Source organism: Haliotis rubra, unplaced genomic scaffold, assembly GCF_003918875.1.
Source record: "Haliotis rubra isolate DU_JTF1 unplaced genomic scaffold, ASM391887v1 Scf1531, whole genome shotgun sequence".
Lineage (NCBI taxonomy): Eukaryota > Metazoa > Mollusca > Gastropoda > Lepetellida > Haliotidae > Haliotis > Haliotis rubra.
Window position 1 is genome coordinate 43,326 of NW_025765483.1, and position 72,089 is coordinate 115,414.

The 72,089-nt window shown below is 38.8% G+C and overlaps 3 protein-coding genes across 3 annotated transcripts; 2 read left to right on the plus strand and 1 right to left on the minus strand.

Annotated features, from left to right (window-relative positions):
* Nucleotides 1-4,780: 4,780 nt before the first annotated feature.
* On the minus strand, nucleotides 4,781-16,840 carry LOC124270643. Its single transcript, XM_046705680.1, has 11 exons — nucleotides 16,424-16,840; nucleotides 10,736-10,800; nucleotides 10,383-10,557; nucleotides 9,970-10,065; nucleotides 9,613-9,681; nucleotides 8,925-9,054; nucleotides 6,551-6,594; nucleotides 6,247-6,341; nucleotides 5,885-5,985; nucleotides 5,085-5,150; nucleotides 4,781-4,972 (listed from the first exon to the last, which is right to left on the minus strand). The coding sequence occupies exons 6-11, from the start codon at nucleotides 8,975-8,977 to the stop codon at nucleotides 4,894-4,896; spliced, it is 438 nt and encodes a 145-aa protein (XP_046561636.1). The 5' UTR covers nucleotides 8,978-9,054; nucleotides 9,613-9,681; nucleotides 9,970-10,065; nucleotides 10,383-10,557; nucleotides 10,736-10,800; nucleotides 16,424-16,840; the 3' UTR covers nucleotides 4,781-4,893.
* Nucleotides 16,841-23,853: 7,013 nt separating this feature from the next.
* On the plus strand, nucleotides 23,854-27,052 carry LOC124270644 (macrophage-expressed gene 1 protein-like). Its single transcript, XM_046705682.1, has 2 exons — nucleotides 23,854-26,436; nucleotides 26,753-27,052. Exon 1 carries the CDS (start codon nucleotides 24,059-24,061, stop codon nucleotides 26,126-26,128), a length of 2,070 nt encoding a protein of 689 aa, XP_046561638.1. The 5' UTR covers nucleotides 23,854-24,058; the 3' UTR covers nucleotides 26,129-26,436; nucleotides 26,753-27,052.
* A 14,752-nt stretch (nucleotides 27,053-41,804) lies between these two features.
* On the plus strand, nucleotides 41,805-57,038 carry LOC124270645 (peptidyl-prolyl cis-trans isomerase-like). Its single transcript, XM_046705683.1, has 5 exons — nucleotides 41,805-41,976; nucleotides 46,345-46,375; nucleotides 47,216-47,401; nucleotides 55,147-55,222; nucleotides 56,556-57,038. The coding sequence occupies exons 1-5, from the start codon at nucleotides 41,908-41,910 to the stop codon at nucleotides 56,686-56,688; spliced, it is 495 nt and encodes a 164-aa protein (XP_046561639.1). The 5' UTR covers nucleotides 41,805-41,907; the 3' UTR covers nucleotides 56,689-57,038.
* The last annotated feature ends 15,051 nt before the right edge of the window (nucleotides 57,039-72,089 follow it).

The window sequence follows — 72,089 nt, forward strand, 5'->3', positions numbered from 1 at the left end:
TATAGCAAAACACTTAATTGGGTATGATTATATTAAAAGTGTGATATTTATTATCCAAAATGTCTTCTGGTGGAACTACGGAAACATAAACGACCCACTCTCCTAAAATTCATTGTGTATGTAGAATATTTGTGCATATAATATATTGTGAAGCGGTTGCAATGGTATGTATGTATGTCCGCCCACGTGTTGGAAAAAAACCACTCATACACTCTCACTTGACTTTCTATGGCATGTTTGAACAAACACAGCTGTTAACCTTAATGATCTTGAAGAATATCTAATTTGTAATCGGTGTGATGGTCTGAAACTATAATACGATAATGATCACGTGACCAGCTACCTTAAACTCTTTGTGATTATTTTTTCATTTGTTCCCATAATTGAATACAAGCATATAAAGTAAAGCAAAAAGTGTACATATGCATGATCAAAGTTCATTAACTGGTAGCATGAAGACATGTTAATGCAATAAAGTTATTCAAGTTTTATTACAGATTAAGTCAGAGATTGAAAACTGAGGATAAAGGAAACCATTTCTCTGAAAATTATCAAAATTATTGTTTCTTCTGGATATGAATTTTTCAACCGTGTAAGTGTCTTTAAATTAACTTTTGGAATTCTATTCTTTAAAGTGCAAGTATATATATATGACTTTTAGCATAAAAGATTATATGATTTAGCAATGGCTTATTACCAAAAACCAAACCAAACCAGTCTTTCTTATTTCAAATTTCTGTTTGTTTTGGATTATCCAGTTTTCAAGTTCTTTCCAGAAGGTTTCAGTTACAACACATTCCCAATATACATGACATAGAGTTTCACTATCAACATTACAAAAAACATATATGTTCCTCCAATATCAAATTTGAGTTTCAGATCTTCAAAAGACTTAAAATATCTTCATTACAAAGGTCCTTAATTGTTAAAATTCAATTTTTAGCCCAATGCCTAATAAAGTGATTTGGGTTTTTGAAATTATCACCATGAAAAAAGCCCCGGGCTTAGACATGATTTTGAAAATGAAAGTTGGGCAAGGCCTCAACACTAACTAAATATACAGCTTTGCAGCCTATCGGGCTTACACGACAAAAATTGGCTTGCTACGCGCCTCGTAAATGCGTTCCCGCGATGGGTACCAAGCCCAGGGAAAGTGCGTACTCGTACCGAAGGGAAAATTGAATTTGATGATTTTGATAAATGCGCAATTCGCCAGTACATTCAACACTGTTACACAGTAACCAAGACAATGCCAACACTGACAGTTTATCGCTTTACTAGTCTGTCTCACAGTCCCTGAACAACATTATTTTCCCTACTGCCTAGCCCTCTCTCCAGTGCTAAAGCCCTAAATAAAGCAAGTCTAGATTTCCTCAGGTTCTGAATCTCTGGTCTCCCTAGGGCTCCTTTTCAATATAAATGGGCTTGTTTGTTACTATCCAAATTATATATATTCAGAGACTAAGCCTTAGTCTATCGCTTTACATACCCTGGGCACCTTAATGATAAAATGGACTGCACCGCTATTCAGATGCACGGGTTCAAATGACAGGTCGGCATTATTCTTAAGTTCGTCTCACAGTACAAGGTTCACTTCAGAAGAATTTCAAAGAGACTCCCTTCCTTTTCCTAATGCAATACTCCTTACAACTTTCTGTAGTACTTAAGTAGTATCGGGATATATCGTCTCTTGTGGCGATACATCGATGTATCACAGCCCTTGCGATATTAATATCCTGATGTATTGCCTAAATGTGTTTTGTATTGATGCATTCGTATCGCATAGTTGACTATGCAAACATCGATACTATCGATGAATCGTTACACCACTACGTCAGATGGCCTCTTTTGATTCGGAATACAGATGTTGTCCCATACGGACGTTTTCTCAAATTTCAGTTACCCGACGGAATATACTGTACACCTATTTTGATTCCATCTCCTGGGTAGATTATAGAAAACTGTAGTGATTGCAATTAGTTCATAAAGTTAGATAACTAAGCAGTTTCTGTAATTATTGAAAGCTTACTACCTGACATCATTTATGTTGCTTATGCGTTTTAATTTTTGCTTTTTGCTGTCTGATTTGTTATACATTATATAATAATGTTAATCATTTTGGCATCCCAATATCATGGAATATAATGTGAACTTATTAATCTATCAAAGTACCGAAACGTTTTATAACTATGCTTTACTGTTATTGGGTGAAACTGTTAATTAAATGTACCTCCGTACAAAAGTTCCAGAAATTAATAGAAACTGAAAATTGCTAAATAAATGGAAAACTACATTGGGTAAAGATTGCAAACAGTTATTATTTATATACCTGCTGTAAATTATCAGTGTGCAGATCATGTCACAAACATAAAAACTGAAGGATGGGTGTGGAAAGAGTGGGGGAAAACACGTGCAAAGTCTCTGAGTCAGCTGAGATTATCCTTCAAAAACATCATATGTACATTTAACCAGAGACCGATTTAACAATCACTTATCATTAAGTGCAACAAAAGCATTACAAAAACGCCATGTTTCCACCTTTGGCTGGAGTTCTAAATATTTGATACCGAAAGCCTGTCAAAGGAAATAACCCTTGTGTTTTACAGTGGTGGCTTAATCATAGTCACAATGAATTATAGGCTGCTATGCGTTTTCGAATGTGATTGAGTCAGTGAAATACTAATATTTACCAAATCAAATTCTAAAGGAGCTTTTCTTCAAGCAGTGACTTAAAGCCATACATAGCTAGACTTGCTTAGATTATTGACTTCATATAAGGCATCATAGATATTTCACAAGCATGGTACAGGACCCTTAGTCTCATTAGCTAGACTAACAACTAGTCTCTGAAATGAACATATTTTACTGAAAAAATTTCATAGTAAAAAAATATATAATATAATGAAAAGGAGCCCTGAGACTTTCTTCATTTTCAGAAATGTCTATGCTGTAAGCACCAGTTCAACCTTCGCTCCTTTTGTTCAGGTTTCATGATCGGTGATAGAAATCCTCAACTTTTCTGCCCACCCATTGCATGCAGCTCAGTTCTAATTGTCTCCTTACAGACAGCCACAGTCCCTCTATCAATCATATCCAGCCTTCAGTTTTCTGAACTCCTTCGTTTGTTTTTAGAAACAAGAATACTAAGCCGCCTCCTGTCACCGACAATCAATTTTCTGGGCCTACCTGCGCCTCCCTGGTGCTCAATGCCATATCCATTTGCAATATTTTTCAAAACACGATAAACAGTGGACAAAGGGATGCCTGTTTTACTTGAAATCACTTTAGCTGATCTGATGTCCTTGTTATAATACTCTAAAATCAACTTCCTCTTCTCTTAATCATCCAAACTGAGGATCACTGAAAATGTCGTCTGCTAACAAGTAAACAAAGGGGGATAACTCTTCACAAACTAATGAAAAAGGATTAACGGAGTTGTCTCTCTTGAATGAAACCAAGCGCTTGATAGCTGGTCAAGGTTGTTTATACTAGAAATCCAATTAAACATATTCCTAAAATTCTCAATATTTTCTGGTCATACAATACAATAAATAGGGGATTATAAGATGAAAGAGACTAAAATATACTAGTCTAATAGGTGTACATTTTGTAACATTGCAGGGAGGGCTGAGCAGTTGTGGGCAATAATGTGGTTCAGACAATGAGACATACTAGCGTACGGCGTAACGATGGCCTTACTGAGTGTTTTGATTGTCCTGTTGGACTAAAACAGGGCTGTATATTAAGCCTCATTCTGTTTACTACTTCATCAATGAGTTGGCTGCCGATGATTTTGATAGACGTTGTAGAGGAGTACAATTACTCCCTGATTTACATCAACTGTTTCTTCTTCTGAGGTTACTTTTATGTGTGATCCAGTAAGTGGGTTACAAGCGCAACTTAATATTCTACATAACTACTGTTGAACATGGAAGTTAAATGCCAACCTTTCGGAAACAAAAACAAAGTGGATTATCGTAATGAACTTTTCGAAGTTGTTTCATCATATCGGTACCTTGGACTGTTGATGACTCCATCATTAGAATTAACAACAGAAGTAACACATTTGGCGTTAAACGGGGGAAAAAGGCATTATATTAATGACATAATGAAAAGTCTACTCAGAACATTTTCCCAGATATTTGCTTAAAAATAAAAACCCATTTTGCTTTATGTACGCAAAATATGGGGCTATTAATGAATTCTTTTGTTAAATTGATCTTATACAGTACGTATGAGAGAGTGGTTTATTCAGTTCCTATACTGCCTTTTATTACAATGAACATTTGACTATCCGTCTGGAATCTGAAACAAAATAACATATACTGAAACATTCAGGAATTGCTATAGTACGACATGATGAGTACATGCTTGTATGAACACTTGCTTCAGTTTGCATTCTTCCTTTTCAGCCATGTTACTTTGACATAAAGGCAGAACATAGTATATCCAACTAAAATTGAGTCCAAGGTTCAAGGATGACCTATATAATTTATTATCTGGATTTCAACATAAGCCACAAATTCACAAGGCTTATATGCTTTAAATGAAGTGTCTGTGTGTTTAAGGGTGTCGAGCTTCGTCAAACTGGCAATTGCTCTCCCTTTCCTTTTCTAACTAAGATAACCCATGAATATTCGGGTTGATCTTCAGTAACCCATGCTTGCCAACTAACTGGATCGGTTGGTCAGACTCGCTTACTTATTCATGTCATCGTATCTCAATTGCGTTGATCGATGTTCATGCTGTTGATCACTGGATTGCCTGGTACAGACTCGATTATTTACACACCGCCGCCATATAGCTGGAATATTGCTGAGTGCGGCGTAAATTTAAACTCACTCACTCACTCTAACTAACATACACATACCCACGTGTGGCACACTCATCCAGTCAAGAATTATACGCTCCGAAATGCTTCCTGACATGAAAGAAAATGTAGTCTTCCACCACCTTCACAAAATAGTCTTTCCTGAAATATACATGAATAAAATGACAGCACTTTTATCAGAGCTAAAGCCACGTACAAACAATAGAACAATTCTATTTTAAATACATGTACCTTATAACCTTCAGTCACATACCTTGGACGTCCACTCTGTAGTACAGCATCCGGAAGTACCAAATTTCTTTTGGTTATATCATACAGTCTGAAAATAGTATGACTATGCATGAAGAGTGTATATTCATGGTAGTGCATGCTGGAACTCTACCTGGTAATTATGTACGAAACACTCAATCTTTATTAATCACTTGTTTCTTATTACTGACACCAACCATCATCATGAACAACACGTTTTTTTTAAATTTCACTGTATCCTAATTTCGATTCCATCGTCTGCATAAGTATGGCATACCCCTGAAATGAAAATCATTCTACCATTTTTACATACTCTCTTTACAAATTTACGGAAACAATATTGAACAATATGAACATATTGGCATTAGTAAGGGGTTGGCTTAGACAAATTGTACTTTGGAACAGATGTAGAGGCATACAATGTAACAACTGTGTTTGATACATTTATATCGACACAATGCCCAACAAATAGCAGCGTTCGAAATACCTGCCTGCCCTACCGCCCGTGACGGGATATTTACAACACGGACTGTCACATTCTCAAATTCACCTGCCCCACGGTCGGGTTAAAATTTAGACATGTATATGAAGATAATCATCATATATCAGTATTAATTCACTCGTAAAAATAAATTGATGATAAACTACGTCGCTTGTATTATTTGCGGGCAGGTAAGTTTTGGTCAGGGCTGGCAAGTTTTACATCTAACCAGTCCTGTGGTCTGGCTGTAATTTTTGGGAGTTGCAAATAGTCATAGTCATTTCTGACAAAAAGTTATGAAGTCACAGTACAGTAATACTTACAACGGCGTTGAGGTGGGACATTGCTCTGCTCCTCTCAAGTTTCTTTCCTTTAAAGAAGAGCAGATGCCGCTCATACTCATTCGGTACTTCTGATGTTGTTTCTGTCGGATAATTGTACAATCGTGGAATATCTTCTTCAATTACTTTTTCCACCTGAAGGTTCGAAAAGAAAATCTTGTTGCAAAGGTTATCCAGTGTGCATAAATACTAGTACTAGTACAATACTAAAGAAGAAAAGGCGATTAACATCAGAATCAACATCCAATCATTCCATTCATGTACATCCCCTAATTAGTAACTTACAGTTATGCCAGTATATATTTAAGCTGATGAAGTAGGTGAATATATGTCCATATTCATACCATGTTCCGGAATTGTGATCGCTCCACAGTCTTCAGCTCCTCCAGATCATCAGCAAGTACACTCACCTGCTGATCACCGAACTCAGCCATGTCCACTACGGGAACCGCTAATTGTATTAAAGAAACATATTCATTAAAACAGTATGCTAACTCCATGGAATCTCTCAAACTTTAACCCCCCACCCCCTCACACACATAGACACGCCATTACTCTCTCTCGCTCTCTCAAACACACACACATACACACACATACACTTCCCTCTCTCCCTCAATTTACCCTTTTCTGGAAAAATGATATACCCACGCAAAGCTGTTCTTCTCGCTGTCGCCTTTTCCGCACATCCTTCGCTGAAATAGTAGTGAATTAGAATTAGTTCCTCGTACATCCAATGCTGCACAAGCTCACAGAGGTATAACAGTTCATTGGTTATAAATTATGCCTAAAACACAGTCGTAATGGTTAAGTGTTAGTAACAGGCACTTTGAAAATGCTTTGGCAGCTTTCGTTTATAATTGTCACAAGTGAAAGGTAGCATACCGTTTCAGCTGAACCTCAGGAGACTGCTTCTAAATGAAACAGAAACGTGTTTTATTCATGCACAAACAAAAGAACACTGTATTCTTTTACAAAACATTCCATATTTTTTATATGCTCATCCATGCTCTAACCTCTTACTGTTACCGATATGTCATTGATTAGTTTCATGTACCCGTGAATGGATCTTCGCTGACGTATGTCCAGGTCGTCTTGTCCAGGTCGTCTTGTCCGTTTCAACGGCAGCGGTTGGTCAGCACACCATGAATCGGAAAATATGTTCTGATATAGAAACATAACATACGTATTTCTATGGCTGTATATCATTACCACAATTATTACTTACAACTCATTATGGTAGGAATTAAATCACGTCAGTTTCACATTCACTTATGAAGCCCAAAAATGTGCACATGAATACAACATACACAGTGATCGGAATCAGGCGCGTATCAAGTCAATTCTTTCGTGTAAACCCGATAGGTCGCACAGCTTTATAGGTAGATAGTTTTGAGGGCTTGCCCAACTTTCATGAGGATCTTTAGCAAAAATCATGTGTAAGCCCGGAGTTTTTTTTAATGGTAGCTGCGCCCCTGGGAATATCATCATCGCAAGTTGTGGACATAAAGTGGTCTATTGACTTCGACATAGCTAGATATTTCTCATGTTGGTATATTTGCTCTAGTGTAAAGACCATGCCATGTGGAACCATGTAGATGTGTGACATTGATTCATATAGTCAATGAGCCTTTATTAATAACTGGGTATATGTGTATCTGTTTAGTTACCGTTTCAGTTCTTTTCAATGGCCATATTTAGTTCCGCTGTTACATACACCTGTATCAATCTGGATTGTCAATCTTTCGATATAGCACTTTGTTATTAGAGCCACGTTTCTCATTCTGAATATAATACATGCAACTCTGCTAAACGTATTTCCACACTTCATGAAATGGAAAACTATGTATTTCAAACTAGGACACATATTATGTCTTACCGCCGGAACTTGCTCTCGCAGTCCGTATCTTCTTGGTACGTCATGTGTGGTATTCTGAAATGGAAAGCGTTTTCGCGCAAGCATGTGTAAATAAATACCTGTTCTATCAGAACGTGTATCTATCTATCTATGTTCTATCAACGTCACAATCTTACTGAATACCCAAATAGACGTACCTTCGGTTGCATATCCTTCCCTGCATTCAAAATTTCTTCAGCAATGAAAGAACGACAACTGCTCGGGTCAACCTGCAAAAATGTGATGATTGCTTTTTTTAGACATACATATATATCAGTTTGCTGTCTGTCCGTCAAAAGTAAAATACACTGTATATTGAACAGAAACAGATAATTGAACTATGGAAATGGGCAATACAAAGTAGTTGATATGGGCGAATACCATAATGGTCATGTCTACACCTGACGCATCCACCAATTTTTACTGCGGTACTCTTTTATGAACACGTGACCCTGTTCGTGTGCGTGGCTGTTCACGGTTGAAGCCACCAATTCCAATATCACAATGTAACACTACACAGAGCTGTTTTGACACGAAATGTCCTGCAAAATGCATCGACACCAGCTGACCTTAGTCCCATCAGCTCTTGAAAGAAATCTTCGTGCCTTGAGAAGTCAACCCCAGAATGTTCAGCAGCTGGGTGCCATGTTGGTACAGCAATGGCGCAGGTTGCTTAAAGCTAGGTTCATGTGTGTTAGGCAGTCGATGACACAACGTTGCCTTCCTGTTGTACCCCAGGCGCACCTTAATGCCTAATCCTGTTTAAGTGTACGCTCATTACGTCCGTAAAATAGCCACATGTATCCGTTAACATCACACTTTGTTCTGTTTGGGTATATTTGGGACATATAGTAACACATGTGAAGTTTGTTCATTTTGTTCAGAACATTAGACACAGAACACAAACGTCAAAAAGGTCATACCTTTTTGTCCTTCCTGCATTCGTTCCAAGCATACTGAAACAAGTAAACGATGCTCAGTGTGACCCTTACATTAGTAAGTATACTTTCATTTATGTAAAAATTTAAATATTTTCTGAATAGTTGTTGAATAAGTAAAAGTGAAATATGCAGCCATTAATTCAGTAAAACGTTTATAAAACCCTTTTCAACATATCACTGTACTCACTATGCACACGTAAACCCCACAGCTGGTAGTGTCCTTCTGTGTTGTGTACCCATGACCGACTTCTACGTTGAAGTGTGTTGGGTCAATGGCATCATCCGGTACATTCTGAAGTCTGTATTCCATGTACTCCCTTCATAGAAACATACCAAAGCAATGAGAGTAGAACCCGACAGATAACTCAACAATGAATAGACATAGACTAGGAGGCGTGAAGGTAGTTACCCTCTGTATGTTTGCGTGCGTGCAAGTATAATGTCCTCGTAGGTGTCAGAACAGGGCATGTACTAAGTCAACAATCATACCTTGTGATGTTGACCACCTCTTCATCAAATGTCCGGTTCATGGGGTCATAGAAACGCATTTGTTTGGTTTGTACATCCAAAACCTGAGTTAGAAGAATAAATGTTATACTATTATATGTCAATACACCTGGCGTTCCCCTTTCCCACTGAATAAGACATTTGCTCCAAAAATACAATATAAGGCTGCTGAAACGCCAGAAACACATCACTATTGGCGATAACCACAGATTACGACAAGCTACATTTAGTCATGACATCTGGATCAGACTCGGTGACAGGAAATCACAAAAGTTTAAACACTGCTGAAATTCAACACGCGTCCCAGACACATATAGCTTATAAGTCACCACTCTTACTGTCTTAAATACCCAGGAAATACCAATTACCAACAATGTCCAATGGCTGCCCTGTCTATGAATCGGTATAAACACTTTTTCTGCGTCTGAGAGTTTTTCCTGAAATATAACGAATATTGTCTGTTACATTTGGAACAATATTCGTTCTGAGATGCCATCTTCATAATGCAGTAGTATTGTGCAACATAGCAGTTACATAGTGAACGAATCGCCATATTGTGGCATTACACAAGAAACAAACAAACAAATTATAATGCGATCAACAATGAATTTGTTATATTCGTAGGAAATAATTCAATTCCATAATTAGTCATTGCTGACGTTTATCAACTGTTGCAGTGTATATTATCTCACAGGTATGTACTGTACACAATATCAATTCATCACCTTTTGTAGAAGTGCCACTCTGTGACTCCTTCCCGACTTGAAATTTCGCCATCCCTCAATAACCTGAGTTGATAAAGCTACATTTCTTTCCTTACACTGAAGCAAATAACACGAAAAAAAGAACATGTTATATATTCAAGGACGAATATTGTTTACCGTATGTAATTGTATACATAAACACAACATTCAGTCATATTGTATATTCTTTGAACAAACGAGTCGACATCTTGTATTGTTGTTATTTCTAAATTGCCTTGTATGTTAAAAATCCTTCCACATACCTCTCGTCCTTGACACAGCACATACAGGAAGGCATTTATTATCTGCAAAAGAAACGTATTTACTATTATTGTTACTTGGGTTTTTTCTTTTATCAGCGTGTATTAACTGCTTATACTGTCTTTTACACATACCTGATCATTCACCCAGCCATCTCATCTCTTTCTCTATTTTGTCTCTCATTTGGTCTTCGGTTTCTTTCGGAAGCCTTGGTGCTATCGTCAGGATATCCAGTTTTGAAACTCTATAGGGACCTATGGACACGACTATGTCGTCCAGTAGTCTGTTATCATTGCAGATATCTTGAAACTGAAAATAATTACATCAAAGCTATTATGAAAACAACGGTATAGCTGCATCAGGCAAGGTTAGGTCCCCAATATCTTCTGTACTTCACATTATGTACTTTTAAGTCACAAGTGTACCGCACTGTAACCATTAAATCATTACATCATCTCTACGATTTGATACATTGAATTACCCTCACCACATCCAGTTTAGTTGATGTTGATTCTGCTGAATTTGCTTGTTCTTGGATACACTCCAGTTGCCCTAAAATGACAATATGACGAATTGTTAGAGTACTTGCTTGCTAAAATGAGATATACGTCAAACGTTTGTATATTTTTACACAGGTATATCCATTCTGTGGTATGCAATTGGTGCACCACGCCCTTTTGTATGAAACATGAACCGAACACTATTCAGGACACTAACGGACAATTGTATGAGTTCTGGGTAATGCTCAGCGACCTGCATTATTGCTGAAAACGATGTTACTTATTTCAAACTGCTGAGTACCACTGTATGAGTTAGTGAGCAATCTGTGAATTGTTTACCTTTGCAATATCTCTTTAAGCGTATTCAGCGTATTTCACCGCAATTCCTGCATAAACGGACAACAACTGACCACGGCTATCCGAGAAAACAGTACCATTAGGTGTTAAAGACGAACAAGTGGTGCTGGTTCAAGAAAATATTCCACATTGTATGAACAGTATTATCGCAGTTTGCCGTACGACACGAATGCAATGCCTATGGTGTGGGACTTTGTTATGATATCAACCACTGATTTCAACTACAGGCCACCGGGGTCTGTAATAGGTATTGGTCACCCCAGTGCGAGAACAAAATGTGTTACATATGTGAGCAAGTATTTGGTATTGAATACATCACTTTCTGGAATATGAAATCTATATCAATGACAATATTGAATACGGAATACTTTCCATAACGTTGGAGATCGAGACTCTGGTAATGCGCTTCATGATAGTGACCTAACATGATAGCTGCTCCTGGTCCACCGCTTATCATGACAACATTATTGTCTGACGCGGTTCCATCTTCAGAACTTGTGAAAACAGCAATGCCTTTTTTTCAGAAGCTGCGACGTTCTCTGTACCACAAGGTGATCAGCGTATTCACCCGATTTAGCAATGGACTCCAAGTAAACGTTCCAGGTTTTGTGCAGTTGTACATCGACAAAATTGGATAGGTGTGTGCCCCCTTCCTGTGGTAAATGAATTAATATATAAGAAAAACTAGTATAACACAAAAATACTCCGTGTGTGTATGTGTGTGTGTGTGTGTGTGAGAGTGAGTGAGTGAGTGCGCGCGCGCGTATTAGAAACCTAAGTTACATTCAGAAGTAGATATTTGTGCGGATATATATATCACTGCAAGCACTTACATAAGGATACCTCCGTAAGCTGTTAGCAACTGCCATTCTTAATCCCATATGATCAAATTCTGATCTGCCATCCAAGCGTTGTAGCTGATCTACAACTGCATGGAAGAAGCAATTGCCGTCTCCGGGGAGTCCTCCGTCGGAAACACAGTCCGTGTTCCGATACCGAGGCCTGTAAGCGCTCTGACGTCCCTGGGCGATGTCGTCTTGCGTTTAATCGACTTGCCTCTTGCAGAGCTACCCGGAGCTGTTCCAAGGTAACCTTGTGATCTGTGTCATACAAAGTACAGTCAAAACAAGGAAATATGTCTCTCAGTGTAAGAGAGGGTATCAAGTCAAGTCAAGTTTATTGTATTCAAGGCCTCCGGCCCATATACAAGGAGTTACATACATATACATAATTACAGTACATAATACAATGGCAATTATAATGGTTATTGCTTAGATAACCTATCATTTCTCAAGACAACAGCATGTTTTACAAATAGAGAAAGGTTGCGGATAACAGTTTCATTTCTGGAAGTGAGAATTGAGACAAAGGCTATTGTTGGATATTTTGATAGATAATTACTTGAAATATATTTTCTTCTAAGATCATCATAATATGGACATACAAATATAAAATGAATTTCATCTTCAATAGATGAACTGCATAATGGACAAATTCTCATATTTCTGTCTATAGACAATCTTCTACCTTTATTAATACTTAAATCTAATAAACCTAGTCGGAGCTGAACAAATGTGCGTCTGATATTTCTTGATGTCAATACAGATAAATATATTTCTGGTTGGATAAGGCTCTTAAAGGACCTATATAGATCATACCTTGAACTATTTTCGAGAGTCGAATGCCATTCTTGATAGAACATATTAATTGACTGTTCTCGGAAACGTTTAAGAAACAGAGTTACATTACCCACTGTCTGATTTAACCATGCAAATCCAAAGCCATGGGAAAATAAAAGATTTCTAATATGTGAAGCCCAAGTTGTCTTGCCCATGCTATCAAGATGAACAAGCATATTATAAGCTATTTTAGGTATTCGTTGTTCATGCATTTCCAGAATCTTAAGCCAATACTTCAAACATCTGATTTGTGAATTTATATAAACTGGAAATATCCCACATTCCCCATAAACCATACAATTTGGCGTTGCTTGTCCAACATTTAGAAATCTTTTACAAGCTAAGAGATGAAGTTTCTCAAGACATTCTTGACGCTGAAACCCCAAACTTCTGACCCATAAAGCATAATCGGTTGAATTTGTGAATCAAATAGTTTGAAAAATATGTTTGGAGTGAAGGCACCTATATTCTGAGAAACAGACATAACATTTATGAAAGCCTTCTTTGCACGTGATTGCAAATAAAGAACACTTTTTAAAATTCATCGTGTGAAAACATAAGACCAAGGTAGGTATAGTGATTAGCGATAGTCAGTAACTTGCCATTGAAAAACCATTTCTCTTTTGAAGCGACGGGACCGCCTCATCTGAAGATTACAATATTTGTTTTCTCGAAATTAACAAAGAGTTTCCAGTCGTTTGTGTAACGTTCTAAGATATTGAGTTGATTTTGTAAGCCAATAATAGTATCGGACACCAAGATCACATCATCAGCAAAAAGTAGGATGAAAATTTCAAGCATATCAGGAAACATTTGAACGCCGTGTTTACCAGAGATTGTAATATCGTAATACAGTTCACTTGTAAAGAAAGAAAACAACATTGGACTTAAGATACAGCCCTGTCGTAACCCTATGGGACAATCAAAGAAGTCGGTTACATCATTACCACAACGTACACACGATTTTATGTTAGAATACATTGACTTTAGAATATTATACATTTTTCCTTGTAAACCAGATTTTTTTAAACAATACCACAATTTGGAACGATCTACAGAGTCAAAAGCTTTTTGAAATCAACAAAAGCAACATATAATTTGTGCTTACTTCGTGAAAGACATTTTGGATTATGGCATATAATGTGAAAATATGATCTGCAGTTGAATATTCTTTCCTAAAACCGGCTTGGCATTCGGGAATCAGGTTTCTCATATTTGACCAATTTGAAATTCTGTTATTTAATATGGTTGTAAATACCTTTGCCTAAAATACTCATTAACGATATACCTCTATAGTTATCCGGGTTGTCTAAAGCTCCTTTTTATGTAATGGAACAATAATTGAACGAGACCAGTTATCTGGAAATACACCTTTGTCAAATATAGAATGGAAACATTTCCGTAGGAAGGGCATTAACTCGACCTGAGAACATTTTATCATTTCAATCACAACGTTGTCAGGTCCAGCTGCCTTACCACTCTTTAAATGAGTAATCGCATTTTAATTTCATCATCAGAAATTTGTGTTTCTAAAATCAATTTATCGATACTTTCATATTCCATATCAAGATTGAGATCACGAACATCATCATCAAAACAATGTTATCGTTCTGAAGAATAGAATCATTTGAGAACACTCTCTTTAAAATGAATCAACCACTCAGGTTTGGAAATATTTATTTTAGGATTTGTTCGATTTCTAAAGGAACGGATTTGTTTCCAAAATTTAGCGGGATTATGGACACACTCATTAAGTCTTCTTAGGTTTTGATTACGCAACCTACCTTTATATATTCTACATGAAGTTTTGTATTTATTTCTCATTTTGCAAAAATATTGTCTGTTACTCTCAGTGCGTCTAAACCGAAAACTTCTCAGTGCTTTGCGAGCATCTCGTCTAGCAGTCCTGCAGTCTTTATCTACTGTTGGCTTACTGCTCTGTTTGTTTGACTTAAATGTTTTCTTCATACATTCTGCTGATTCTAGTATAACGTGGACAAAATCATCTAAAGCACCGTTCAGATCACAATCAAGTTTTGACAGGAGATGTTCGTAACAAGAAGTAATATTACTCTGCAAATTATCTAAATATGTTTTACTAAAATACTCGTTCCAGATATATCTTTCTTTAGAATAGACATCTGTACAACCGTCACTCATATTTATCATATCTGCTAATTGGCAAGTCAATTCCAACGGTAAATGATCAGATTCCACCCTTTCACCAACATTTAACATATGTATAAATGGGAAAAGTCAGGTGAGCAAACAAAATAATCGTTGACACTGGAACCCCTGCTGGCCATTGTATGTATATTCGCCTTGTTCGTCTCCGTGTACTCTACCATTCACTATGAACAGTTTGAAGGCATAACATAAGTCTAACAACAATCTACCAAAACCGTTAATAACATTATCATGGGAATTACGATCTTCAATAGGGTAGTCGTCATCATCAACATCATGAAATACATTATTCACATCATCATCATTAGACAAAGTCAAGTTATTTTCTTTACCTGTACGTGCGTTGAAGTCGCCACAAATAAGAGTATGACACTCAGTCATGCCTTGAAGGTTATCTAAAAGATATTGTTCTAGTTGTTCAATATTACAGTTATAAGTCTTATGTTTATAGTAAGTTGATCCTGTTGGAGGGATGTATGTACATATCAGGTTGACGTCTTTATCTAGAGAAAACAATTCCTTAGCAAGTTTGAGACATAGAAAGTTATCGAGATCAGTTGTTATTTGTTCGCATAAGTTTCTAAGACCATGGTGGATACATATACAAACACCACCGGAATGTCTGCCATAGTCTGATAGCTTGATTGCAGGGCTATAAAATATATCATAACCTTCAAGCCAATTATAATTCATGCTTTCCACAAATGTTTCAAATAAACATATTATGTTAAAACTGCGCAGGTATTTCAAGAAATCGATGTCATCAACCTTATCTCTCAGACCATTAATGTTCCAGCTCAGAAAAGTGAGTGTCTCATTGTCAGTGGTCGTCCGTGCATGACGATTATGTTTACTACCGGTGTCAGTCGAACAGTGACCCTGTGGTAAATGTTCCGGGCCTCGGTGTCCATGTCTGAATTGGTGCAGTAAAATGGGTCATAGCGAGGGTATCCCGATCTATCAATGTATGTAACAGATACAACAATGTTACTTACTTTTGAGCGAATCCTTTCTGCGCTCCTGTTTGTCTTCATGCATCGTGCAACGGTCTGCTTCCCCTGTACAAAACATCGACAATCAGCCTCGATTATTGGACTTAGCATATTACTTCGGTGATAACAATGCCAATGAAAATACTAGTTTCTTACAATGGATGCTAAATTACGCTGCATGTTAAGTATATGAACACACACGGTAGAATAGAACTGTATCAATTTACCTTCTGTTGCATTGTCCAACAGAGAGAGAGAGAGAGAGAGAGAGAGAGAGAGAGAGAGAGAGAGAGAGAGACATACAGGCAGACATACAGACAGACAGACAGACAGACAGACACACATATGCATACATCCATACATACACAAGAAACACTGAGTATTAAAATGTCAATCGATCAGACACTGAACTTCAGTTCAATAAACATTTTCTATAATCAGTTCACATCAGGTCATTTACCTGAAAGGTGCAGGCGGCCAAACGTGTCGTGTCGAATTTCACCACACAGAATGTCAGTTTTCAGTTTTCCTTCGACTGCGGCTGTCATTTTCTTGTTTGTTTGTTCATTGTGAAAATGTAACAGCAGTCGAAGGACAAACATATAATTTACCTGTCGACATCACATCTGGGAGGTAGTTGTTCCGGTTCACCTTCCTGTGCATTTGCTCTTCTACTTGCGAATTTATTCTGCCTTTCATTTCGGGAACAAACGAAATACGTCTGAGCAGTTCTTCTTCCGATTTCGTGTTCCCTTCACGAAATTGATCAAGCAAACAGAATGTTTCACTTGATGGCAGGAAATGCGCATCGGAGTCCAGAGCATTTAGTGGAGCTACTGTCAGCCATTCCTTCATGTAAGGTATGCTCTTAGAAAAGTTTCCGTCCTTCCCCTTTTGTATGTTCTCAGGAGTTGCTTCAGCCAAACGTTCTTCCGCCTCCTGTTTCCATGACGTGACATCATCGGGGCTAAATCACTGATGACTACTGGCGGTTGTCTTGACAAGGATAGTAATAAATCCACATGGTCCCTCACACTTTCAGGTCTCAGGATGGATTTAAACGCATACACGATTCTGTGGGGGCAGGAGGCTGACACCCATCCACCTTGAACGAACATAAAAATAATTGCTCATAGAGGAAAATTAGCCTGACTTTTATCAGAAACTATACCCAGAGGCAAACGTTATTGTTACATGTAATCTTTTCAAGGTAACCTCATGAGTGATTGTTTCATCTGAACAAGTGGAAAGTGTGTTAAAATAGTCAGAGACAAGCAACCAAAATGTTTGTAGTTTTAATTACACAAAATATCCTATAAGCACGATTCCAGAAAAATATCCAGCACCACACCATGTGTTCTGGAAGGGGATTGGTTTGGAGGTGGGGACGGTATGATCTAGATTAGGATGACATCAACAGCAGAACTGAAATGCTGTGAGGTACAGGGACTCGGTTTTTTTCAGATGAACGCTTTACCTTTTTGTTTTCAACTCATTTTGCTTGATTTGCACATCAGTATATTGATTAGAACAATGTTACTCTGGCCAAGGAGATCCCTCATTTGTCACCAATTAAACACGTGCTTATGATCCCCACCCACCCCCGCCCACCCTCCATGTTGGGGCGCATTTGGATTTTACCATAATGTCACTAACTTTGTTACGGTTTGTGTGTGTGAAAGAGAGAGTCTACATGTGCTTATACTATTTATATATATTAGTCGAGACATAAGAATCTGCCAGCCCCTGCTACCAGTAAATGTCCGAGGCTACTTTCCCAGGACTGGCGACAGCTGTGATATACCACTGTAACTAAAACTTATAGACTAATTGTCTTTTGTGGGGTCTTGTGGGTTCTGACCTGATCGACAACAATAAGTGTGCGACAAAGAATTTAAGACACACATATGAAACGAAAGAGTGTGAGAGAGAGTAAGAGAGCTTTAAGATACTGAAGAAGTAAGAAATGTTTTTTAAGTTTCCAAGAGATGTGTAGCAGTTTATGTAATGCTATATGTGCACTTTACAACTATGGTCGATTCTGGCGTAAGTCATGAGGTGTGATATTGTAATGGTGCATTTGGATAATTTCATTCTGGAAACCCATTGGTCAAAAACAATTCTGCGCTGTGGCAAAATTAAATATGCTATTTCAATGTAATACATAGCAAGCTTGTATACCAGGGACAGGCCTATGAGCGAGGATTCTTCTCCTTACTTAAAACTCATATTTCTGTGGCTGTGCCACATGACCGTTAGTGTTCAAGGTGTTTTTACTTCATTCAACAAATTCATAGTGGTAATATGTCTCCCAATGGTCATGTATTTTGGCCAATATGCGATTTTTTTCAACACATTTTCCTTTCCTAAAAACTTACTTCTTGTTTATGCTAAAATACGACAAAAGGCTTAACAAAAGGTATCACCACCCTCACTTCAACATTTATAATATTAAATGGAGCTCTTATGGTCTACTCCCATTTGTGAGAACTCCCAGTTGTGAGAGTCCAAGTTGTGAGACAGTGGAGTAGGTAATTAGCAAAGAAAACACACCTTACTCCCCTATCTGATAGAATGGATTAACCCCAGCTAATTATGGATTAGCTATTTAACTGAATCTTGTGGAGGTAACTTAATGAAACTCTAAAAGATAAAGTAATTAACCTTTCCAGATTTATGGCTTTAAAAAAATAAACACTTTGTGTAGCTAACTTCGTGATCATTTGAAAGAGAAATTAATTTACCTACTCAGATTTACGTGTTTGAAAAATTGAGCAATAACTGTTGTAACTATAATTAATCCAAATGTATTTATTAACCTATGACTGCTCTTTCCGATCACCATTATGGCAGGCCTTCAACAAGTAGAATATATCACCAGTTCACGATAATCTTTTTCAGTATTTCAGTATCTATTGAAAACAATAAATGCTCTTCAACGAACAATGTCTTTTGGTTTTAATTAACTCATTAAAGAACTATGCCTCTTGCGGGTACTGTACAGCAACAGGGCTGTTCCCACTTTCATCGTAGGGATGGGGAAGCACCACCTGTGTGCACTGAACCATTAATTAATGTGTCAATTATTATGTTTCAAGTTATATGATCGTTTTGTTTATCAAATACATACCGTGTGATCCAACATGTCGGACGTCATGACAAGAAAGTGTACAGAAGCGTTCAATAACGCGTTACAATTTTCCTTCCACAAGGTATGAAATCGTTATATTGTGTTGTAAATGTCACAAAAATGTTATTTCAATAATGCGTCCGTATTTAATCATGTGTTTATCATCGCCTGACTGTTCCAACAATGGGGCGGGCGGGCGAAAATAAAAAAAAGGCCAAAACAAAATGCTTGTCAATATTCAAATATGACTGTATACTAAAAAAATGCATTGGGAATCGCGGCACAGACAATAAAGGTTTGCCCTAAAATTCCCTACCAGTGTGAATGTTCACTGGTAGAGAACTTGGTCACAGCAGGGATAATCTACAACAGGGATAGGTCACTCGCTTGCTTCTGGACCATTTGTACTAATTAACATGTGCCTCGTCATGCTCCAACGCACACAGTGACTTGGTTCGTTCCCAGCGCAACTTCGGCTGCGTTTAACAGTACTTCAGCCAGTTTCTTGTATCAATCGGAATTGTACAATGAATGAATGAATAAATAAATAAATGAATTAAGAGCAAGAATTATATGTGAATGAATGAAAGAAATAAAGAAAAAGAACAAAAGAAAGAAATACATATGTGAATGAATGAAAGAATACATGATACACCACGGCCATCCCTCCCCAAACATGTTAAAGAACGCAAAACTATCCCTAGAACACATGTGTTACCATCAGCTGTTCTTTTTTTTTTAAATCTTCTTTTGAGACATTTTTTACATTAGTCAGATATCGTATTGCATGTGTGGAATGGCATGGACATTGACAGAGTGTTAACTGACACTGTCACACATCCCTCAAAAACGGAAAGTTTAGAACTATCACAAAACACCTTTCCAGTTTTGTCAAATACTAAGATCAACAAGAAAGACATGTTAGAACTATAACACTCAAGCATCACAAGCATCAATGGCGGATCAGAACAGATCGGCGATATGTCATATTTTGCACACACCTCAAATACACCCTAACAATTGTTTTTAGTGATAAAACTATCACTATTACTTGCAACCACATTTCAACTAAAGGCATATTTCCCTTCTAAAAATTTAACGAACATGTGAAAGACTTTGTTAGCGATAGAATGTAGCCCTGAGACTTTCTTCATTTCCTTAAGCTGAGGAAATCTAGACTTGCCACATTTTCTAGACTTGCGTGGGCTTTCTTGGATATATTTGCTTCAGGGTCTGTACGACAGACTAAACTAGAACATGCCGACTTGAAACTTTACTACAAATCTACCGTACTAATACTGACACTAATAACTTATAACAATTTTTTTACTTAAAATGAAGTGACAGAATAGGTAACTTATCTTCTACATGTAGGTTTTCAGTTGTCACAACACTCAGCGAATGTAAATTAAACTGGGCTCAATCTTAAAAACTACGCTTCCGACATATTGGCTACACTGGTCACGTGACGAGCCGAGGCATACGCTAAGGGGCTTTTCGAGGAGTGACCACTCCCCGTTATATAGTCTCCCTGGTTACAGTGAGGGTGGAGTCAGTTTTCCAGTCTATATAACATTTTTAACGAGTACCTGCAAGTGATCATGATTGAAAGTCACAATATCATTACCTCCCGAAATGGAACCCATACAAATAGATAGTACAAAGCCCCACTGACAATGCTTAACTCACGTTGTCTGTATAAAACATTTATTTTCAGAATAAGACAATTTAGCCAATATACATGATGATTGCGATGATGATTGTGATCTACACATTGTTGTAGATAATAATTATTGATGACTATCTGTCAATCATAAATAGACGTCAAAATGAAAAGTGTTGTCTCATGTAACACAATGTGTGAAGAACCACTACAGGCTTGAGGAACAGTCTGTAGTGTTACATCCCTCTTCAAGTGGCGATTCATGGCTATTTTAATTCCATAAGTGGATTCATTGCATTGGTTTTTACTGAACTATGTATTTCCGGAGTATTGAAGTAAATCTTAGGCATGGAGAAAACTATGCGAAAAAAGAAGGTATGACAGGTCTGCCTTACAGGAATAATTATCCCAGGAGATTTTCAACCAAAGTGAACCGATTCTGCACAATTATATTTTAAGTAATTAACTCAAGTATTTCCATACAAAAAATGCCCCGTTCCCAAATGTGCCGTCCATATTTCAAGCTATTTCTATAGTGACGCTTTGCATAGAGATCCCCCTTGATGTAGGGTACCTATGTACCCTTGAAGAGGCGGTAGCCAGTGACTTGTATTACTTGATTAGATGGCCAAATGGTTGAGGAAGACGATAATGTTATTTTCAACCCGTAATTTCAAGTATTTCCATACAAAACATGCCCCGCTCCCAAATGTGCCGTTCATATTTCCTATTTCTAAGTGACGCTTTGTAGAGACCCCCCTTGATGTAGGGTACCAATGTACATATTTCAAGCTATTTCTATAGTGACGCGTTCATTTGCATAGAGTGACGCTTTGCCCCTTGATGTAGGGTACCAATGTACACTTGAAGAGGGATTAGGGAGTGACTTGTATTACTTGATTAGATGGCCAAATGGTTGAGGAAGACGATAATGTTATTTCCAACCCGTAATTTCAAGTATTTCCATACAAAACATGCCCCGCTCCCAAACGTGCCGTCCATATTTCAAGCTATTTCTATAGTGACGCTTTGCACAGAGAACCCCCTGATGTAGGTAGGGAGTAGGGATTGATTTTGTTTACTTTTTTAGAATAGAAAAATGATGAAAAGTAGCTACTCTTAATCTGTAAAGTAGAAGAACAAGGGTGATCAAGAAGGTTTGGGGAAGTATATTTGAACTGAGAACTACTGCCAGTACCAGCTCCACTTACTCGCGAACACACACATGTCCACACATCGTGTATTATTGTACTAATTTGTTCTTTCAGCAATCATTAGTTAAGTATGTATTTGTTACCTTTCTAAACTGCTTCGCTAACACGTTTATAGCTTGCCTAATTTCTGTCTGTCGCACTGAATATTTTGCCGGACAGCAGCAACTGGAGCTTATTTGGAGATGAGGTTTCAGATTACAGATGTGGTGTCATCAGTAGGCTTTAAGGTGTTGACAGGACAGGGCGTATGGTTACTATCAGAAGCACTGCGCACGTAAGCGTCGCGGTAAGGGCTAGCCGGGAAGGGGGAGTTAGGGGGGTGAATGTTAGAATTATTAATCTCATAAAACAATAGTGTTGTGTTGTATCAGTCCTGTATAACTGCCGCTTGTTTTTATATTGTGGAAAACATTGGTCATCCAAACATAATATTTCCACTGTCACTATAGACCACTGATTTTTAACAGAAGAAATTATAACTCACGTGTAAATTGCTTATTGAGAATATAGTAGAGCAATAAAGTAAATCCGAGAATTCAAAAGCAAACACATATATGATACTAACAAACTGTAAAGTGAAGGAATTGTACTTAAATATAATTGGAGAGATGGTATTATTTACATTAGAACCAAAATATAAGAATAAGCAGGTTAGATGTACCAGGATATAGTGACAAAAAGATGTAATATGAGAACAGATATTTATGAACAAACACAAATTATTATGAACAAACAAAAAATAATATAACCTTAGGAATGCTAACAATATTATTCTACCTTCTGCAAGGTTAAGACTTTCATATGATTCCTTTTTTGCATCAGCTTTAAGAATGTGGAATAATATTTCTGATACCGAAAGAAATTGACCTTCATTACAAAGTTTCAAGTCGTACTTAAAGTGCGAGCAACCTGTAGCTCCATCATATTACTCGTTTGGAATTAGAAAATTAAATATTATACACACAAAGTTGAGATATATGACCAGTCAGCTAAATTATGATCTGTATCGTTTCAACATGAAAGATTCTGCTTCTTGTTACTGTGGCAATACTTGTGAAAATGTACATCACTTCCTATTAGAAACTGTACAACATTCAAAGGGAAATATTAATGTTAAATTTAAAAAGTATTGTAAATCGAGACTCTCCAATCACATTGTCATTGATGTTATTTGGAAGTCCTGATATGACCATTCAACAGAATGAATACGTTTTAAAAGGTGTGCAAACTTTTATTTATCAATCAAAACGTTTTGTGTGATCACATGAGTTGTATCCCTTCCTCTACTTAACATTCCTATCTCTTCTCTCTATTCTTTCCTAATATGTATATAATTGAAAATGTATGTATGTAAATATTAGGGAGCGGGTATTTTAAGTTGGATTACTTGTCCCCAATCCCTTTCACATTTGTGAATAAAATATGTTTAAATCAAATCAACAGATATAATATATGTGAATAAGCATTATACTAAGATTAACATGGAGTTCTATACTTTGGGAAGAACCTGTGCAAGTCTAGGTCTCTCGACCCCAGTCTATATAAGATAACGGACAGTCTCGCCGCAACACAGCTGTTTCTGAAGTGGGGTCTAAACAATAACACTGCGATGTGTGTCAGGTCACTGGCTCTTCTGAGTGGCACATGTGCCGTTCATTGCATGAGCCTTCCCTATATGATGTTAAATCATCGCTGTGCCGGAGTGTGGAGCCGTTCTATCTTTTTTTTCGAAAGAGTTCGCAAGGGGTGATAATAAATCAGGGGGAGATAAGAATGCATTGGAAAGGTCTGATTATACGCATGCGCTGTCCGCAACATAAAGAAGCGTTCATAAAATATGCACGGCTGACTCATACATAACAGCGACGTGCGACGTAATTATTCTACAGACGATGCCCTCATATTTCCTTGAAGGCTGTTAGTTGGACCTTGACTGTTAAACAAAATCTGGTTGTGGGATGAGAAAGTACAGTTAAAACGGGTTTTCCGTGACTCTGTAAAAGCACGTGACGAGTGGATATGATCAAATATGCGGTGCAATGAGGAAGTACATCACAACGAGAGGGGGTGTTGAGATCGACCGTCGACATGTTGAGCTTCGTCCTCGTCGTCAGTGGTGTGGCCAGTGTATTAGGGGGCAAACTGCTTGACTCTGGAAACAAACCTGAGTTTCCCATCGGTGACGTTCGAGCGTGTTACAGAGATAACAAAAAACTTGAGCGTTTTGAGGTTCTGCCTGGTCATGGCTGGGACAACCTGCGGAACGTGGACTCCGGCCTCGTCGTCGTCTACAACTACTCCAGGTGTCGGACAACTGAAGACGGCCGTTACCTCATCCCTGATACAGTCAACACCATCCCTTTGAAGGCAAGTAAGCTGAAAGTATGTGCTGAACTAATCTCTCACTGGTCCAACTATACCAGTATCACGGCCCACGGTGTAAACGTCGAAGCGGGCCTCGGTTTTGACTCGGTGAAAGTCAGTGGTACATTTTCTCCCGGCTTTGAGAATGTGAAGTCCAAACAGATAGGTGATAGGTCCTACACAACCCGAGTCCAACTGAGGTACGTTCGCTTCACGGCCAAGCTGCAGCCCGACGCCGCTCTTCATCCCACGTTCAAGTCTCGTCTGCTCAGTATCGCGGGAAGCCTGCAACTGAAGAAGATGGACCAAGCACGCTATGACAGTGAACTTCTTGTGCGGGACTTCGGTACACACGTCATCACAAGTGTAGATGCCGGTGCCGCCTTGGTGCAGGAGGACCAGGTGTCTGCGGAATTTGTGAACAGCAAGAAATTCTCAAAGAGTCAAATAACGGCTGGAGCGAGTGCTTCTTTTTTTGGGATTTTCAGTATCGGTGTTTCTTATCATTCTTCTACGTCCAATGAAGTGAAGACAGCATATGAACAGCACAGATCCTCCTCTCAGATCGATACTCTAGGAGGTCCTATGTTCAAGGCCTCCAACTTCACAGCCAACAACTGGACCTACGAGGTTGACCATGAACTTGTGGCCGTGGATAGGTCTGGAGACCCCCTCTTCTTCCTTATCAACTCTGCCTCTCTCCCCGAATTGCCCAACTCCATCCTTTATCAACTTCAGAACCTTGTTCAGGAGACAATTCTGCATTACTATGAGTTTAACACATACAGGGGATGTACTGAACTGGACTCGCCTAACTTTAGCCCTGCCGCCAACCTGGATGACGGAACGTGTAAAAGTCCCTACACTAATCTGACATTCGGTGGAGTTTTTCAAACCTGTAGTATATCCTCGGGATCAAACAACAGCGACCTCTGTTCTGGCCTCGACCAAGTGAACCCTAAGACAGGAGGACATACCTGTCCAGATGGGTATGAACCAGTAGAACTGCACACAGGACGCCTGTCCGACTCGAAGTCAGTCCACTCTTGTCACTCCTGCTGGCTGTTCTTCAAGTGTTGCCACGACAACTATTACCACAGCGAAGCAACCTACATCATGCATTGGTGCGCAGCTACGGGTCCGGTGTCTCAGGAGACTGGTTACCTCTTCGGAGGCCTCTACACGTCACAGCTTAACAATCCTCTCACTCAAGGAAAGACTTGCCCTGTCAACTTCTACACTCGCACCCTGGGGAAGGACCTCCACATCTGTATCAGTGATGACTACGAGCTGGCTATGAAGTATTCCATGCCATTCGGAGGTTTCATCAGCTGTACAACTGGTAACCCCCTTGATATGAACCCTAGACCTGAGGGTAACAAGAACTCGACTTTGCCATCACTGCACTCATTCTTACAAAAATCCAAAAGCTGGCCCAAGGACTGTCCCAAAGGCTACAGTCAACATCTGGCCTACGTCGATCAAGGCTGTGAGATCAACTATTGCCTGAAGGCGGGTTTCCTGTCAGAAGTGGGATTTCCCAAAATCCGTCGGCCGCCATTCCAGTCTGCTCCTCCGTTGCTCCCAAGCACTGAAGCACTCCCAAACACTGGGGTAGCAGCTGGAATCGCTGTGGTTGCTATTCTCGGATGTGTCGTCATCATCGTTCTCATCAAGCGACGTCGGAAGTCGTCGCCAGTATATCGCAAGCTTGCAACTGATGACCCCCTTCAGTCTCCACAAAGTAGCTTTGGTTCAACCGGAAGTGATGCTGCCAGTGCAAACGTTGAGTAGTAAAGGTCCATGGATATGATTTCATTATATTTTTCTTAACTTTCATTCAGTGTTGCAGGCGTTTATGTGAAACCTAACATTGAGATATTGGTGGTTTCCCTCTGTGGCACTTGCGTCTGTCACACATCGCTAATTAAAAGTGCCACGCAGGGAAATTCTGTGGAAGGCATTGCCAGACAGGGACAGCTCACCCTTTCAGTTAATTAGGTGTGATGAGGTGTAAACTCGTTAAGATTACTTCACTCAGGAGCTACTGTTGTTATACCCTTTCAGTTAATTACATGTATGTGTAATGAGGTTTGAATGAGGTAGTTAAGTATTCCTTTACACAGGAGCTACTGTTGTTATATCCTGTCACTTAATTAGGTGTAATGGGGTGTGAATGAGCTACTTAAGTATTACTTTACTCAGGAGCTACTGTTGTTTTACCCTTTGAGTTAATTAGGTGTAATGAGGTTCGAATGAGGTAGTTAAGTATTACTTTACTCAGGAGCTACTGTTGTTATACCCTTTCAGTTAATTAGGTGTAATGAGGTTCGAATGAGGTACTTAAGTATTACTTTACACAGGAGCTACTGTTGTTATATCCTGTCACTTAATTAGGTGTAATGAGGTGTGAATGAGGTAGTTAAGTATTACTTTACTCAGGAGCTACTGTTGGCATATCCTTTGAGTTAATTAGGTGTAATGGGGTTTGAATGAGGTAGTTAAGCATTACTTTACTCAGGAGCTACTTTTGTTCTTGTTTCTATATGGGAACTAAATTCTAAATTCTAAATTCATTGGTTGTGTGAGAGTCAGTTTATGTTTGTCTGGAATAGTCACACTTTCATTGTATATGAGTGTCTGTTCTTGTATTAAAAAAAAGAATAAATTAATGTAGTCATTTTGGATATTCAGAAATATTAAACTAAAAATCTATTAGAAGTTTGTTTTGTTGTAAAATGTGTAAATTTTAAATTTTACAATACATCTACTAGTATGTCGTGAGTTGCTCTGCGGGTCTTTGAAGATCAGAATTCGATTTCTGATCCTGGAACAACACTGTCTGCATAAAAATAACTAAAGTCCAGGAATTGATGGTTTTCCAATAGACTTTTTCTGGAAAGAAATAAACGTTTGGATTTTTAGATTTATTAAAGAAGTCTCAACTAAAATGAAATTATCCTTGACTATAAAAAGGGGAGTTATAACTTGTATCCCTAAACCAAACAAAGATAGATCTTTTCTAATAAATTGGAGGCCAATAACTCTTTTAAATGACCTTTATAAGATAATCAGTACTTGTATTACAAACCGGTTAAAGAAAAAACTTATTAATGATAATCAAACTGGATTTATTCCAGGCAGAACCATTAGTGAAAACACAAGACTACTTTATGATATTATGTTTGAAACGAAAAATAGAAATATTTACTAATTTTGATAGATTTCGAAAAGGCTTTTGATACTGTGGGGCCGGGTGGGCGAGCTGGCTAAGGCGCCAGGCTAGTGATCCAGCGAGGTTGAGGTGTTGGGATCGAACCCACCTGTGACCGGGTGTAAAAACCTTGGAGTCAACTTTGTGTGCAGACTCTTTCAGTGTTGTCACAACCCCTAGTGTACAGTACACAACTCTGTGGACTTAAAAGAACCCACGAATCCGTTGGTATAAGACCAGATGGTGGCCGCATGAATACGTGCAAACACCTAGTTGCGGGTACAGCAACGTGCAGTGAACTTGGACAAAGTACTGTGTCTATGTGTCCCAGTCCACCCAGCTGTGAATGGGTACCTCGTTAGGATGAGAAAGCCACAATAACTCGGTGCGCCTAGTGGCTGCAAGAGTTGCATACTCCCCAGGGAGTTGAGATTGATAAGACGATGTGCCGTTGAGATTGACATCCAATGATCGAGGGAAAAATACCAGCACCTAGAGCAAGCACTAGTTGCCTGGATATGTACGCTATATAAATATCGTATAATAATAATATTGCTTTTACTACCGTCTCCGCCATGTCTGTGGCTTTGACTCCGAGGTCCATCCATGGTATGACCCTGAACATGTCCAGGGCGTCATGGAGAATGATGCTTTCAAACTTCTGTGGAATAGGCCCATATACAGATCTGATCAACCTGATTTTGTCCTTTTTTGTAAAGCCAATGAATTTATTTATATCATTGAATTTTCTGTCCCTTTTGACAGAAATGTGATTGGCAAGGTTCAGGAAAAGCATGATAAATATGCGGACCTCGCCTTTGAAATGTCTCGCATGCATCCCAAGTACACTGTCGTCAGGCTCCCCATTGTTCTCGGTGCCCTTGGTTTGGTACCTCCTGATCTCTTAGCGCAGATCAGGAGAGTGCCCGGGTTCTCCACCGGGAACACAGCCCTTCTGACAATCTAGGTAATGCAGACGGATGCAGTGTTGGGGAGCCTTCATATTCTCCGGAAAGTTCTTGGTGGGTTCGACTAGGCAGTGTTTCCTGGGAGAAGTCCCATTCGCTGTCTGGGCTGCGTGTAGAGGGGGCAAGGGCCCTGAGCTGATGATGAGCCTTACCAGCCTGACTGTGCCAGGATCACCCGAACCCTCTCTGCTGCATACTATCTTTAATCTGTAAAACATAATAATAATACTGTCTCAAAAAGGTTTATCGATTTAGTACTGGAAACATTTGGTTTTGGCTTCCTTTGTAATTCAAAATGGCCATTTTTCAGATTTTTTTACAAATGAAAGAGGCTCCCGACAAGGAGACCCCATATTCCCTTACCTATTTCTCTTTGTAGCTGAAATTTTAGGTTGTATGGAAAGAGCAAATAAAGACATAAAAGGAATTACTATAGATGATAAATAATACAAACTTGGACAATATGCTGATGACACAGAATTATTTCTTGATGGCTCAGAAGATAGCCTGTATGCTGCTATCAATACAATGAATACCTTTTACAATATGTCGGGTCTTGAGATAAATATTGATAAAACTAAAGCAATCTGGATAGGATTAAAAGCGGGTAGTGAGGAAAGATTAAACATAGAATGGCACAGAGATGAATTTGAGGTATAAGGTATCAAAGTTACTTCAACACTATGTGACTTATGGGTGATTAATACTAGGAAAAGGCTTCAAGAAATTAATAGACTATTGGCGATCTGGAGAAAAAGGCATTTAACATTAAAAGGAAAGATTACAGTTATCAAGACATTAGCAGTTTTAAAATTAGTCCATATTTTTAACACATTACCAAATCCACCCAACACTTTTAGTACTTCACTTGAAAGAATATTAGAGTAGCTGGGTTCTATCCCATGGGTACTGTCTGTGGGATTCGTTTCTGGTATCCCACTCCACGATATTGCTGGAGTGTTCCTAAGAGCGGCGCTAAACCATACTCACCCACTCACTTCTGTTACAATAATATGTTAGTATATATGTAACTATGGGAATGAATAAAAAAACAAACAAACAAAAACAAAACAAAAAAACAGAAACAACAACAACCTCTGTCTACATAAGTATTTCGAACAGTGCGGAATTTAATTAATTTTTAACCCATATATTGAACGATCATTATACAATGTAAATGAAAATCTGAATTGTATAACAGGGCTTAACACCTGGTGTCGTCACTGATGATCCATTCCTATAATTTTCACTTTATGTTTTCCTTTACACTGAACGGGATGTGTTTCTGAGGATAGTCAAGTCTGGGTATTCTTTAGAGCTGACGTTCTATATCATTTGTACAGAAAGTTCCAGTGCATAACGCTTGTCGGTTCAATTCCTGAGTTGTTAAGTGGGGCTCAATCCCAGCTGACCACACCCCTTGGAGATGCTGCTCATCTAACAATGAATATTCTACACGTATTATGAAATTCTTGGTGAATGTGAGTGAGGTGGTCCTCTTCTACCAAATCTGGCTCAAAGTCAACATCGATTATCATTTACGTTTACCAATAACACCTATGCGTTGAATTTGAGATGAATGAAGCATGCCTACATGCCGGGCCTTGGTAACATTTTGGAGGAACCATGAACCGTAATGAAAACATGATATGTAGCAATAGATTACTGAAATTGAGTTGTTATAACGCTTCAATTTTAATTCCATCTGATGTCCTTTCTCAGAAGGATCGTAGATGAGAGCCAAATGGTTAAATGTATAGGGTATTAATATTTTATATTTTGACAAACCTACCTCCCAGATATTATAGCTCTTAAAAGAATGGTCGAGTTTATGCTATTGGACAAAATTCACTTGAGTAGAGGCTTCACATTCAGCTTTTGATATCCATTGCATGAGTTAGTGAAACACTTGAACATGCTCTTTTTACGGATATTTCATAGAGCGGACATTCAGTGTCTCTGAAGGGCGTTCAGAAGGATGTGTGCTAGTATATGGAGGACGTTACAGGACCGGGGTATTTCTTGTGTTGGAACAAGTCAAAACATTGATTACACAACAGTCTCGTTTCCTGGTGACTGGGTTCCGTCCTATTGCGCAACTTAGTACAATAACCAGTCCAGAATTTTGAGACCAATTCATTCAACTGGATACATAAATATTAATCAGTTTTATTTGATACATCTAAGCTCTTGTATATTGCAACACTACGCTCCTTCTAATCCTTGCAGGGGGCGGTGGGGTAGCCTAGTGGTTAAAGTGTTGGCTCGCCATGCCGAAGACCCCGGTTCGAATCCCCACATGGGTACAATGTGTGAAGCCCATTTCTGGTGTCCCCCGCCGTGATGTTGCTGGAATATTGCTAAAAGCGGCGTAAAACCAAACTCAGTCAGTCAGTCAGTCTAATCCTTGCAACAAGTCATGCAGCGTGATCTATCGTACAGCGTGCTCTGACACGGAAATCTGGAAATCGTGGAAATCTCAAAAGGAGGCTCTGCCCAGTGTAGGAAAGATGTAGAAAATCTAGCCTGTCCACAGGACTGGCAGGTCAAATTTTTTACCAGTCCTGCCAAAATCTAGCCTGTCCTCCAAATATAAATAAAACACCTTCGGCAATAAATATTCAAAAAGGTTATAATCATTATATATATGTCATTGGTTTGCTAAAATTGACCCGACATGAGGACGGACTAGATATTTTTTTAACCCGTCCTCCACAAAATTCACCCGTCTCGGACGTTGGGACGGGCTATCTTTCCTACACTGCTCTGCCGCTAGAAATGTTTGGCGGTCTGGTACGGACTTGATATTATATCAACCACATTGTGCTTCACAAAACTACATTGAATACGCGCAAATAATACATATCAGGTGTAACCAAGGGAGCCAGATGACTTGTGAATCATTTCACGACCTCATCAAGCAGGGGCAGTCTGTGACGTCTTAGTTAAGGTCATGCTGACTACACCTCGCCATAACATATAGAAATACGATGTTATTAAAGTTTAAAAATAAAAATAACTTGTAAATACCATTTTCTTATGAAACAAGTAATTGGAATTCAGTGTAACCATAGTTGTTTGTGGTGTCTCTTTTCACTCTCACACAAGAAAATTTGGATCGGCTGAAAAGTAGGTCATTGTCTGAATAGGTTAATGAGACTCATGTTTCGGTTTGCAGCATAGTTGCCGGGTAACATCCTGAATAGGCTTCATATACAGATACAGTATTTCCAGATCTTACCGCCATTGCTGTCTCCACACCTGATGTCCATATGAAGGCGATATCCAACAACAAACAGCACATAGTGCATGTGAGCACTATCCACAGTGGACTAGTGTCGTGATACTAAATCTACACATAGCCAGTGTATGTGAGTTTAGTGTCCACAATAGTGTGTCGTGTTACTAAATCTACACATGGCCAGTGTATGTGAGTTTAGTGTCTACAATAGTGTGTCGTGATACTAAATCTACACATGGCCAGTGTATGTGAGTTTAGTGTCTACAATAGTGTGTCGTGTTACTAAATCTACACATGGCCAGTGAATGTGAGTTTAGTGTCCACAATAGTGTGTCGTGTTACTAAATCTACACATGGACAGTGTATGTGAGTTTAGTGTCTACAATAGTGTGTCGTGTTACTAAATCTACATATGACCAGTGTATGTGAGTTTAGTGTCCACAATAGTGTGTCGTGTTACTAAATCTACACATGGCCAGTGTATGTGAGTTTACTGTCCACAATAGTGTGTCGTGCTACTAAATCTACACATGGACAGTGTATGTGAATTTAGTGTCTACAATAGTGTGTCGTGTTACTAAATCTACACATGGACAGTGTATGTGAGTTTAGTGTCCACAATAGTGTGTCGTGTTACTAAATCTACACATGGACAGTGTATACGAGTTTACTGTCCACAATAGTGTGTCGTGTTACTAAATCTACACATGGACAGTGTATGTGAGTTTAAAGTCTACAATAGTGTGTCGTGTTACTAAATCTACACATGGCCAGTGTATGTGAGTTTACTGTCCACAATAGTGTGTCGTGTTACTAAATCTACACATGGCCAGTGTATGTGAGTTTACTGTCCACAATAGTGTGTCGTGTTACTAAATCTACACATGGACAGTGTATGTGAGTTTAGTGTCTACAATAGTGTGTGTCGGTTACTAAATCTACACATGGCCAGTGTATGTGAGTTTAAAGTCTACAATAGTGTGTCGTGTTACTAAATCTACACATGGACAGTGTATGTGAGTTTACTGTCCATAATAGTGTGTCGTGTTACTAAATCTACACATGGACAGTGTATGTGAGTTTACTGTCCACAATAGTGTGTCGTGTTACTAAATCTACACATTGACAGTGTATGTGAGTTTACTGTCCACAATAGTGTGTCGTGTTACTAAATCTACACATGGCCAGTGTATGTGAGTTTAGTGTCTACAATAGTGTGTCGTGTTACTAAATCTACACATGGCCTGTGTATGTGAGTTTACTGTCCACAATAGTGTGTCGTGTTACTAAATCTACACATGGACAGTGTATGTGAGTTTAGTGTCTACAATAGTGTCGTGGTTACTAAATCTACACATAGCCAGTGTATGTGTTTAGTGTCTACAATAGTGTGTCGCTGATTACTAAATCTACATATGGCCTGTGTATGTGAGTTTAAAGTCTACAATAGTGTGTCGCGTGTTACTAAATCTACACATGGCCAGTGTATGTGAGTTTAAAGTCTACAATAGTGTGTCGTGTTACTAAATCTACACATGGCCAGTGAATGTGAGTTTACTGTCCACAATAGTGTGTCGTTTTACTAAATCTACACATGGACAGTGTATGTGAGTTTACTGTCCACAACAGTGTGTCGTGTTACTAAATCTACACATGGCCAGTGTATGTGAGTTTAGTGTCTACAATAGTGTGTCGTGTTACTAAATCTACACATGGCCTATGTATGTGAGTTTACTGTCCACAATAGTGTGTCGTGCTACTATATCTACACATGGACAGTGTATGTGAGTTTCGTGTCTACAATAGTGTGTCGTGTTACTAAATCTACACATGGACAGTGTATGTGAGTTTAGTGTCTACAATAGTGTGTCGTGTTACTAAATCTACACATGGACAGTGTATGTGAGTTTAGTGTCTACAATAGAGTGTCGCGTTACTAAATCTACACATGACCAGTGTATGTGAGTTTAAAGTCTACAATAGTGTGTCGTGTTACTAAATCTACACATGGCCAGTGTATGTGAGTTTTCGGTCCACAATAGTGTGTCGTGTTACTAAATCTACACATGGCCAGTGTATGTGAGTTTACTGTCCACAATAGTGTGTCGTGTTACTAAATCTACATATACCCATTGTATGTGAGTTTAGTGTCCACAATAGTGTGTCGTGTTACTAAATCTGCGCATAGCCAGTGTATGTGAGTTTAGTGTCCACAATAGTGTGTAGCGTTACTAAATCTACACATGGCCAGTGTATGTGAGTTTAAAGTCTACAATAGTGTGTCGTGTTACTAAATCTACACATAGCCAGTGTATGTGAGTTTAGTGTCTACAATAGTGTGTCGAGTTACTAAATCTACACATGGACAGTGTATGTGAGTTTAGTGTCTACAATAATGTGTCGAGTTACTAAATCTACACATGGACAGTGTATGTGAGTTTAGTGTCTACAATAGTGTGTCGTGTTACTAAATCTACACATAGCCAGTGTATGTGAGTTTAGTGTCTACAATAGTGTGTCGTGTTACTAAATCTACACATGGCCAGTGTATGTGAGTTTAGTGTCTACAATAGTGTGTCGTGTTACTAAATCTACACATGGCCAGTGAATGTGAGTTTAGCGTCCACAATAGTGTGTCGTGTTACTAAATCTACACATGGACAGTGTATGTGAGTTTAGTGTCTACAATAGTGTGTCGTGTTACTAAATCTACATATGACCAGTGTATGTGAGTTTAGTGTCCACAATAGTGTGTCGTGTTACTAAATCTACACATGGCCAGTGTATGTGAGTTTACTGTCCACAATAGTGTGTCGTGCTACTAAATCTACACATGGACAGTGTATGTGAATTTAGTGTCTACAATAGTGTGTCGCGGTTACTAAATCTACACATGGACAGTGTATGTGAGTTTAGTGTCCACAATAGTGTGTCGTGTTACTAAATCTACACATGGACAGTGTATAATGAAGTTTACTGTCCACAATAGTGTGTCGTGTGTTACTAAATCTACACATGGCCAGTGTATGTGAGTTTAAAGTCTACAATAGTGTGTCGTGGTTACTAAATCTACATGGACAGTGTAGTGTGAGTTTACTAAATCCACAATAGTGTGTCGCGGTTACTAAATCTACACATGACCAGTGTATGTGTTTAGTGTCTACAATAGTGTGTTGTGTTACTAAATCTACAGTTTACTGTCCAGTGTTACTAAATACACATGGACGGTGTATGTGTGTCGTCGGTTACTAAATCTACACAATGGTGTGTGGAGTGTTACTGGACAGTGTATGTGAGTTTAGTGTCTACAATAGTGTGTTGTGTTACTAAATCTACACATGGCCAGTGTATGTGAGTTTAAAGTCTACAATAGTGTGTCGTTACTGGACGAGTGTAAGTTTAGTGTCCACATGGACAGTGTATGTGAGTTTACTGTCCATAATAGTGTCAATGGTGTGTGTCATGTGTTACTAAATCTACACATGGCCAGTGAATGTGAGTTTACTGTCCACAATAGTGTGTCGCGTTACTAAATCTACACATGGACAGTGTATGTGAGTTTACAATAGTGTGTCGTGTTGTACACATGGACACAATAGTGTGTCGTGTTACTACAACAGTGTATGTGAGTTTAGTGTCTACAATACACATGGCCAGTGTATGTGAGTTTAAAAGTCTACAATGTCTACAATAGTGTGTCGTGTTACTAAATCTACACATGGCCAGTGTATGTGAGTTTACTGTCCACAATAGTGTGTCGTGCTACTATATCTACACATGGACAGTGTATGTGAGTTTCGTGTCTACAATAGTGTGTCGTGTTACTAAATCTACACATGGACAGTGTATGTGAGTTTAGTGTCTACAATAGTGTGTCGAGTGTTACTAAATCTACACATGGACAGTGTATGTGAGTTTAGTGTCTACAATAGAGTGTATGTGAGTTACTAAATCTGGCACTATGACCAGTGTATGTGAGTTTAAAGTCTACAATAGTGTGTCGGTTACTAAATCTACACATGGCCAGTGTATGTGAGTTTACTGTCCACAATAGTGTGTGAGTGTTACATAAATCTACACATGGCCAGTGTATGAGTTTACTGTCCACAATAGTGTGTCGCGGTTACTAAATCTACATATGGCCAGTGTATGTGAGTTTAGTGTCCACAATAGTGTGTCGGGTTACTAAATCTACATATAGGCAGTGTATGTGAGTTCCACAATAGTGTGTCCATTACGGACAATAGTGTCATTAAATCTACAATAGTGTGTTTAAAGTGTTACTAAATCTACATAGGACAGTGTATGTGAGTTTAGTGTCTACAATAGTGTGTCGAGTTACTAAATCTACACATGGACAGTGTATGTGAGTTTAGTGTCTATGTGTCGAAGTTACTAAATCTACACATGGACAGTGTATGTGAGTTTAGTGTCTACAATAGTGTGTCGAGTTACTAAATCTACATTACGGGACAGTGTATGTGAGTTTAGTGTCTACAATAGTGTGTCGATGTTACTAAATCTACACATGACAGTGTATGTGAGTTTAGTGTCTACAATAGTGTGTCGAGTTACTAAATCTACACATGGACAGTGTATGTGAGTTTAGTGTCTACAATATGGATTAGTGTCGGTTACTAAATCTACACATGGACAGTGTATGTGAGTTTAGTGTCACAATAATGTGTCGAGTTACTAAATCTACACATGGACAGTGTATGTGAGTTTAGTGTCCACAATAGTGTGTCGTGTTACTAAATCTACATGGACAGTGTATGTGAGTTTACTGTCCACAATAGTGTGTGTGTTACTAAATCTACACATGGCCAGTGTATGTGAGTTTACTGTCCACAATAGTGTGTCGTGTTACTAAATCTACATATACCCATTGTATGTGAGTTTAGTGTCCACAATAGTGTGTCGTGTTACTAAATCTACACATAGCCAGTGTATGTGAGTTTAGTGTCCACAATAGTGTGTCGTGTTACTAAATCTACACATGGACAGTGTATGTGAGTTTAGTGTCCAACAATAGTGTGTCGTGTTACTAAATCTACATATGGACAGTGTATGTGAGTTTAGTGTCTACAATAGTGTGTTACTAAATCTGTACTCGCAGTGTTACTAAGTGGTCTACACATGGACAGTATGTATGTGCGGTTTACTGTACTAAATCTACAATAGTGTGTCGTGGTTACTAAATCTACACATGGCCAGTGTATGTGAGTTTACTGTCCACAATAGTGTGTCGTGTTACTAAATCTACACATGGCCAGTTAGATGTGAGTTTATGTGAGTTTCGTCGCGGTCTACAATAGTGTATGTGAGTGTCTACTAGTGTGTCTACATATGGACAGTGTATGTGAGTTTAGTGTCTACAATAGAGTGTCGCGTTACTAAATCTACACATGACCAGTGTATGTGAGTTTAAAGTCTACAATAGTGTGTCGTGTTACTAAATCTACACATGGCCAGTGTATGTGAGTTTACTGTCCACAATAGTGTGTCGTGTTACTAAATCTACACATGGCCAGTGTATGTGAGTTTACTGTCCACAATAGTGTGTCGTGTTACTAAATCTACATATACCCATTGTATGTGAGTTTAGTGTCCACAATAGTGTGTCGTGTTACTAAATCTACGCATAGGCAGTGTATGTGAGTTTAGTGTCCACAATAGTGTGTCGCGTTACTAAATCTACACATGGACAGTGTATGTGAGTTTAAAGTCTACAATAGTGTGTCGTGTTACTAAATCTACACATAGCCAGTGTATGTGAGTTTAGTGTCTACAATAGTGTGTCGAGTTACTAAATCTACACATGGACAGTGTATGTGAGTTTAGTGTCTACAATAATGTGTCGAGTTACTAAATCTACACATGGACAGTGTATGTGAACTTAGTGTCTACAATAGTGTGTCGTGTTACTAAATCTACACATGGACAGTGTATGTGAGTTTAGTGTCTACAATAGAGTGTCGTGTTACTAAATCTACACATGACCAGTGTGTCGTTTGTTACTAAATCTACACATGGCCAGTGTATGTGAGTTTACTGTCCACAATAGTGTGTCGTGTTACTAAATCTACACATGGCCAGTGTATGTGAGTTTAGTGTCCTACAATAGTGTGTCGTGTTACTAAATCTACACATGGCCAGTGTATGTGAGTTTACTTGTCCACAATAGTGTGTCGTGTTACTAAATCTACACATGGCCAGTGTATGTGAGTTTAGTGTCCACAATAGTGTGTCGTGTTACTAAATCTACACATGGCCAATGCATGTGAGTTTACTGTCCACAATAGTGTGTCGTGTTACTAAATCTACACATGGCCAGTGTATGTGAGTTTAGTGTCCACAATAGTGTGTCGTGTTACTAAATCTACACATGGCCAGTGTGTGTGAGTTTAGTGTCCACAATAGTGTGTCGTGTCACAAACACTAAACATGACGCAGACTTGCGTTCATTATCTATAGTCGCATGTTACTGACACTGCTTTGATAAACTGTGTGGATGATAACTCTTTTTTTTCGTGAGTGCTACATTTCGATACAGATTCTTGTACCGTTGTAAAGCAGCTTTTCATTCCTGCTTGACAAAGGTACAAGAATCTTTATCAAAACGTCAGCACTCACGAAATAAAATTTGTTTGCCATTAATTGATATTCAGCCACCTATGCGTGTCCTAAAAGGCGAATAACGGAATCGGGTGGTCAGGCTGACCTATTTGTTCCCATTTGTGAAGATTGATGCTCATGCTGTTGACCACTGGATTGTCTGGTCCAGACTCGACTATTTACAGACTGCCGCCATATACTTGTATCTGGAATGTTAATGAGAGTTGCGTCAAACAACAACCCAAACAATCCTTATCACTGACTGACTGACTGGGTTTAGTTTTACGCCGTTTTTAGCAATATTCCAGCAATATCACGGCAGGGGACACCAGAAATGGGCTTCACAAATTGTACCCATGTGGGGAATCGAACCCGGGCCTTCGGCGTGACGAGCGAACGCTTTAACCACTAGGCTACCCCACCGTCCCAATCCTTATTAACAGTCGTCGATAAGTGGCCATGTCCACTATAAGGCAGCTCACTGTCAATGAAACCACAGCTGATATAGTACAAGCTTGTGCTGCGGCTCACGGACAAGAAACAGTCAACAAACACCTTATCAGCTGTTTGTTGTCAGACGCTGTATTAGGCAATGTACATTCATAATCCATTCTGGACCAGACAATCCCGTGAATGACATCAAACTGTTTAAATGGGATAGGATGACATGCATGGACCATCTCATCCTGTTTGTTCATTAATCTGACCCTTTCAAACCTCTGAAGATCCGGGTTAGAATTGGCCTTTGGCAACCCATACTTGCCGTAATGGGATCAATCGGGTGGTCAGGCTCGCTGTCTTGGTTGACACATGTCATCGTATCCCAATTACGTACATCGATGTTCATGACATGATGTTGATTCAGACCCGATTATACTTACAGACCGCCACCATACAGCTGGAATATTGCTGAGTGCGGCATTAACAACAAACAAAACGATATAGCACGTCACCATCATGGAACATAATATAGTGTTAAAACTGAAAAACTACACGCGTACAGGAACACAAATGCATGCCAGTGTATCCAGCCCAACATATAATGCCGTCAGATGCACGCCTCTCTCTCTCTCTCTCTCTCTCTCTCTCTCTCTCTCTCTCTCTCAATTCTCAGTAGATGGTTGGTTGTTGTAACAACAGTTGGTGACCAAATTAATACCTCTATCTCTTAAATTGATAATTTTATGGGGCAAATAAACTGGCCGGTATTACGACTAGAATGGGAAAATGAGGCGTGTGCACAGGCATGCATCAAATAGATGTTTGGCTGGATACACTGGCATTCGTGTTCCTGCACGCGTGTTGTTGTTTTTCAGTTTGAACTACGAGCACCGTTATCAAGCACTTGCTTGCTGACGGTGTTAGTAGCTACAGAGAAACATCGCTCACATTGTGGCAGTAGTATTTTGGGTTACAGTGTTATATTTTATCTTAGTTAGTCATGCTAAGTGAGATGTACCTGTTTCTATGTACATAATGCACACCTTTAAATATGGTTATTTTAGCATGTGGTTGCCCTATCTTACAATACAACTGAAGCAAGCGCCAGCAAAGCATGTCAGTCAATGCACGATCACCAACCTTACAAAAGCCGAAGCCCTTATCCTGCCTCAGTCTTTTGCCTAGCTCATGCAGTTATCACGCAGATTCAACTCAGTGGTTGACCTGCTAATTAGTCACTCTAAAGCATTCGAATAATAAGCAGCCCTACTCTACAGTGAAAGGTTTTAAAGGTATCTGGATATCAATTCACCTCTATATTGCCGCTTTAAAAATCACCCAAGCACATTGAATGTAACTATTGTATTGACGTAAACCCATGCATGTTATGCAGTGTGAAAAAAATGTAATTACATCACGTTGGTATGTACGTACGTGTTTGTGGATATATATATGTGCATGTGCATGTGCGTAAGTGTGCATGGAATGATGTAGGTATAATACAATGTACTATTGTAGTTAGCATGTAATGACATGCATTAGCCATGTGTGGTGTGTATTGACTTGTATATAGATAATATTGTGGCACTATACATGTTTATTTACTACAGATCCTTACAGTATAGAACAAGTTTTATGGATAACAACTTCTTTATTTCGTGAGTGCGACGTTTCGATACAGATTCTTGTACCGTTGTCAAGCAAGAGTGATACATGAAGTGTAGGAGCTGCATATATATACTGTATATAACAATGAAACAACATAATAGACAAAGGAAACATTATGTTGTTTCATTGTTATATACAGTATATATATGCAGCTCCTCCACTTCATGTATCACTCTTGCTTGACAACGGTACAAGAATCTGTATCGAAACGTCGCACTCACGAAATAAAGAAGTTGTTATCCATAAAACTTGTTCTGTATTGTACGTCTCAACTTCTAAAATGCCACTCAAACAAGATCCTTACAGGACTACACATACCATACGAGTGACTGCTGGATTTTGCAAACCTAGGTCCACACGCCTGGAGGTGTTGCATATTTTATCTCCCATATTAGTGTATCTGCAATGAGCAGTCATCCCATCCGGATTACTATCTCTAGAAGTCATTATAGATGTATTATATACATCCATGGTATTATTTATATGCGGTGATTTGTATTGACTGGATTTTATCTGTGTTGTAAGCATTGCAGCATGTACTTGACACAATTCCTGTGGAGTACCACGTGTCTTGATGTATATGGTGTATGACACGATAATTAGCAGATACACTTTATTCACCAATTGTTTCAGGGTATTATATTATGCTAGTGGGGACATTGGTGGATTCGTCCGAACGTAATAAAGATTACGTCAGCTCACAACCCGTAGCCTTGTGGTTTCCGTTACAGAACCCCAAATCACATGCTACTACAATATTGATAATAAAGAAATTGTATATCCACCGAACTCTCCTCGTTGTTCAAAACTTCTAAATGCCACAGACGTTTTACTGAAAGTTATTTGTTTATTTGATATACCAAAATTCCTCATGTTTTCAGTTGGATGGTCAGTCTCGTCACGGGTTTAGGCTGCCAGTCTTCATAATTATTCATATGCAGCACTGTGTCACTGCATGCTGCAGAACCTCTTCAAGTTACATATCACCATAAATTATCGTTGTGCAATGGCAAGGCTCCACGCGCGATCAAGCCGGCCAACCAGTTTTCAACAGAGAAGTTGAATCATGTACAGGGGTCACATTTACCGAAACAGGGCGTCCCTCGTCGTTTGGCGGGAGTTAGAAGCGTGATTGAAAGAAAATGTTAGTTATTATTTGATGATTACCTCATGTAGTTCCCACTATGTATAAGACACTTGTACTCTAGTGAAGCTAATTACTTACAGAGCTTTGGCTGACCTTGAAAAAATAGACTCAAGATAGCGGACTATGTTGTTCGCGTTGACTTCCGGTTGTGATTTGCCAACACAAAGAATCTAAATATAGACATAGATAGCCTCGGCATCCGCACGTGGGTTTACAGTCTCTTTCATTACCCGCCATCAGACATAGACGTAGCGTTTCGAGGACCGAAGTCGAACCATGCCGAATCCACAAGTTTTCTTTGATATTACCATCGGAGGCAGTCCAGCGGGACGTATCTGCTTTGAGGTATTTTTCCAGATATATGTTGATGTCATGTGAGAGCTTAAAATCAATAACTTTTATACGTGAATCGTTGATGCCGGTATCTGCATTTCCGCCATCCTCGATATGAACCTAATGTCATGTTAAGTACAGATTCTCGTCTGATAACTGCCACTGTGAAATGAAGATAGTTATTATAGATTCCAATCCTATGCTATCTGAGAGGATGCCGATTGGTAGATACGTGTTTTGTCAGGTGAGAACAACCGTTCTTGCATTGCCGAGGAATATTTACTCCTTGTGTCACGAAAGCAGACAGCACGGGATTGTTGTATTAATTAGTGACACGCCTTATTTTATTCATGTACTCGAGTTTAATTAATGAGTCACGAGAAGCGCAAAAGCTCGATGGATAAAAGTCAGACCTTTTTTGTCATGTCATAGTTTTTCGGATGGCAGTGTTTACTCACGATATAACAGAGCTGGTTGCATCGCAGATACACACAATTTTTGTTTAATATTTGAAGCCGCACTTACCAATATACACTTAGTGACATGATTGGTGCGGTTATAGTATATATGCACCACCTTATTTTGTAACTAGTTTACCATGTTTACCATTAATCCTTTCCTCTGATACGCTCAACACATGTATTCTGTAGGTAGCAATGCTCAATGTGAAGGGCGGGTAACTCATCCCGACGTCAGTCGGTGAGTGCTGAAAGCCTGGCCGTGAGGGTACCCTCAGTTTACGTTGATTTGAAGCAAACCCCTTCTTCAAAGATAGGAAATAGTACGTGCACTTCAGACTGTGATATTAATGGCAAATGGAAGATGTGTAATAAGCTATATTTAAACTTAAAGCTAGACTTGCTTTAATGATTTTGTTATGATTAAATGTTTTTGAAAAAATATGTTTTGGGGGACGATTTGTCATTACGCTAATGAGACTTGTCTTATTTTAAAGAAATGTATATATTTAATAAATCATACCTTCAGATATTTTGTTTCATGTGACAAAGGCATTTTCAAAACAAATTCAAAGTGGGTGACTTTCACATGTGGTCTGCATTTTTATCAATTTCATGATAGTTACCTCCCTTTGAAACCTAAACCAACTTGCAAATGTTAATCTGTGAGATTGTTTGTGGCTTTTTCAATAATGAGAAAGGGACTTTCAGACTAGAATAATGAGACAATTTGCAAATGCAACGGTTTGGGAAAATCTCAATGCAAAAATGTCTATTTAGAGTCTATGACGTGTAATTCTACGTTGTTTAATTTCACATGAGTTTGTTTAAACTTGTATGTGAATATTTAAAATTAGTAATTTTATCAATGTGCCAACAAGAGTAATCCGAAGATGAAGTATCCCACCTGTTCCACATAAATCCTGAGATAAGTCTTTCCTCTGCATATGATATGAAAATATCAAAATGCACAAGTTCAATACTTGGTTGATGCATATGTAGTTTCAGAAATATATAATGAATGGTTTTAAAGTTCTGGTAAATAATTGGTAAGCGTCATTTATCAAATTTTCCTAGGTATCTTTGTTAATGCACAGAAAATAATGAAAAAACATGTAGTTCTCTTGGTTTTTCTCTCGCAAAATGCATTTGCAAATTTCATGTCTTTATAAAGGATGACTAGTGTGTTAGGAACATACATTTCCTGGAGTTAAGGTAAATTAATCATGACTTGGAACGAGCTTGTAGTGCTTATGCAATGTGAGTACAAAATCAACCTTTTGAAAAATACTGTTATTGCAAACATGTGTTCCAAAATTGTTTGTGTTCGATTATGAGACATGATCGATTGCTTGGTAGTTTTGTCATTGCGACCAGTCTTCGATCATTTAAGTTAATCGGACCACCACTACAAGGTGGTGACTATATAATGCCACGGTATTACATACCTCTGATATATTACTCATCAAAATCATTACACATTCCCAAAATCAAAGATTTATCATCAGATAGGTCCGTTCTCTAGCTGTGTTTGCAATACCTTAATTTGCCAGTAGCTAAATTTTAAACAGACCAATGGTTTCATCATAACCACTGATGACTACAACATATTACACAAGCAGGGATAAACCTGGCTCAGAAAAGATGAGATAAAATCTCACATGGGACCAAAAACATGAGAATTTTTCTTTCAAATCTTATGAGATTTAACCTGTATGATCGTTCACAAGAAAAGGAATAAACGACAAATAGGACATTGTCATATGTATTTAACTCTTTCAACACCAGTCAACCAGAGGCATTTACTACCATGACACAGAGTTCCCAGAGACTCTGAGGTCATAGATGAAGCCTATGTTTAATAAGGAAAATATCAGCTTGTAAAACAGTATTGCAACGACATATCATACACCATTTGAAAGGTCTAATCCTACTGTGTATAAATATGAAATGTATTTTTATCATATTATTCAAATAATACAACTACAGCGTAAATAAGTTAATATTTAATGAAAATGCAAGCTTACACATTCATAATGTCCAGTTAAACCACGAAGGGAGCAAAAATGCAGCGATTTTTTTTCTATTTGTAACATGTCATAATATCCCCTTGCCTTTTTCTTTTATATTTTCATTTTTACGTAATCGGAAAATTATTATAAACAGATTTCTCAAATAATATGCATGGTTGTCTGTTTCCCGATACCAGTGGCTTTCCGCTCGGTAACGTGATACAACACTGGGAAATACCTCCGTTTTGAAAGCTTCGTACGAATAACGTGAGGCAATTCGTTGGATGGCGGGTATCGTTTCGAAAGCCCTGAACATCAACAATATCACAGCACCCTTGCCAAGAGTATTTTCGCAGTTGTAAAAAGCGATTGTATTGGATAAAAATTGGTTTCTAATGATGCTTTTCTGCCACAGTCTGCTATGAGGATCGTGATTGGTCAAAACAAGGCACGTGACTTAAGGCAGCCAACCATAAGACAGCAGTGGATACTGTCCTCGTAAACGAAAACTTTTAGATTCAGACGAAAGTTTTGGGCAAAATCATGCTATTCTGAACATGTTACAAAATTACCACATATGCGTATATTATGGAACTTAGTGGTCGTATCGTGCTAGGTTATAACCTGTGACGAAAAGGCTTCATACATATATTTTAGCATTAAAGATTGTGTCCGAGCGCTAAGTTCGAGGTGATGGAAGCCGAGATTTCACTTGAATTACATTACACAATCGCACAAGAAAGAAAAGAAATAGTAAGTTGTAATGCACGTTTAACAACTATTATGAGTACTGTTGTTGATTTTATTCCTCCGTTTATTCAATTTGTTAATTAAGTGTTTTCAGACATTTTTCATACGTTAGTTAGGTTCCTAAAATTATATATCATTTTGATGCGACTACTGCCTGGCCGGTTTACCGGCCTACAGTGTTGAATGGGTTAATCAACTTCAAGTCAATGGTTTCATTAGCAGAAGCTTTTTGGGAGGCATGATGTTGCAGAACACAACTTCCGAACGCGAACTCTGTACAGCGTTGTACAGTGCATAAACAACACAGTACTGAGAGGTTCAGAGTTTACCATACTCCTTGCAGCGCAGCTCGTTTTGTACATCACTGTGTAACGATGTTCGAAGTTCCATACTGGGAGTTATGTTTCGAAGATCAAAAATAGGTAGAAAGCAACGGGAATATCTTTGACAGAACAAAATAACGACAAAGCCCTTCTCAGTAAAATAGATTTAGACACTTTTTAATCTTACAGGTGAGCAGGAAGCATCCAATATCTCGATTATATATTGGCAGAGATAGCACCACCACCGTCCAAGTATGAAACCGTTTCATTGAATACTGTTGGGTTATCCCAATGTCGGATGCAGATTTCTGTATACCCTTTAGCTACAAGAAATGCTTTTAAATTACCATCGTTGCAGATATGTAAAGGACACATTAAACATTTCACGATTTAGCATTTACCTAGATAAAATAAATGTTCAGTGTTGGGACAGTAACACACATTTTCCCCAATTACTAACCAAAAAGGCAAGAGTAACTGTCCGTAACTGCCTGAAGTGTATACTATTTAAGATTATTTCAAGGGGTTAAGTTTAGGTTTAGGCTTTATAAAACATATAGGCCTATATTCTTAGGCATAGAATAAGTAAAAAAATAGGGGGTTACAGGCAGACATCTTTCTGCCAAAATCCCATGGAATCAAATTTACCACACTGGCACAGCTTTCTTAACTGTAATGCTGTGCACTGCAAGTATTAATTCTGTAATATTGGGCACTGAGCAGACATATACTAAGCACCAATCTAAGACCACAGCACAGTGTATATTTATGTGTTGAGTTTTTGTTTGTGTGTATGCACATGCCATTGATGCATAACATGTCTCTGTTGTTTTTCAGCTATTTGAAGATGTTGTTCCCAAGACAGCTGGTAAGAGTTGTAACCTTATCTACACTTTTTCTTCGTGAATAATGTTAAACTCTGAATGGTCAGTATATTTGCCAATCAGGGTTCTGTTGTACAAAACTATCTTAGTGCTAAGACTATTTTAAATCCATGTTAAGGTATGGCAGTTACTTTCACCTTAGTGCTAAGATAACCTTGTAACGACACCCAGGTTAAACCTTGAAATGGACCTATTCGACATGTCAAAATCAGACAGGGAAGCCTCAGATGGTGGCTGTTCAGACAGTTCAATACGAAGTAGGGGTGGGTATTGCAGAGAATTTTCATATTGCGATATATTGCGATGCGAAAGCATGTATTGCAATATATTGCATGAAGTATTTTTAAACAAAAATCTACTTATAATCGAGTTAATTCTTGATTTATAGAGCAAAAACACAACAAAATCACTAGGCTTGATTAAACTTTCATAACTTTTAATCATGATAAAGTAAAAATAAGAATAATATTTGGCACAAATGAAACAAGGACATATTCGAAGATTTTCGAGTGTTACGAAGTTTTCCGAATGCAAGTCAAAATACCCGTTTTCGATCAGTGTATCGCAATACGTATCGTTTTCATGTCTGAACCGGTAAAGCGGTTATATTGCGCAGCCCTGATACAAAGAGATATCCACACAAAGTTCTGGGCTCATGGGCTTCAGTTTTTATACATGCAAGTAGCAACTAAAATAGGACTGTTATTCCTCAGTTTCCTGGTAGTGATAGTACCACAATCAATTCTTCTGATCAGCACATGAAAAAGTTTTTAACATTATGTTAGGTATTTGCCCCGAAACACATGTGTTGACTTTGATTTCAGAGAACTTCCGGGCCCTATGTACAGGAGAGAAAGGGTTTGGGTACAAGGACTGTGTGTTCCATCGGATCATCCCAGGATTCATGATCCAGGGTGGTGACTTCACTCGTGGTGATGGAACTGGGGGCAAGAGCATTTATGGTGCTAAGTTTGCTGATGAGAACTTCAAAAAGACACACACCGAGGCCGGTTAGTACCACTGCATGCAACAGCAAGCAATATTGTCATGAATTGTCAGTCAATTAGTGTTCTACTGTGGCTGGAGGCAAGAACCTTTGCTAGTAACTAAATGCTAGTAACTTGCAATATTTAATTCCTGTGGATAGATACTCTCCTCCCTCATCACTCAAAAATATTTATGATAGTCTGTGACAGTACTGCAGGCAATACATTGCATCAGGTAACTGAATCTGAATTTGTTTGATAATAAACTAAAGAACATAAAAAATGTGGTCAGTTTCATGGATAAACACTTCTGGTTTATTGCACATATAGTAAGGTTTTGATGTAGACTAAGCCAGCATTAAACTGGTGTGACTACAAGCAACTTAGAAACCAACTCGCACATTTTAAAAGCATTAAACATGTGACATGATGCTGCATCATGGGATCAGAAACTAATATATCTTGTCTTTAAGAGTTTGCAAGCCTTGAAAGGAAGAAAGTCATTTTTGTAACATGTTATGTTTTGGATTACACTTTCTAAGTACAGATTCTAGTACTTTTGGGATCCAGGATTCGAACCCACACCCTGAGAGTCGGGCAACTAATCGCCAACACACAAAGTCAGACGCCTAGCCACTGCGGCTTCCACAACTGGTAGTCTAGACTGCAGACTTTGTGTACCCCTCTGATAACTGTTAATTGGCACGGCTCCCACGACCGAAAGCTATGAAATACACAATGTCATTTTAGAAGGTTACAGGCCGGGAGAGTCACATTTCCGAAACAGATACCGTATATGACCGTCTATAAGACGACCACATGGATAAGACGACCCCCAAACTTGACCCTTAAAATCAGTGTCAAAATGGTATGTTTCGTGCATAAGTCGATCCCCCGCGATGGGGTCCTAATCGCGGCAAACACAGACCACAGACAACTGGCAGTTACCAATAATTATAACTTTGGTCCTCATTATTCAAAGAATTCACTGTCATATATATTGTGTCTACTCACGGATCGAAATGAAGTGTAGTTGACAAAAAATGCATAATATATTTTGCTTCTCTAAATATCATATTTATTGAAGCAACAAACTGGCTTGCTTATTTTACCCCATTCAACAATCACGAACTGATTACCGCCTCGTTTTCCATTGACTGCTAGTTTACAGTAACATCGGTAAAAATGTGTGAATTTAAATGGCTTCCTACCCCATTCCATGTGCTTTACACGTTCATGAGGGTCCGTATAACCTTAGTGTTGATTATATATATTTTACATAAAAACTAAATAAAATTACACAATGCTAGGATATATTTCTTTGGGTTAATTAATAGTATTCTGTATTATATTTTACTGACGACTGCGTCAGAATTCATCCTGTTATATTATTGTGCATGTTTGAACTTCTTCGCCGGGAAACGTGTGCACAGCTGATTGCTATTTCTGGCTCAAATACACACGGTTATCTTAATTAATTTATAGAGCAAAAACTGTAAATAAAATTACACGATGCTAGGATATATTTCTTTGGGTTAAATAATGGTATTCTGTATTATATTTTACTGATGACTGCGTCAGAATTCGTCCTGTTATATTATTGTGCATGTTTGAACTTGTTCGCCGGGAAACGTGTGCACAGCTGATTGCTATTTCCGGCTTTGTGTACAAGACAAATACGCACGGTAATCTTAATCCCTGCAAATAATACAATGCCCAGCAAAAACAACTTATAACTTAAAAGGTAAATAATCTTGTCTAGTGATGTTTAATTGCAAATTTGACGTTTCTACTGACAAAGTCGTCTTCTGTTGTTTGTTCATGCGAAGTGATACAATGTTGTTTTCTTACCCCTGGAAAAAAGTTTGACGAAAGCGTAACCCATGGATAAGACGACCCCCTTCTACAGACTGCTTTTTTTGGTCCTCAAAATTCGGCTTATAGACGGTCATATACGGTAGGCTAAATTGATGTGGCTCTCCCGGCAATAGTTAAGGTTGCATGAACATGGAATGTGGCTCTCCCAGCTATGCTGTCAAAACATGCTCAGTGATTCAAACTCGTTACCGTATTTAACAAAACAAGACATGTTTCCTCATAATTTTATTCAGATCACAACAGGTTTTGTTTCTATTATTAGCACATAATATACTAATAGGTATATTACATATAATAATATCACTAAATAATAATAAATATTAATCTGTAAAACATAATTATAATGATAATGGTTTAGTTTGTTGCCATGTGTACAAGCAGATAAATATAACACCCGGAACTTTGTGGTTTATGGAGAACTTGGAAGACAACCTATTCAGCTCCAAATCTCTAAACGATTAATTACTTATTGGTGCAAATTGAAATTTTCTCATCCAAACAACAAAATAGCAGCTTTCATTCTAGATTATGTTATGGATGATGCTCCCTGGCTAAATCATGTGAAAGTTAAACACATATTTGCAAATGCGGCTGTATTTGTAAACCCCTTTCATCATACTCAATCCTGGATCATATCAAAATCTGAATCAATCCTGAATGACCAGTTTTTACAATCTAGGGCCAGTGAAATGAATAATTCATCTAAAGGAGAGTATTATAAGATTTTTAAAAACTCACCTTCACTCGACAAATACCTACTGCTATCTGAAAATATTTGGAAACCTATTCTATATTTTTAAACATCTAACCATAAATTGCCAATAGAAAGTGGGAGATTGACGAATCTCGCATGAAAGGAAAGAGTATGATGTGATTTGAAGCCTATAAAAATCAGTAGGACAAATGTCCTGAGTGGGTGTCTGGCGATAGGCCATTGACCTAAAGCTCTTTTTGACATTTTTTAAATCCCAATGCCATCATATTACTAAATTGTTAATGACATTTAATGTTGCAACTTGGATTCTAGATATACAGCAAAATTAAAAGATCTGATCCCACTGTTGATAAATAAATATATTTTCCTAATATTTTTCAAATAATACAACTACAACTTAAATAAATTGATTTTTTAATTAAAATGCAAGCATTTATAATGTCCAGAAATATCACAAAAGAAGGAAAAACTATGGCGATTTTTTTCCATTTGTGACATGTCATAACATCCCTGTGCCTTTTTCTTTTATATTTTCATTTTTACGTGATCAGAAAATTATTATATAAAGATTTCTTAAATAATATGTATGGTCGCCTATTTCCCGATATCAGTGGATTTCCGCTCGGTAACATGACACAACAACGGAAAATACCTCCGTTTTCGAAGCTTCGTATGAATAACATGCGAGGCTAATCGTTTGATGGCGGGTATCGTTCGAAAGCTCTGAACATCAACAATATCACTATACCCTTGCTGAGAGTATTTTTTTTATAGACATCCATACTTCGTAGATAACGGTGATATTGCCTCTCCACAAAAATTAACATTAATGTGTTAGCAAAAGCTTTTGTCCAAGAGGATGCACATGTACAAAATTCCTGCCAGAATTTACTGTGTCTGAGATACGGGGTAGATTTATCCATGAAAATTTAACTCTTAATGTGTTTTTGTAACATTTTCAAGTAATTTCGTTCATGTGAGATGTCTAGTCTAACTTGATTGACGTAGTAAAAGTTGTAGAATGAATGAATTCACATGTTGTGAATGAGAAAGTAGTTCAGTCATAACTGAATTGAGTCCTCAGTTATCCAATCAAATCTTTAGAAGCTCAGGTGAAGTTGTTATGGCACAGGTCAACAGGATACGACACTCGTGTGAAGTACGATATTAGTATGCAACTACCCATATGTTGACCACGTGGGTAATAAATGTATTTACTGTTTAACCAGCAGATCTTACAAAATACTTTACCATGGTATCATCAGTAATAAGCTAAGCAAACTTGTTTTTCAAAAAAGGAACAATTTTCCTTGCTATTTTAGTTTCGTATTCCTGTTACCTTTCTTTTTCTGTTTCGTATTCCTGTTACCTTTCTTTTTCTGTTTACGTTTTCCGTCTTCATGTAAACGTAATAACTCCGAAGCATAGCAAAAATATGGCATCTGCACTAGACTTCAGTTACCATCGTTTAGGTACAGCTCCATGAATAGAAAGGCGTCTCATTTCGGCAATATTGCTTGTACATGCACTTCGAGGTTGCAGAACTTTGCACATTGAAAGGTGTCACTATTTTAGTAATGTATGTCAATGCAGAATTTGAGCTTGCGATACAATAGTTCAATGTCCAAACAGTAATTAAGTCTAAATGTAACGCTTAATTTGAGAAATATATTCCTCACGAAAAGTTTAGCAACGCACATTTTTAGTCTCATTACATTTTCATATTTTGAAATTGCAAATCATGGAATGATGCAATAGAAAGGTGAAACATGTACACACGATTAACAAGATGAAATGAAATGGTATTGAGCAATAATAGACCTTTGAAATCATCAAAAGCATGTACCCGTGAAACAGTCGTGCAAATGTGCTGCATTGACGGAGCAAAATGTTAACATGAAGGTTCAAGTCAGTTTTTGACAGTGAATCAGCGTTCAGGAACGCGTATGACCACCATGAGCACAAATGTAAGCTTCAACGCGTATCTGCATTGACCAAATGAGCCTTTAAAGTTGCTGTTGTGGAATGTTCTGCCATTCTCTCTGTAACGCCTGCTCAAGGTCATCCAGAGCCTGGGGGTGAACATGGAGACCATAAACATGACTTCCAATCATGTCCCAAGCATGTTCAAGGGGATTAAGATCAAGTGACCTTGCAGGCCAGTCCATATGTGTGATGTTGATCTAAACATCTTTCTTGGGCATTATCATCCATAAAAATGAAGTTAGGACCCGCTTGTTGTATCAGGAATGATTACAGGTAGGTTTACACCGATCAGGGTGCATGTGTGAAGAAAGGAGCACATTCATGCCACACATTTTGCATGTTTCTGAGGTTGGGTGTGTTCGGGTGATGTAATCAATATTATCAGATAAATCAATTTGACAGTCACTAAAGGTTATGCATTCTTTGGATATTTACCTTTCAGTAATTCGTCGGCAAATATCGCCATTGAGATTGATAAAGCCCTAACACTGAAAATACTTGTTGCTTTATTTTTGGTGAGGAGTATAGATTTTAAGATATAGTGAATTTACTCAGATGTATGTAACATGTTATCTATATTTTTTGCCAGACCATTGGGCTGGCTAACTGTAAATTCAGACCGTCCGTTTGGGAATCTAGCCCATCTAGGGTGGTCGTATGGGCCTATTTCATACACTGCTATTTGTGAAACTTCCATGTGAAACCCAATTGCGCAGATAGATGCTTATGTTGTTGATCACTGGATTGTCTGGTCCAGACTCGATTATTTACAGACCGCCGTCATATAGCTGGAATATTGCTGAGTGAGGCGTAAAACTAAACTCACTCGCTCCATGTTAAAAATGTAACATGTTATAGTTTGGATTACACTTTATCTGTACACATTCTAGTACTTCTGTTGGGTTGAGTCCCATCCAGGATTGAAAGGTGGGCACCTAATCACCAGCACACAGTCATCCATCTAACAAACTCGGCTACTGTGGCTTCCACAACATGGAAGTCGGACACATGGCAGTTGAGATCACAAACATTGTGTACCCCTCTGACGAGTGTGCAAGTGAATCAGCTCACTTGAGAATCTTCATGAAACAGTGATAAATCTACAATTTTTAGTGAGTGAGTCCTGGGACTCGCTCAGTTGAAAAGTAACGAGTCCTTTTGAAATTTTTGTGAGTCCCTCAAACTTTACATACATATACTAACATTTGTATAGTGCCGATGTCCAGCTCAGAAAGAAAAATATCAGCTTGTAAAACATTATTGCTACTACATATCATACACCATTTGAAAGGTCTAATCCTAGCTACCTGTTTATAAATATGAAATTTATCTTTTATTATATTATTCAAATAATGCAACTGCAACTTAAATAAGTTAATTTAAATGAAAATGCAAGCTTACACAATTATAATGTCCCGGATAAACCACAAAGGAAGCAAAAAATGCGGCGATTTTTTTCCATTTGTAACATGTCATAATATCCCCTTACCTTTTTCTTTTCTTTTTTTTCATTTTTACGTAATCAGAAATTATTATAAAAAGATTTCTCAAATAATATGTGTGGTCGTCTATTTCCCGTTATCAGTGCCTTTCAGCTCGGTAACGTGATACAACAGTGGAAATACCTCTGTTTTCGAAGCTTCGTATGAATAACATGTAAGGCGATTTGTTTGATGGCGGCTGTCGTTCGAAAGCTCGGAACATAAACAATATCACTGTACCCTTGCCAAGAGTATTTTCACAGTTGTAAGAAGCGATTTTATTGGATAAAGATTGGTTTCTAATGACGCTTTTTCGCCACAGTCTGCTATAAGGGTCGTGATTGGTCGAAATCATGGATGTGACCCTAAGGCAGCCAATCATATTACGGCAATGGATACCGTCCTCGTAAACAAAAAACTTATAGATTCAGATGGAAGTTTTGGGTAAAATCATGGTATTCTGAACATGTTGCACATATACGTATATTATGGAACTTATTGGACGTATCGTGCTAGGTTATGACCTGTGACAAAAATGCTTATGCATATATTTTAGCCATTAAACGTCGTGTCCGAGCGCTAAGTTCGAGACGATGAAAGCCGAGATGTCTCTTGAATTACGCTCAATAAAGATGGAAATAGTAACTTATCATGTATGTTTGACAACTTTTATGACTGTTATGAATACTGTTGTTGATTTTATTCTTCAGTTTATTCAATTTGTTTAATTATTTCCACGAAACATTGTTACTTTGCTGTTTGACAACTTTGAATGGACCTGCTGCCGAAGCATCTGTCCGAGAAAGCATGTATGATCAGTGAATATGTATGCATCCACAGGACGCACATGTAAAATATTTGTGTGTCCTTTCAAATGTTCATGCGTATATTACGCAGGACGCGCTGGGTAGATTTATCCCTGTTTTTTCATGCTAAATAATTTGAAGTAAAGTCACAAAAACTTCAGAAAAAGACTGACCATTGGATATATTCATGGCCTCAAATGTCATTTTATTTAAGAAATGCCACATTTTTATGTTTGAGGTACCCGTGAATTGATCTTCAGTAACCCATGCTTGTCAAAAGAATTATGTTCAGAATGTGCATTTTTAAAGAAAAATCAAACACAATTGCTCACCAGTTTGTGAAATGTTAATTTCTTTAGGATTTTTTTTTCATTTGTGGTCAGTAATGTTGACTAACATATTAGACCACCAACAAATGACCAATGGGGACCAGTTAGTGTAATAATGGGATACAATTGCATCCTTCAGTAATGGTGTTCATGGTGATGGTATAAAATCATTGTTTATTCAGTGAAATTCTAAGTGCCAAGGGAGTAACCAGCTGTGTCTGATGCTTCACTGTACTGGGAGCCATTATCTTTCATCATGTTCATTGTTTGTAAAATTGTGGCATTTCCCTCAGAGGGTAAATGCTATCTTTGTGATAATGAAACGTTTGCATCAATCTTCACTAGTTACTGTTGCACTTGAGGATATTTGCAATTTCATCATTGAAACCCTACGCGCATATTGACATTTATCAGTAATATGGCAGATTTGTAGAAAGTATTTTGAATGTTCAGCACTTTCCAAGATAAAATGTCATTTCTTGCATCCTTTTTTGTCTAAAAGATGGTAACACTTGTCAAAGATGAGATATATTTCACTGGCAATATTTGTATTTTCTTCATTGTTTTATTTCAGGTATCCTGTCGATGGCTAACGCTGGACCAAACACAAATGGTTCTCAGTTCTTCATTTGCACAGCCAAGACATCTTGGTAAGTTAATTTCAAGGAGAACATGGAATCATGCTATCACCTCTCAACTTAGCAATTCAACTGAACTTTCTTTCTATTATTACTTCTACCAGTAGTTTTTTTTTTTATCCATCGGGGATAATAAGATGAGCTTTGTACGTCCATGCACATTCGTCGGAGCAGAACTTCAAAACCGTTCACTATTTCTTCGCCAAACTTGGCACATAGATAGATCTGGTGGTGTACTGGTGCATTTTGGTGGTTTTGGATTTCTGTATCAAGTATTTTTGTTATTTTTCCGCCGTGAAGATCCGGGGTAGAATTGGTCTTCAGCAACCCACGCTTGCCACAAAAGGCGACTATGCTTGTCGTAAGAGGCGACTAACGGGATCGGGTGGTCAGGCTCGCTGACTTGGTTGACACATGTCATCGGTTCCCAATTGCGCAGATCGATGCTCATGCTGTTGATCACTGGATTGTCTGGTCCAGACTCAATTATTTACAGACCGCCGCCATATAGCTGGAATATTGCTGAGTGCGGCGTAAAACTAAAATCACTCACTGTTATTTTTCCATGGCCAGAAGTTCGACTTTGAAATTGGTGGTATTGTTCATGTCCGGAGCAGAACTGTAAAACCGTTCACTATTTCTTCACCAAACTTGGCACATAGTTTGGTCTGGTGGTGTGTACTGGTGCCTTTTGCTAGTTTTGGAATTCTGAATAAAATATTTTTTGTTTCCATGCCAACAAGTTTGGCTTTGACTGAATTTGGTGGTAGTGCTCCATTCTGTAGCAGAACTTAAAAACCTTTCAATACTCTCCTTCCACTTTGCCATATACACACCAAAACATTTGACATAATCATAACTAGTAGACATATTCATGAAGAGTATTTTGACATTGCGGAGGGATATTGATGACTTTGTCTTGTATTTTTTACCACGGGACACATTTTCACGTAAATGACTGATAAGTAACTTAAATTTTAAAAATAATGCTGTAAATTATTTTATTTCCAGGGAAGGGGCCTTTAGTGTGTTAATTCTCATTTATTAATTTTCTTCTGATCACAAGGCGTGCCATGTCTCTTCTTGACTCTTTTGACTTTGTAGTTAATATTTACTTTCATGTTATTCATTTGGAACATGAAAATAATTGCAATGTTCCCTGTGGGTTGAAATAGTGATAACACTGTTCTCTTGTGATCTTTTGTTTCCATTTGATTCAGCCCCCCTACTGGCAGGGCCTTGTATGTGGACCATAACTTATAAACCTATCAAAATGTTTCAGGGGGAATGCATTGCTCTTTAACTGGTGCCTTTTGCAATTCTGAATGTTTGATTCTTATTTCAGGTTAGATGGAAAACATGTGGTGTTTGGTAAAACTATCAGTGGCATGGATGTTGTTAAAGCACTTGAAGATACAGGTACCCAGGCTGGGAAGACATCCAAGAAATGTATGATTTCCAATTGCGGAATGCTTTGAGCCACGTTCAATTTAAGAATTGCGAATGAACATTCTGTTTGTCATTGTTATGGACCAAAGTGCTAAAGAATCTTTCCGAGAGTTAAAAATTAATTTTGAGGTTGTCCAAAACAATCTAAACTTAAACAGTATGCTTTTACCGAGTACCTAAAATTAAATTTCCTATGTGATTGAATTGACCAGCTTTCTTTTGCCATCCTCAACGAAATACCTACCTCCTTGATTATCTAGTGAACATGTAAACAGCATTTGATGATATTGTGATGACCTGTCCTTTCAGGATGCATTTTGTAGGGTTAGAACAATGCATTCCAAATCAAAGAATCTAAACAATAAATCCTCTAACTTTTTGTGGTGTTATGATTTGAATCATTGGATGTGCATGGCGCACACACATGTACATACATACTTACCAGGGTGCACCATTATAAGTTTGCTGACAAAATGAGTACTGAAAAATGAGCAACTAACTGAACTAAGGTTGCTGTGAAATTCCGCTGCCAATGTTTCTCCTTATGTCAGAAGGGCGGTGGGGTAGCCTAGCAGAGATGCCAACCACTCCGATTTTGGTGGAGTTACTCTGATTTTCAAATACAAAATCTACTGTCCGACTTCTCTTTTAAAAACTCCGATTTTTGAGAAAAAAATCTGAATTTATTCACACAAGTGATTTATTTGAGTAAACACTTCTAAAAGCATTCAGAAGCTTTGCGCATGATCCTTTGGGTGTCGATCGTGTATGTTGCGTGTTATTGACGATGAAGTTTCACAAAGTTTTTCTGAATGCATATCATAGTCTGTATGAAAGTGACAAAAAATGTCAGAGCCGACCACGAGCTCACCCCCAACTTGCACCTTTGGGGCTCAGGCCTGGCTTTCAGCCAGTCTTGACCCCGTTTTCCTTAGATTCAGGGTTGGCATCTCTGACCTAGTGGTTAAAGGGTTCACTCGTCACGCCGAAGACCCGGGTTCGATTCCCCACATGGGTACATTGTGTGAAGCCCAATTCTGGTGTTCCCCGCTGTGATATAGCTGGAATATGGTTAAAAGCGGCGTAAAACTGAACTCACTTCCTTATGTCAGCACATTGGTGATATCTACATAAGCACTACATCTATACTAATGTACAGGAAGACCTCTTCTAGCCACAGACTGTCCAGAGAGCACAACAGTATGACGAACATTGCAAACACCTACTGCTCGAGCCCACAACTCATGAAAAGAAACCTTTCAAACTTTCCCACTAGACCACAGGACCAGTGAGCGGACAATGATTAGTGGTCCTGTCTGTACTTCACTGGTTCAAAACATTCGTAGATGTACTGAAGTATCAACACAATCCACTGGTCACCAGGTCCACTGCAAACTTATCATCTAGTGGTCCTGATGAATTTTTACTAGCCAGGGACCACAGGACCAGCGTAAATTTTGCACACTGATAGTACAAGTTGTTGGCAAGATGCCCTACTCATCTGATGTGAATGGTTTTTCACTGTGTGCCTGTACTGCAACTAAAAAATGCCAACCACAAATCTTATATTCCAGTATTAGGGGCCTTAGGCAAGGTTAAAACAGTATGCAATGTTCTTGGTGGAGTGCATAATAAATATTGCACAAGATTTCAAAATGTATTGTACGATACAATACATAACATTTCACATAGCAAGCATCAGATCATAAAACAATGAACAAATGTGAAATGAGATTGGGTTATCTCCCTTCTGTCAAGTACTTAATCCTCCGCTGAGGCTGTGAAAATACGTTCTGCCAATGACTGATTTTCACAATTCATTTTATGTATAAACTTCTTTTCAATGGAAGGAATCTCTAAGATCATGATATTGGATCTCATCCTCGCTTACACATCTGGTAAGTATTGATAAACACAACTTGCACACTCTTCTCTATTGATTTTGGAACCATGAAGATCCAGGGTAGAATAGGTCTTCAGCAACCCATGCTTGCCACAAAAGGCGACTATGCTTGTAAGAGGCGACTAACGGGATCGGGTGGTGAGGCTCGCTGATTTGGTTGACACATGTCATCGGTTCCCAATTGCGCAGATCGATGCTCATGCTGTTGATCACTGGATTGTCTGATCCAGACTCGATTATTTACAGATCGCCGCCATATAGTGCAGCGTAAAACTAAACTCGCTCACAGTTGATTTTGCTGAGTGGCTTAAAACTAAACTCACTCACTCACACTCTTTTGATTCCTGTCCATCTCCCAGTGTCGTCAGCGAGGTTATGGTTAATGCAACTGAATCTAGTAAGAGTTCTCTGTATCTGGTGATTTGTACCCACACTGAAATATTCAATTTCAACAAATTTATATTCGCAATAGATTACTTGCTACTTTCATTATATTCGCTGACCAGATTTGTTTCCAACAGTCAATAACTCCGCATAAACAGAATTAGGAATGGTGATCTGCAACAGCTTGATTCTCCCACACACTGCCAAACCCATATGAAAACAGAAAAAAGCTGATGTAGCCCATGGTTTTCTTCCTGCACCATCTTTCAATGACATTGAAGTGGGTTAAATCAGGTTTTGACGTATGGTTACCATAAAAACAAAGCTTAACTATCATCAGGATTTCCCTTGGTTGGTATGGCAAAGTTTCACCATCAGACCCACCATACATTCGGTGAACAAATCCTCAAAACTGAACTATACGCCAAACAGAACAAAAATCACCAAAAAAGGAAAAGAAACTTTCCAAAACTGCAACAATTTCCTCTAAAACCGAAACAAACTCATCTGTAATGGAAAAGTAATCGTTTGAAATGGAAACAAAACTCGCGTATCAGCTACAAAAGCGCCCGAAAACGGTCGCCGAGCGTACAAAACGGCATTCATAACATCCGAAACGGCATTAAAATCGTCATAGACGGCGGCTGGGGGAGACGAACTTGCTTGGGTAAATTATGTTTTTCGTCACTTTGAGTCCAATCCTGAAAATTTTATATCGGGATGTAGCTCATCAACCCCCTATTGTAGAAAGCTTCAAACCTATGTTCATACTTCTCAGTGTCAGGCTTGCGATTCTGCACAATATGGTCCTTCGTTCGACCAAGGAGGGTTTGTACTTTGTTGTCAACATGTGCTGCTTTTTGTCTTCAGTTTTGTAAATATAGTATTCATAGCGTCACATTCAACGTAACTATATTTTGGTCATTTAAAACATTGATCAATCTCTGTGAATTGCATATCTAAGTGGTCATTTTGTCTTTGGCCATACAATGAACGAGTGCAAACTGAATCCACTGATCAGGGCAAGGATTTCGGTTTCAAGTCCACTTGCAACAACAAAGACGGGCGCATGTTTGTTACATGGACCTCAATTTAAGCGTTATTTTTTGTTAAATGATGTAAAATGTTTAGGATTGCATGGAATAGTTTGAAGTTCGTGGAAATGATAAAATTGCAGAATGATAAAATCTTCCTGATACACAATTCACAGTTTGACCATGCAATGCCGTGTGATCCAAGAACTGCAGCAATGCCCACGGATGTTCAGGAGAAGTGTCCTAAAAGACCCATGAATGGATAAGCTGATGTAAATACTCGCCTCTTGAATGTACTCCCGTTATTATCCCCCGCAACGCGTTGGGTGGGGGGGGTATTAAACATGCACTCCGTCCGTCCGTGCGTGCGTCCGTGCACATTTGTCTTTTCCGGAGCATAACTCTAAAACCGATCAATGTTTGTTCACCACACTTGGCACATAGATAGATCTGGTGGTCTACTGGTGCCTTTTGGTAGTTTTGGATTTCTGAATAAAATAGATTTTGCGTTTCCATGGCAACAAGTTTGACTTAGACTGAAATTGTTGGTAGTACTCTTTTCCGGAGCAGAACTTTAAAACCGTTCACTATTTCTTCACCAAACGTGGCACATCGATAGGTCTGGTTGGGTACTGGTGCCTTTTGGTAGTTTTGGATTTCTGAATAAAATATTTTTAGCGTTTCCAGGGCAACAAGTTTCACTTTGAAATTGGTGGTAGTGCTCTTTTCCGGAGCAGAACTTAAAAACTGTTCACTGTTTCATCACCAAATTTCATACATAGGTAGGTCTAGTGGTGAACTGGTGCCTTCTGGTAGTTTTGGATTTCTGAATAAAATAATAAGTTTTTTGCGTTTCTATGGCAGCAATTTTGGCTTCAACTGAGTTTGGTCGTAGTGCTCCTTTCTCAAGCAGAAACTTGAAACCTTTCAGTACTCTCCTTCCACTGAGTTATATACACGCCAAAACATTTGGCATTGTAACTCGTAGACATATTCATGAAGAGTATTTTGCCATTGCGGGGGATATTGATGACTTTGTCTTCTTGTTACCCTAGATATGTTGTGTTGGGTTTAGGGCGGGTAACGCCCGACCGTGGCCTCAAGAATCCATTACAAAACGTGCAACATACGGGTGGGTATTCTGCAGCTCAGGGCTCTGGAAACAGTATACTGTCCACGTGTATGATTACACAGTGCCATTTAGAAATGCAACATGTGTTATGTTTGGGTTTACACTTTCATTGTCCACGTGTAGTCTGAACCTCGGGTGCAGTTCACACACAAACTGTGCGTGCACGACGGTGACGTTGCTCACGGTTCAGTTACATGTGATCTGAACCCGGTTTTGTTACCGCTTTTCAGATGCCAGTTTGGCATCGATAAGGCACTAAAGTACTGTCGGAAATAGAAAAACAACCAAACTGTTTTTAGGCTGTTACTCTGTATCCCTAAAATTACACAATTGCAAATAGCATATTGTTATAAGGCGATAAAGCATCCGTTATTCAAGAAACGTATCACAAATCCTTTATTTAGAATTACGAGTATTTAGTCATAGAATCAATGCTGTTACTGATTGGTAATAAATCAAGGAATAAAGAACAGGATAACTGTCAGTGACAGAACAGAAAAGTAGCAATTAACGGTGAATAATCGATTAGTTTACAGTAATCCTCTGATCACGAGGTACGACATGAGACCATGGAATGATGTAACTTTAAACGAATCAGAGGGATTGTATCTGGTCACGTGACAAGGGTGGAGCAGGCTCGAACACCTTAAAAAGATGGGTTAGCACTAGAAAGTGGTGCGGGTTACAAAGTCAGCAGAACGTTCGCATCGAGATCGATCAGTTCCATATCTGGTGAAGAGCTTGCCCTATCCTGTCCTGACCACGTCACCTTGTAATGACGAGAGAGTTCGAGTAAACCTATGTGAGTATAGAACCTAGTGTTGAGTTATTCCTTGTATGCCAGAGTGCCAGTACATGAATGCAATGTTGTAGTTAGGAGTCTCGGTCGTCAGACCTCTCACTCCTAAACGTAGAAGCCCCGGACGGACCAAGCGAGTATGTAACTTGAGCTTACATCACCCCTGACAATGCGGAACGGCCATCTTAATAGGTAACTGGTAGTAGGGTTTACTAACACCCAAATCCCGGTTACGACAATATGTCGAAATAACCCCCATCGGCCTATCTGAGGGTTCAGTGGGATGAGTAATAGGATATCCAGAAAAGCTTGTTTACTCGTATAATCGGGCAAAGCTTAGAAAACAATACGAATAGCTGCACAAAACAATAGATAGACTAGATATATAGACTATAGAACACAATTAGAGACTATAATGACAATTAGGTCGTTCAGCCATGTATGATGACGGACCGTCGACTCACCTGGCATGAAATGTACGTGCTGTCAACAGGCACAAGGGGTCTTCTCAAAGATATTCTATTCGTCTTCTTGAGTGTTGAATATGTCTCATATATTGATTAACATCTAACGTCTCTTTCTTTCATAAAGTTTATGTTGAGATATGTAAAACAGTATGATACCAACCAGGCTTAAATTAGCCATCGTATGAAATGTCTCAAAATATAAAGGTGGCATTGCCACCCGAAGATTGACAGGACTGGGTATTATTTTGTAAATTGTTACTTGCCCAGTTTAATTCTCTTACAGGATTATCTTATCTAAGCTGATATCTCTATCCTTAAGCCCGACCCCAACCACCGTCTGCGACATCCGATCTGGTTTTGCTTTTGAGAAGACCCCTCCTACCTGTTTGTTTTTGTAGTGGTAGTGAGACTCCATGGTAGCTATATCCTTAATAGTTTCAGAATTAAAAATAATATTTTTTTACGTCAGCTATCGTTTATAATGAAGCCAAGTCTAATTTCAAAATGGGCATTTAAAAGTGTCCTTTGTAATACAATATCATCGCACACTAATTTGCATAAAGCCAAGGTGTGTTCCAAATAGGTCACTTTGGACTTGAAAAAACCCGCATTTTCTCATTTCTGCACTAATCTCTCCTTAGTAAAGTCCTTTTTGTACGTTTCTTCTCTCCTTACCACTGAGACTGTAGTTTGACCGAGTTTAACAGATATTTCATTTAAGCTCTACGCCATTCCTGTTTGCGACATACCCACGACGATCTTTACTCTGAAGACGAAGGGGACTTATTGTTATTGGAATAACTCCGAAGTACTCCTTACTCTCTGGACGCGTGTTACGTGTCAATTTCCATGTTCAATCAATGTGTTTAGAAAATAGATGGTAGTGCAAATTCAGTTACAATAACCTTAAAACCTTGATTACAGCAATGCGAGACTGTATATGTTCATCTGGCTCTAACAACAGTCGCCAAACGTCCAAAATCGGCATAGGCTAGGAACCTTGGATGAAAAAGGTCCCTTCACACAAATGCGCGTCAACACCAGCAGTGGCCGTATGCACATGTCGGGCGTAAATTCTAGTCCGGGCGTAAGTAAAATGTGCGCCTGTGGACGTCACGTAAACCGGTATGCACATATTATTAGACGTAGTTAAAGTTACGCCAGTCGCAGCGCTCTATATTTACGCCACCTACCCAGCAGGCGTAAGCCAGGCGTAGCCCTGTAATGGCGGCACTGGATGCCGAGGGTTTTTTTTCAGCCGCACATTTTCAAAAGGTTTGAAAAGTGAACGTAGTGCGAGAATTGCGCTCTTGTGGTCCTGGATCTGCATACGGCTATAAAATTACACAGAAATGTAGAAAATTTAATTTCCTATCTGTTGGTATAAATATAAGTGCGACTACCTCGGCGGTATTAGAAATAGACACTGCTAAATGTTGTCCAAAATTTTGTTACGCGTTAAAAACTGAGTGTCAATTTCTCCGCTTTTTGTCGTGCACCGATAAAAGCACTCTGCTACGAATTTTTTAATTTGGCATCTTTACAGAAAGTGTGAGTGAAGAAAATACAGCCTGATATCTGAACGACATAAGTGTATATGAAATGGGTTTATGTGCTAATGCTTAACGTTACACGCTCAACATTAAAAATGACTCGCGATAAGTGCCAAAAATGGATTTTCTTCTATGACGTCAACCGACCACAGAGAGGTCATACACGTATAAAGATAACGGGGCATAACTCCGCTATGCTTAACACTAGGTCAATGTAACTCAGATCACTTGGAGAAAAGTTGTTGTGGTGGATACGGACGCTATATTTTCGTTATGCTGTGTTCAGGGTAAACCAAACTATTCCAATTCAAAGTTCAACAATGTGAGCGGATACGTTTTGGTGGTTTCACAATTTATAAGAAAAGATGGCTATGTACTACTTGAGAAAGCAGGTAATAGCGATTTGGATGACCCTATCTGATATGTAAGTTAGTTCGTGGATTCCCATATTCTCCTGTTTGTGTAGATGTATTATGACTAATTTTGCATCATTATTAACGGAGTACTAGCCATATCTTCAAATGTAATGAAATTACTGATAATAATACAACATTTTAGTTGACGTCATTGCTTGTTTTATGCATTTTGCGACGTCGGAAAAAGACGACATTGGTTTGCTTATTAGTATATATCTTACCTAATTTCCATTAATTGTATAAAAGGTCTCGGCTTCTATGTCAGAATTTAACACTCTTTAGAGAAAACATAAAACGAATGATTTTACAAATTAAATAGTGTCCCGAATATATCAACAATTAGACGGTTTGACTGCGTATCTTATTGTGAGAAGCACGCGCACCTGTTTGGCATCAATTTAACGTAAATGAAAAATAATATTTCACAACACCCAAATATTTTGCAGTTATGGCTACGTGTGATCTTCTAATACTTGTGTAAAGGTTTAAAATATGGTGTACTACACTAAATGCGTCAATTTCTTATGTAAATATTATTCAAACAATCAAAACCTTTCAAGAATAAAAAAAACCCCGCCTACCCTATATCCACGTATAATATGGTATTGAACAAGGCTAAATGTATATACAGAAATTAGTTTGATGAAAAAATATCTGAATACATCATCATAATACTGAAAGTGTAATCGGAAGGATAGGGCGATTGTGTTAACTCTTGTTTAACCGACATTCACCTCAAAGAAAATGCCTAACATGTACAACAATGTTGACGTATGACATCACTACCGATGACCGATATCTTACAAAATGGCGGCCTCGCTGACAAGGGTACACAGGATTTTGCGAGGACCCTTCCCTTGATGTAGGGATCGTTCGTTTATAAAATATGAGATGTAAGTAATCAGAATGATTCTGACTATCTGTGTATTGTTTTATGTTTTATCGTTTTCATTGTAAGTAAGAGAAGAAGCCAGAAATGCTGATAATTACCTTTGTCGTTCTGCGTGATTTTGCGTCAGTCATGGCGTCACGCTGCACGGAAACTTCGACAATTTCTTATGAAATATCAAATGATTGCATTGTATCTGTTTTTAATTTCCCATTTCTTGCTACGATACTCTTTCCATGCATATTCTAAAGCTATTGAGCCATTGCAAGCAATGAATAGACGGTTGAATGTCGGAAAATTTCAGAAAATGATACGTAGTGTAAAATCGGAAGTTTTCGTTCTTTACAAGCGCAGCCTTTCGAGCACAGCGTTCGTTTGGACTTGTCACACCAAATATCTTTCGTTTCATTTTATCAAGACAGTTGATATTGGTGACAAAGCCCATTTGTAATTTGATTCTAAAATGTATGGGGAATTCAGTAATGCATTTGTCGCAGCTGAATATGATATATACGTGTTAAATTGGCGTCTCAATACCGGCCTTCGCGAAACGTGATTTTGTAAACACTATCCACTATGACGGAAAGCGCACTTCGGCGTTCGTGTAAGTGTATTTTCAGAATTATCATTAGTGATTTCATGAAAACCTCATATCAGTGATCAGTAATATGCTATTTTTGAAATTAAATACTTCTGAGTAGTAATTATCCGATTTGAACATTTGAAAACATACACCAAATAACGCTGTGAATCGTGATTTCGTAATGTGTAAAAAATGGCGACATTTATGGTGAAGCCCATTTTGAAAGTCCATGTTATTTCTCCATCAGGATCCATCGGTAAAGTTGGGTTTTCTCGTATCGGTTTTCTCTGGCTTTCCGAGATTACGGCTGAAAGGGATGTACCGCGAAGTTGTTTCGCGCCTTTTACCGGTGGTCTAAAAACGTTCGAAAATCTAAAAATAACTCACTGCTCCTCGACGTAAATCCGTTAAGCCGGGCGTAGCAACGCCTAGGCTAACCGACGTTGTGCATGACGTGTAAGAGGAGGGCGCTGCTAAACCCGACGTAGTGTGTTACGCCTGACGTTAGCTACGCCTAACATGTGCATACGGCCACAGTGGGTCGGTCTTGAGATAAAGTCTAAATATACAATAGTAACTAGCACACTGCTATGAATCCCGATTTTTGGCCATGGGGCTTACACAGAAATGAAAAAAAAGAAGTAACTAAGGCCATTGACAATGACAAGTTGTGTCCGACTATGAGATATGATACCTTCCCATACCATAACCTTGTCGCCACCGGGGCGGTGGGGGTAACCTAGAGGTTAATGCGTTCGCTCGTCAGACCAAAGACCCGGGTTCGATTCCCCACATGGCTACAATGTGTGATGGCTATTTCTGGTGTTCCCCGCCATGATATTGCTGGAATATTGCTAAAAGCAGCGTAAAACCATACTCACTTGCCGCCACCAAACTGTCGACGTTGAACAACGCATACCGTTCACCTTGCTGTCTGTACACCCTTTCTCTGCCATCTGAGCTGTCCAGTTGAAATCTCGACTCGTCAGTGAACAAAACACCACCCCAGTCTTGTCTCCTGTACACCAGGCAAGACGTGCCTGTCGGTGACTTTGGAGCAAAATTGGACGTATTGCAGGCCATCGGTGCTGGATGTTGTGCTCCCTCAGTCGGCTCCGTACAGTCTTGGAATTGATTAGACGTAAGCCAGAAATGGTCCAAGCAGTGAAACTGGCAGTCTTTATCGATGTTCTCATTTCGCCTACATCCCAATTCGCCTACAGTCTTAAAACAACATTTCATGGTCTGTTGACTGTTGATTACGCAATGGTAAACTAGTGGCGCCCTATATGATCTAAAAGTGGACTCTTCTAGTTGAAGTAGTTGAAGGACAAAAAGACTTTATTTCTGTTTTTTTGTCTGTTATTTGTTCTGTTATTTGTCATTTTCTGATCACAATGATATTAACATCATAACACATCATAACACATGGAAATTTACTTGTGCGGATGTCCATTCTCAATTCGTGCCAGTCTGTTCGCTGTTTTCCAATTTCTTTATGGCAATGACGAATTCATAAATGTTCGGGTGATGTTTTCTGACGAGTTTCTTGAAGCCGTTGTGAAAACCCTCCAAATAATTATTGGTTCTGGGTCCTGTGTTTTCATGCTGTTTCCAGATACGAGGCGGGAATCTTGGGACTCGAACACTGTAAAAGGAAGCAACAGTGGCAGCGGTATCTTCATCTAGTTACTGGATCTCTTCATTGTAGACCTGTTGGATGGGCTGTATCTCATCACGAACACCTTGTCTCAATCTGGGGAGAAGTCTTGTCTCTTCTTCATTCATCAGAGGAGAGTGTTTGTGCTCTCTGACGGAAGATACGTGGTCGCGAATGATACTGCATTTACCTTTACATTGATCTATGACGTACTTCCAGTGTGTGGCTACTTGTCTCACAACGTTCAGTCGATACTTGCGGTCATCATGTTTTTTTGTTGTTGTTTTGTTGTTTGTTTGTTTGTTTTGTTTTTTTTTGTTGTTGTTTTTGTTTTTTTGGGGGTGGGGTGGGGTTTTAATATGCAAAAAAGGTGAACATGAGACAGGTTGAACTCTGCCCTCTGCAGGTTAGCCATTGTGACTGTCAGTGCTTGGCGAACGCTTCATTTTATAGGGTTAAGTTGGTTTAAAGCCTATTAGTAGCAGAGAACTGAGTATTTTATTATAACCTTGTTTGAACTTCTTAGTGGATGCACTAATCGTCTTCACTCAACTACATATCCTTATACCAACAGTCGATCAAGATTAGTATGGCACTGACCAATGAGACAGGTTCATTATTAGAGTAGGGGTGCATTTTCTAATCCCAATTAGCCGAAATTGTTCTTGTATGCGAAATGGGATGAAGGCGAATTGAGATGTAGGCGAATGGAGACTAAACCTCCTTAGGTGGGTCAGCCGAATGTGGTTGACCTGCTGGCCGGTGCGAGGCAAATCTCTCGTTCCCATTATGTTGAAAACGTCTCAAACAGTGATGAGATCGTATTTCCTGTGAAACGATGTTTATCCTATAAACACACCATTTTCCCTTTGTCATTTATCTATAAAAAGTAATTCACGAGGCAAAAACCTGTTCTATATATATTTTTTTATTCTTGTCTAACACATCTTTATTTACATGATTTCTGCTGACTTTACTTTTGAAAAGGTGTATACCATGTACGTTGCTGTGAGTATTTACCATGTACACCATTTATGCATTTATTATGTAATTTTCACTCACCCGTTCTCGACTTCTGACTATCCGTGGGAACCTTAATGCTGCTGGTTACTGCGACCAGCCCCCGAACTTATTTCTCATGGCAACACATGGTCCAGGTCTGCACTTTCAACATGGCAATGCCAGAACCCATACAGCCATCTTGACCATGAATTACCGGAAGAACGCAGGAATCAAGGTTCTTGACTGGCCGTCAAGGTCACCTGATCTCAATCCAATCGAGCACATCTGGGATGCTCTTGGTAGAGGTCTGCGCACTCTCAGGAACCAACCCCAGAATTTGCTGGATCTGGGTTCTGCTTTGCAAGAACAATGGTGCCGACTCCCCAATAACGTTTTCACACGCATCAGACAGCCCATGAGGAGGCGTTAAGTGGCAGTTGTTAACGCACGGGGTGACCATACACGCTACTGAACGTTTGAAACATCAGATTCAATTTCTTGACTTGACACTTTGTTTACGCCTTTTATAGATAAAATCTGTAACCACACGGAACCGGTTTTTGGCATTGTGATTATTCTCAGTTCATCCCATCTACCTTAACAAATAAACGACAAGCTCTATACCACATTCTTAAGTCCTTTCTTTGATATATTTATTAAATGTATCATTATGAAGTTTCTAGTTTGACTCAGTATACTAGTACTTGTATACTGCTTTGCATCTAAAGACTGCTTTGACAAGACAACGTGGCCACACCCATTTGTAAATAGGTTTGAAACCCGGCCTTTAAATACAAGGGATCCTTGTAAGAGCCAGGGAACCTGTGGTGTAAAAATATTGTCTCTATGTGTATCCTTGAGCCATGATAATGGTATTGAACGAAACACGCAATGCAAAGTGTTGGCTCCTGTACAGTAGAGCCTACCACCCTTGCTCTTCTCTCAATCCTTTATATTTATCAATTTTAATCGAAGGGCATGGTTTGAATAACGTGGAAACTCTTCATGAATTTAATTGTGTACAGATCTCACTGTGTTTGTTTATTGCCGCTCACAGTCTCCCATATACCATGTCATTTGGCGTTGAATTTCCTTATCCGGCTGCAAGTTTATAAAATATTAAATACATGTATACTTAAATCTAACATTTTAAATCAATATTCATCTGTTATCGAATATTAAATTGTTACATAACAATTGTGTGGTAGGGTTACATTTCTACCTCTTTTACATAAACAGTACATCGCTTTCATTGTACTTTCAGTCAATGCTTTTATTTCCCCAACAAATCTTATTGCTCCTATGTACGTACAGGTGTCTACAATTTCCAGTGGCCTTTCATCTGAAGAAAATACGTTTTTTGAAAATTTAGCGTAGAAATTAGAACCTTGGTTTTAGATACATACTATTAAAAAGTATTAGCCATTCAATTTTTGGGTGATTTTATTTGGAAACCAAGTTGTGTGTTTGTATATCGATTTAGAAAATGATTATTCCAATCACAACATGTTATACATTTCGCGCAAACAGGCCGATTCGCAAGCGTTCCTCACGTGTGCACGTGGACATAGTCTGGGTGAAATTAGAAATTTAGAGACCGTTCATAAGTTATGGCTGGAGTGGGGTGGGGCGATAGGTGGGTGGGTGGGGGTTATGCTGATGTTAAGGGGAGGGGTGTCACCCATTTTTATATATATATATTTATTTATTTATTTTTTTTTTTAGGGGGGGCATAAATTTTGTACACATATATTGGGGGGTAGCAATTTTGTACATAATAATATTAAAAACGTATGCTTAAAAATTATGGGAAGGTTGAAGGTCCATTAAAATCATCATGTGTCTTTTGACATACCCTGGCTTTCACCACAGATACGACAACTTGCAATTGGCATGTTGAAAGTAGGAACAGGACAGAGCATGGTGGCACGAGCTCTTAACAACAAATGCGTAACAGACGTCGATCAAGTCTACCAAGGGCGACAACCGGCGCACCAGACCGTTGTGTTACGAAAGTGCCTCTCAAATAAGAGATTGGCTTCACAGAGCTACATGTGGTAGAGAGAGTGGATAGAAGATTCGTAACCTCCTACACAGATGGAACCTTCATGTCCGACGCCCATGTGTTGGCCCGCGATGGGCAGACCGTCTCATTACTGCAGGACGTCGTTGGGGTCACGGCAGCGCTGGTTCAGTCGTCGTTGGGGTCACGGCAGCGCTGGTTCAGTCGCCGTTGGGGTCACGGCAGTGCTGGTTCAGTCGTCGTTGGGCAAACATGTTTCCGGACGAATTCAGCTTTACTTTGCACTTCCTTGAGTATGGCGTTGATGGAATTAGCGTTTTTATGTTGTAACGTTAGCCAGACAGGTCGTTTTGGAGTTTGAGACCACAGGGAGATCATTATGAGCCAGAGTGTTAGGTGTTTATTGGCCTTGTAACGTTCCTTGTTTGGGAGTTTGAGACCACGGGGAGATCATTATGAGCCAGAGTGTTAGGTGTTTATTGGCCTTGTAACTTTCCTTGTTTGGGAGTTTGAGACCACGGGGAGATCATTATGAACCAGAGTGTTAGGTGTTTATTGGCCTTGTAACGTTCCTTGTTTGGGAGTTTGAGACCACAGGGAGATCATTATGAGCCAGATTGTTCGGTGTTTATTGGCCTTGTAACGTTCCTTGTTTGGGAGTTTGAGACCACAGGAGATCATTATGAGCCAGAGTGTTAGGTGTTTATTGGCCTTGTAACGTTCCTTGTTTGGGAGTTTGAGACCACGGGGAGATCATTATGAGCCAGAGTGTTAGGTGTTTATTGGCCTTGTAACTTTCCTTGTTTGGGAGTTTGAGACCACGGGGAGATCATTATGAACCAGAGTGTTAGGTGTTTATTGGCCTTGTAACGTTCCTTGTTTGGGAGTTTGAGACCACAGGGAGATCATTATGAGCCAGAGTGTTAGGTGTTTATTGGCCTTGTAACGTTCCTTGTTTGGGAGTTTGAGACCACAGGGAGATCATTATGAGCCAGAGTGTTAGGTGTTTATTGGCCTTGTAACGTTCCTTGTTTGGGAGTTTGAGACCACGGGGAGATCATTATGAGCCAGAGTGTTAGGTGTTTATTGGCCTTGTAACTTTCCTTGTTTGGGAGTTTGAGACCACGGGGAGATCATTATGAACCAGAGTGTTAGGTGTTTATTGGCCTTGTAACGTTCCTTGTTTGGGAGTTTGAGATCACAGGGAGATCATTATGAGCCAGATTGTTCGGTGTTTATTGGCCTTGTAACGTTCCTTGTTTGGGAGTTTGAGACCACAGGGAGATCATTATGAGCTTGAGTGTTAGGTGTTTATTGGCCTTGTAATGTTCCTTGTTTGGGAGTTTGAGACCACAGGGAGATCATTATGAGCCAGAGTGTTAGGTGTTTATTGGCCTTGTAACGTTCCTTGTCATTGGAAAATGAACGACAGCTGTGATGGCAGTATTCGTCTTGGTGAGGACATCACCTACTGTTGGTATTAAGGACTGATGCATCGCGCATCATGGGATTTGGTCACGGGAGGCAGTGTATTCATCAGTTGATGAGTGTTAACAAATACAACTGACACAATATAACCTTTATA

Coding starts and splice junctions, on each gene's coding strand:
- LOC124270643 (XM_046705680.1), bottom strand. CDS start 8,977: ATGGGTACACAACACAGAAGGACACTACCAGCTGTGGGGTTTACGTGT. Junction 6,595..8,924: donor GTGGGGTTTACGTGTGCATA/GTGAGTACAGTG, acceptor CTACTATTTCAG/CGAAGGATGTGCGGAAAAGG. Junction 4,973..5,084: donor CTACAGAGTGGACGTCCAAG/GTATGTGACTGA, acceptor TGTATATTTCAG/GAAAGACTATTTTGTGAAGG.
- LOC124270644 (XM_046705682.1), top strand. CDS start 24,059: ATGTTGAGCTTCGTCCTCGTCGTCAGTGGTGTGGCCAGTGTATTAGGG.
- LOC124270645 (XM_046705683.1), top strand. CDS start 41,908: ATGCCGAATCCACAAGTTTTCTTTGATATTACCATCGGAGGCAGTCCA. Junction 41,977..46,344: donor CGGGACGTATCTGCTTTGAG/GTATTTTTCCAG, acceptor GTTGTTTTTCAG/CTATTTGAAGATGTTGTTCC. Junction 47,402..55,146: donor AAAGACACACACCGAGGCCG/GTTAGTACCACT, acceptor GTTTTATTTCAG/GTATCCTGTCGATGGCTAAC.